The 72,089-nt window shown below is 45.4% G+C and overlaps 1 protein-coding gene across 1 annotated transcript; it reads left to right on the top strand.

Moving 5' to 3' along the window:
* The first annotated feature begins 13,072 nt into the window (after positions 1–13,072).
* Positions 13,073–57,374, top strand: LOC139240292 (DNA-binding death effector domain-containing protein 2-like). Its single transcript, XM_070868755.1, has 4 exons — positions 13,073–13,844; positions 30,193–30,303; positions 40,861–41,001; positions 53,644–57,374. The coding sequence occupies exons 1-4, from the start codon at positions 13,331–13,333 to the stop codon at positions 54,006–54,008; spliced, it is 1,131 nt and encodes a 376-aa protein (XP_070724856.1). The 5' UTR covers positions 13,073–13,330; the 3' UTR covers positions 54,009–57,374.
* The last annotated feature ends 14,715 nt before the right edge of the window (positions 57,375–72,089 follow it).

Raw genomic sequence — 72,089 nt, forward strand, 5'->3', positions numbered from 1 at the left:
CTCTCACACACTCATCTAAACTGTCTCTCCCCCTCTCGTGTACCTGTCTCTCTCACACACACACACTCATCTAAACTCTCTCTCCCCCTCTCGTGTACCTGTCTCTCTCACACACACACGCTCATCTAAACTGTCTCTCCCCCTCTCGTGTACCTGCCTCTCTCACACACACACTCATCTAAACTCTCTCTCCCCTTCTCGTGTACCTGTCCCTCTCACACACACACACTCATCTAAAATGTCTCTCCCCCTCTCGTGTACCTGTCCCTCTCACACACACACACACTCATCGAAACTGTCTCTCCCCCTCTCGTGTACCTGCCTCTCTCACACACACACTCATCTAAACTGTCTGTTCCCCCTCTCGTGTACCTGCCTCTCTCTCACACACACACTCATCTAAACTGTCTCTCCCCCTCTCGTGTACCTGTCTTTCTCACACACACACTCATCTAAACTGTCTCTCCCCCTCTCGTGTACCTGTCTTTCTCACACACACACTCATCTAAACTGTCTCTCCCCCTCTCATGTACCTCTCTCTCACACACACACACACCTAAACTGTCTCTCCCCCTTTCGTGTACCTGTCTCTCTCTCTCACACACACACACATTCATCTAAACTGTCTCTCCCCCTCTCGTGTACCTGTCTCACACACACACACATCTAAACTGTCTCTCCCCCTCTCGTGGACCTGTCTCTCTCACACATATCATCTAAACTGTATCTCCCCCTCTCGTGTACCTGTCTCTCTCTCTCACACACACACACATTCATCTAAACTCTCTCTCCCCCTCTCGTGTACCTGTCTCACACACACACACATCTAAACTGTCTCTCTCCCTCTCGTGTACCTGTCTCTCACACACACACACTCATCTAAACTCTCTCTCCCCCTCTCATGTACCTGTCTCTCTCACACACACACATCTAAACTGTCTCTCCCCCTCTCGTGTACCTGTCTCTCACACACACACACTCATCTAAACTCTCTCGCCCCCTCTCATGTACCTGTCTCTCTCACACACAATCATCTAAACTGTCCCTCCCCCTCTCATGTACCTGTCTCTCTCACACACACACTCATCTAAACTGTCCCTCCCCCTCTCATGTACCTGCCTCTCTCACACACACACTCATCTAAACTGTCTGTTCCCCCTCTCGTGTACCTGCCTCTCTCTCACACACACACTCATCTAAACTGTCTCTCCCCCTCTCGTGTACCTGTCTTTCTCACACACACACACACTCATCTAAACTGTCCCTCCCCCTCTCATGCACCTGTCTCTATCACACACACATACACACTCATCTAAACTGTCTCTCCCCCTCTCGTGTACCTGCCTCTCTCACACATACTCATCTAAACTGTCTCTCTCTCACAGACACTCATCTAAACTGTCTCTCCCTCTCTCGTGTACCTGCCCCTCTCTCACACACACTCATCTAAACTGTCTCTCCCCCTCTCGTGTACCTGCCCCTCTCATACACACACACACTCATCTAAACTGTCTCTTCCCCCTCTCGTGTACCTCTCTCACACACACACACACACTCATCTAAACTCTCTCTCCCCCTCTCGTGTACCTGTCTCTCTCACACACACACATCTAAACTGTCTCTCCCTCTCTCGTGTATCTGTCTCACACACACACTCATCTAAACTGTCTCTCCCCCTCTCGTGTACCTGTCTCTCTCTCTCTCACACACACATTCATCTAAACTGTCTCTTTCCCTCTCATGTACCTGCCTCTCTCTCACACACACACTCATCTAAACTCTCTCTCTCCCTCTCGTGTACCTGTCTCTCTCTCACACACACACTCATCTAAACTCTCTCTCCCCCTCTCATGAACCTGCCTCTCTCACACACACTCATCTAAACTGTCCCTCCCCCTCTCGTGTACCTGTCTCACACACACACACACACACTCATCTAAACTGTCTCTCCCCCTCTCGTGTACCTGTCTCACACACACACACACTCATCTAAACTGTCTCTCCCCCTCTCGTGTATCTGTCTCATACACACACACACACACTCATCTAAACTGTCTCTCTCCCTCTCGTGTACCTGTCTCTCTCACACACACTCATCTCAACTGTCTCTCCCCCTCTCGTGTACCTCTATCTCTCTTTCACACACACACTGATCTAAACTGTCTCTCCCCCTCTCGTGTACCTGCCCCTCTCACATACACACACACTCATCTAAACTGTCTCTCCCCCTCTTGTGTACCTGCCCCTCTCACACACACTCATCTAAACTGTCTCTCCCCCTCTCGTGTACCTGCACCTCACACACACACACTCATCTAAACTGTCTCTCTCTCACACACACTCATCTAAACTGTCTCTCCCCCTCTCATGTACCTGTCTCTCTCTCACACACTCATCTAAACTGTCCCTCCCCCTCTCGTGTACCTGTCTCACACACACACACACACACTCATCTAAACTGTCTCTCCCCCTCTCGTGTACCTGTCTCACACACACACACACTCATCTAAACTGTCTCTCCCCCTCTCGTGTATCTGTCTCATACACACACACACACACTCATCTAAACTGTCTCTCTCCCTCTCGTGTACCTGTCTCTCTCACACACACTCATCTCAACTGTCTCTCCCCCTCTCGTGTACCTCTATCTCTCTTTCACACACACACTGATCTAAACTGTCTCTCCCCCTCTCGTGTACCTGCCCCTCTCACATACACACACACTCATCTAAACTGTCTCTCCCCCTCTTGTGTACCTGCCCCTCTCACACACACTCATCTAAACTGTCTCTCCCCCTCTCGTGTACCTGCACCTCACACACACACACTCATCTAAACTGTCTCTCTCTCACACACACTCATCTAAACTGTCTCTCCCCCTCTCATGTACCTGTCTCTCTCTCACACACTCATCTAAACTGTCTCTCCCCCTCTCGTGTACCTGTCTCTCTCACACACACACTCATCTAAACTGTCTCTCCCCCTCTCGTGTACTTGTCTCTCTCACACACACACTCATCTATACTCTCTCTCCCCCTCTCGTGTACCTGCCTCTCTCTCACTCACACACTCATCTAAACTGTCTCTCCCCCTCTCGTGTACCTGCCTCTCTCTCACTCACACACTCATCTAAACTGTCTCTCCCCCTCTCGTGTACCTGTCCCTCTCACACACACACTCATCTAAACTGTCTCTCCCCCTCTCGTGTACCTGCCCCTCTCACACACACACTCATCTAAACTGTCTCTCTCTCACACACTCATCTAAACTGTCTCTCCCACACACTCATCTAAACTGTCTCTCCCCCTCTCCTGTACCTATCTCTCTCTCACACACTCATCTACCTGTCTCTCTCTCACACATTCATCTAAACTGTCTCTCTCTCACACACTCATCTAAACTGTCTCTCTCCCTCTCGTGTACCTGTCTCTCTCTCACACACTCATCTAAACTGTCTCTCCCCCTCTCGTGTACCTGTCTCTCTCTCACACACACACATCTGTCTCTCCCCCTCTCGTGCACCTGCATCTCTCTCTCTCTCTCTCACACACACACACTCGACTGTCTCTCCTCCTCTCGTGCATCTGAATCTCCCCCACACACACACACTCATCTGCTCGATTGTCTCTTCCCCCTCCACCCCCCCTCTCATGCAGCTCATACACACACACACCCTCTCTGTCTGCAGCTGTGTGCTGCATTTCAGTCTTTCTACTCGACTCTGTATCTCACCATTTATTTGTCAGTGTCTTCCCACCTCGAGGTTTGTGTCTTCCTCTCCTCATGTCTGCATTTCTCAGTCTCTGACTCTCGGTCTTTCTCAATTTGTTTGCATTTTGCCTGCGCCTTACGGTGTCTTGCTGCCTGCACCTCTCGACCTGTCTGCTTCTCTCTGTCTCTCACGCATGTTATACACACATCTCTCTCGCTGTACCTTTACTGACAGATGGAGTTGGCTCACAGTAAATGGTGCATTTATTTGAAAGGTGTTTGTACTTTTGTGATCAGGTCCCAGTGATGCTGAAACGAAAGCCCAGGAGCTCCAAGCAATAGTTCCGCTGATTTATAAACTGATCTGCAATCACTCAAGGTAAACCTCACCTTAAGACAGAGACCCACATACTGCTCAATTGTGAATGAGGGCTTTTTCTTCCCAATGTCGTGACACACACTACATGAAAAGGAAAACTAAAAGATAGAATAAATCAGCAAATAATCTGCTCACCTTTTTATGAACCACTAGCAAATCTCCGATGGTGTTCCTTACATTAAATTAAATTATAATGACAGGGGTGTTACCAAGGCTGACAGGGTTGCAGGAAATAACACCACTCACAGTGAGTGAAAGGATACTGCCCTTTGTCATATTAGGGGCATTAGCAAGTTGTGACCAAGTGGGCCCGGTAAAGTGCAAGAGGAAGTAAGGGTGCCACCGACAAGAATGCTTTCAAATATATTACAGATAGTGATCTCTTGTGGCAGTGCTCACAGTAAGTCAGAGCGGACAGTCTCTCTCTATCCATTCTGGCATCTCCATGTTATTGCTTCTCCCCGTGTCTCGCTGTCTACTCTTCTCCTTCACACTCTCTTTCTCCGCTTTCCTCCTTCTCTCTGTCCCCCTCCGCTTGGGTGGGAGGTGACGGCTGTCGAGGGTCATGGGCCACTTTTTCTGGTGCCGGGTTTAGAGTGCTCATCAGGAAAGGCAGAAGCGAGCAGCAGGTATGGGAGGTCGGTCAGGGGAGGGATCCAGAGCGACAGGTTGAGTGTGTGGTGAGGGACACAGTTCCCCTTAATTCCATGGGCTTCCAGCTTCTTAACAAGGCTCCTGTGTGGCACTTTGTCAAATACCTTCCTAAAGTTAATACAACATCTACTGCACTGCCTTGATCAACCTTTTGTTACCTCAAAGAATTCAATCAAGTTAATCAAACACGATTTGTTTTTAACAAATCCATGCTGGCTCTCCTTGATTAACCCATGCCTTTCCAAATGAAAGTTTATCTTGTCCCTGATAATGGTTTCTAATAATTTAATCTGGGGTGAGTGTCTCACATCATGATATTAGGCCAATTGGACTGTAGTTTCCTGGTTTATCCCTCTCCCCTGTCTCCAATAATGAATAACATTAGCAATTCTCCAGTCCTTCTGCACTACTCCTTTATCCAATGAGGATTGAAAGATTGTGACCAATGCCTCTGCTATTTCGACCTTTGCTATTTCTAACAACCTAGGATGCATTCCATCTGGACTCGGTGACTTACCAACTTTTAGTAATGCTCATCTTTTTAGTACATCTTTTCTATCTATTACTATCCTGTCCATAATCTAGGCTGGCAGTCTAGTGCTGTGCTGAGGGAGTGATGCACTGTCGGAGGTGCCGTCTTTCGGGTGAAACGTTAAACCGAGGCCCCCATCTGCCCTCTCAGTTGGACGTAAAAGATCCCATGACACTATTTAGAAGATGACCATGGGAGTTATCCATGGCAAAGAACAAAAAGGGCCACTGTACAGCAAAATTCTAAAAGGACAAAGGGTGTTAAAAGAACAAGCCTGAAGGCTTTGTGTCTTAATGCAAGGAGTATCCGCAATAAAGTGGATGAATTAACTGTGCAAATAGATGTTAACAAATATGATGTGATTGGGATTACGGAGACGTGGCTCCAGGATGATCAGGGCTGGGAACTCAACATCCAGGGGTATTCAACATTCAGGAAAGATAGAATAAAAGGAAAAGGAGGTGGGGTAGCATTGCTGGTTAAGGAGCAAATTAAGGCAATAGTTCGGAAGGACATTAGCTTGGATGATGTGGAATCTATATGGGTAGAGCTGAGGAATACCAAAGGACAAAAAACGTTGGTGGGAGTTGTGTACAGACCTCCAAGCAGTAGTAGTGATGTTGGGGAGGACATCAAACATGAAATTAGGGGTGCGTGCAATAAAGGTGCAGCAGTTATAATGGGTGACTTTAATATGCACATAGATTGGGTTAACCAAACTGGAAGCAATACGGTAGAGGAGGATTTCCTGGAGTGCATAAGGGATGGTTTTTTAGACCAATATGTCGAGGAACCAACTAGGGGGGAGGCCATCTTAGACTGGGTGTTGTGTAATGAGAGAGGATTAATTAGCAATCTCGTTGTGCGAGGCCCCTTGGGGAAGAGTGACCATAATATGGTGGAATTCTGCATTAGGATGGAGAATGAAATAGTTAATTCAGAGACCATGGTCCAGAACTGAAAGAAGGGTAACTTTGAAGGTATGAGGCGTGAATTGGCTAGGATAGATTGGCGAATGATACTGAAGGGGTTGACTGTGGATGGGCAATGGCAGACATTTAGAGACCGCATGGATGAACTACAACAATTGTACATTCCTGTCTGTCGTAAAAATAAAAAAGGGAAGGTGGCTCAACCGTGGCTATCAAGGGAAATCAGGGATAGCATTAAAGCCAAGGAAGTGGCATACAAATTGGCCAGAAATAGCAGCGAACCCGGGGACTGGGAGAAATTTAGAACTCAGCAGAGGAGGACAAAGGGTTTGATTAGGGCAGGGAAAATGGAGTACGAGAAGAAGCTTGCAGGGAACATTAAGACGGATTGCAAAAGTTTCTATAGATATGTAAAGAGAAAAAGGTTAGTAAAGACAAACGTAGGTCCCCTGCAGTCAGAATCAGGGGAAGTCATAACGGGGAACAAAGAAATGGCGGACCAATTGAACAAGTACTTTGGTTCGGTATTCACTGAGGAGGACACAAACAACCTTCCGGATATAAAAGGGGTCGGAGGGTCTAGTAAGGAGGAGGAACTGAGGGAAATCCTTATTAGTCGGGAAATTGTGTTGGGGAAATTGATGGGATTGAAGGCCGATAAATCCCCAGGGCCTGATGGACTGCATCCCAGAGTACTTAAGGAGGTGGCCTTGGAAATAGTGGATGCATTGACAGTCATTTTCCAACATTCCATTGACTCTGGATCAGTTCCTATGGAGTGGAGGGTAGCCAATGTAACCCCACTTTTTAAAAAAGGAGGGAGAGAGAAAACAGGGAATTACAGACCGGTCAGCCTGACATCGGTAGTGGGTAAAATGATGGAATCAATTATTAAGGATGTCATAGCAGTGCATTTGGAAAGAGGTAATATGATAGGTCCAAGTCAGCATGGATTTGTGAAAGGGAAATCATGCTTGACAAATCTTCTGGAATTTTTTGAGGATGTTTCCAGTAGAGTGGACAAGGGAGAACCAGTTGATGTGGTATATTTGGACTTTCAGAAGGCTTTCGACAAGGTCCCACACAAGAGATTAATGTGCAAAGTTAAAGCACATGGGATTGGGGGTAGTGTGCTGACATGGATTGAGAACTGGTTGTCCGACAGGAAGCAAAGAGTAGGAGTAAATGGGGACTTTTCAGAATGGCAGGCAGTGACTAGTGGGGTACCGCAAGGTTCTGTGCTGGGGCCCCAGCTGTTTACACTGTACATTAATGATTTAGACGAGGGGATTAAATGTAGTATCTCCAAATTTGCGGATGACACTAAGTTGGGTGGCAGTGTGAGCTGCAAGGAGGATTCTATGAGGCTGCAGAGCGACTTGGATAGGTTAGGTGAGTGGGCAAATGCATGGCAGATGAAGTATAATGTCGATAAATGTGAGGTTATCCACTTTGGTGGTAAAAACAGAGAGACAGACTATTATCTGAATGGTGACAGATTAGGAAAAGGGCAGGTGCAAAGAGACCTGGGTGTCATGGTACATCAGTCATTGAAGGTTGGCATGCAGGTACAGCAGGCGGTTAAGAAAGCAAATGGCATGTTGGCCTTCATAGCGAGGGGATTTGAGTACAAGGGCAGGGAGGTGTTGCTACAATTGTACAGGGCCTTGGTGAGGCCACACCTGGAGTATTGTGTACAGTTTTGGTCTCCTAACCTGAGGAAGGACATTCTTGCTATTGAGGGAGTGCAGCGAAGGTTCACCAGACTGATTCCCGGGATGGCGGGACTGACCTATCAAGAAAGACTGGATCAACTGGGCTTGTATTCACTGGAGTTCAGAAGAATGAGAGGGGACCTCATAGAAACGTTTAAAATTCTGACGGGGTTAGACAGGTTAGATGCAGGAAGAATGTTCCCAATGTTGGGGAAGTCCAGAACCAGGGGACACAGTCTAAGGATAAGGGGGAAGCCATTTAGGACCAAGATGAGGAGGAATTTCTTCACCCAGAGAGTGGTGAACCTGTGGAATTCTCTCCCACAGAAAGTTGTTGAGGCCAATTCACTAAATATATTCAAAAAGGAGTTAGATGAAGTCCTTACTACTGGGGGAATCAAGGGGTATGGTGAGAAAGCAGGAATGGGGTACTGAAGTTGCATGTTCAGCCATGAACTCATTGAATGGCGGTGCAGGCTAGAAGGGCCGAATGGCCTACTCCTGCACCTATTTTCTATGTTTCTATGTTTCTATCCCCGGTGCCCTGGCCAATATTTATCCTTCAATCAACATAACAAAAAAAAAAAGAGATTATCCAGTCATTATCACATTGCTGTTTGTGGGAGCTTGCTGTGCGCAAATTGACTGTTGCATTTCCCACATCACAACAGTGACTACACTCCAAAAGTACTTCATTGGCTGTAAAGCGTTTTGAGGCGTCAGATGGTTGTGAAAGGCGCGATATAAATGCAAGTCTTTCTTTATTTTGTAACTTGCCTCTTCTCTTTTACTGTAACTTTCACAACATCCGCTTCCTTTGTGAAGACAGATGCAAAGTGCTCATTTAATACTTCAGCCATATCCTCTTCATCTACATGACGATTTCCCTGTTGGTCTTTAAAAGGTCTAGCTTTTTCCCCAACTAAACGCTTACACTTTAAATATTTTAGGGTTCAATTTAATGTTGACTGCTAATCTTGTCTCTTAACTTCTCATGCTTCCCTTAACAATTCCCTCTGGGTACTTTATATATTTTAACAATATTCCAAATTAGCCCTTATATTCTAACAATATTAAATATATTAAATATCAGTCACTGTACAATAACAATTGTATTTATATAGCGCCTTTAACGTAGTGAAACGTCCCAAGGCGCTTCACAGGAGTGTTCGGAGACAGAAAATTTGACACCGAGCCACATAAGGAGAAATTAGAGCAGGTGACCAAAAGCTTGGTCAAAGAGGTAGCTTTTAAGGAGCATCTTGAAGGAGGAAAGAGAGGTAGAGGGGTTTAGGGAGGGAATTCCAGAGCTTAGGGCCTAGGCAACAGAAGGCTGAGCGATTATCATCAGGGATGCCCAGGAGGGCAGAATTAGAGGAGCGAAGACATCTCGGGAGGTTGTGAGGCTGGAGATTACAGAGATAGGGAGGGTCGAGGCCATGTAGGGAATTTGAAAACAAGGATGAGAATTTTGAAATCGAGGCGTTGCATAACCACGTGCCAATGTCGGTTGGCGAGCACAGGGGGTGATGGGTGAGCGGGACTTGGTGCGAGTTAAGACACAGGCAGCTGAGTTTCGGATCACTTTTAGTTTACGTAGGGTAGAATGTGGGAGGCCGGCCAGGAGTGAGTCGGAATAGTCAAGTTTAGAGGTAACGAAGGCATGGTTGAGGGCTTCAGCAGAGGATGAGCTGAGGCAAGGGTGGAATCTGGGCGATGTTACGGAGGTGGAAATAGGCGGTCTTAGTTATGCTGCAGATATGTGGTCGAAAGCTCATTTCAGAGTCAAATATGACATCAAGGTTGCGAACAGAGTGGTATATTAAATATCAGCCTTATATTTAATGACGCTCCTTAAAACATAGCTCTTTGACCAAGCTTTTGGTCACCTGTGCTAATTTATACTTCTGTGGCTCGGTGTTAAATTTTTTATCTCATAATACACCTGTGAAGCGCCTTGGGACATTTCACTATGTTAAAGGTGCGGTATAAATTCAAGTTGTTGTTGTTGTTATTATTAAGTATCGGTCCATGTGTTCGAAAAATATTAAATATTGGCTCCTGCCTCGAACATAGTAAAATGTTCCACGGCACTTCACAGGAGCATTATCAAACAAAATTTGACACTGAGCCACTTCAGAAGATATTAGGACAGATGACCTTGGACAAAGAGGCAGGTTTTGTGGAGCATCTGAGGAGAGAGAGCTATAAAGAGGGCCTTATATTATAATCATTTTAAATTCTAACAAAGGAGCAAAGGGATTTTGTGTTTCACGTACACAAATCACTAAAAGCTAGTGGGCACGTACAAATAATAATTTAAAAGACCAATGGAATGATGGCCGTTATCTCGAGAGCTGGAATACACAGGGGTGGAAGATATGTTGCGGCTATACAGAGCCCTGGTTAGACATCTGGAGTAACTGCGTTCAATTCTGGGCGCCGTATCTCAGGGCCCGGTGCAGCACAGATTCACCAGAATTATACCGGGGCTGAAAGGGGTTACATTAGGACAGGTTGCACAGACAGGCTGAATAGACGAGTAGGTCTTTTTCTGTCCATCACTTTTCGTATGTTCGTATGTAACTTGGCTTGAATTCCCTTGAGTTTAGACGATTGAGAGGTGATCTCATCAAGGTGTTTAAAATAATAAAGCTATTTGACAGGGTAGATACAGAGAAACTATTTCCTCTGGTTGAGGCAGTCCAGAACAAGGGGACATAATCTTAAAATTAGAGTTTGGCCGTTGAGGGATGCAACCAAAAACACAAAGGGCAGTGGGAATCGGGAACTCTGCCCCAAAAGGCTGGGGTTGCTGGAAAGGACAGTTGAAATTTTCAAGACCAAGATCGATAAGATTTTTGTTGGGTGAAGGTATCAAGGACGGGTCAATGGAGTTGACATACAGACCAGACTCGAGGGGCTGAATGGCCTCCTCCTGTTCCTAACAGGCTCTGGGGGAGGGGCCGAATGGCCTCATGCTCTTCCTATGAAAACAATATGGGGAATGCATCGGAGAATAGGACTAAAAGGATAGCTGGTTCCGTGAGCTAGCACACGCATGATGGGCCGAATGGCCCCACTCTACGCTGTTAACACAAAAATCTGTGGTTGCTATCGATGCCAACAGAACCACAGCATTCAGGGCTAAAGCAGGAATGCTACCGTTTGTGGTGAGACCGCTATCAGAAGGGCGACTGCAACTTGACAACACCCTTAAATCATTGAGATTCCCTGGTACACACATTAAACCCCCTCCTCCAGCAGATAGCCGTAGAACAAGGCCCCCAGCAGCAGCAGCACACAGCAAAGCATCCCCTGGGTACAGAATCCTGCATAATACTGTGTGAAAGAGGATGTGCAGTAATGTACCTGCCCTCGAAACAGTGCACACACCATCGGGCTAATGTACAAATGTATCCCTCATAACAATGAGTATCCGCGATGCAGAACTGGCTGTACAATGTGGCGTGTCCAAAACGCACACATTGCATGCAACAACAACAAAAAAAAAATCACCTTCAGAAATCCGAGGGTTTAATGCATGTGGAAAAGGATTTTAAAAGACAAAACATCAGCATCAAACAGACACAATAATGCAGCCGGGTCCATTCAAATGCTCCCTGCAAATAAAGAGCCGGGGTTGTCGGCATGGATTTACCGCTTTATCCGCAAAGAGGGAAAAAAAAGCAAGCGTTAGGAACAAAAGTAACGAGCCTGCCCCCGATTAAAGGGACATTATGCTGAAGTTAAGGTTCCCGGTGAATTACAATCCTGGGAATCCCGGCGGCCGATGCTACACCACTCGCTCCCTCCCTGCCTTTCTTCCTCTGTTCTGCACAGCAGCTGAAACCTCACAACCCCAATTCCACACCTTTTAATTGATTTTTTAAGGGTAATATACAAGGCATTAATTTCCGTCCCTTTCCATTGATTTTCTTTCGTAAAAAGCAAAATATTTATAAACGAAACGTCCACGCGTTCCTCCACCGAATGAACACACTCTTTGGAACCATTAAAATGGTATAAACCTGCAAAATTGTGTGTGCCCCTTCCACCACATTACTTTCGAAAGTTGCATTAATATCCACCTTCAGAATGAAATCCGAAAAGTTTAGAATGAAATTAAATCCTGGGCAGACTACTTTAGATTAGATTCTTTTATCCTGGACAGCACAATAACTGCAAAAAAAATCCACCCAATCTCTTATTTCTAGAAAGGCTGTGTCGTATTATACTTTGTTTGCATTGCACAGAAAAGCATGCTGACTTCATCTTTTGCAAATATTTAATCTGTTGAAAATGTTTATTTCTCTCCCCCCCCCCCTCCTCAAACAACATCATTTTGTTGCAAGACATAAAAACACCCAGAGCCCGAGCAATCTCTGCTTAGCAACTGGAGAAGGAGAAAGCGTCCCTGGCTCCGACATTAGCTTTTTTTTGAAGCAATCAATAAAAGGCGCCCTAAATTATGCAAAGAGCAGATATTAATATGCAAAAATTAAGAAGATAGAGAGAGTGCACATTACCGGCGCTTCCATCGGTGGGCGCTGACTCCATTCAGGGCTCGCAAGGCGCCAGAGCCCGCCCACTGGCCGCGCGTCACCCGGCAACGAGCTGTCAATCACCGCCCCCTCCTCCTCCGGGGACCCGGCGGAAAATAATCAGATGCAAATGACGTGACGTCGGCCATCCAATCTCCTCCTCCCCCCCCCCCCGCTGACGTCATCAATCAATCGATCGTGAGCGGGTCGGGCCGGGACCTGCTGCGCAGGCGCCCCGAGCGTCGCGGGGTAGGCAAACGCGAGACGGGAGCTTCATTACCGGACATTCAAATAGAAATATATATATATATATATAGGGGTTTTTCCCCCCCCCATCTTATTTTGAGAATCCTTGTGTTATTTCTGTGAGGAGTGAGTGAGTGGGTGTGTGTGGGGGGAAGAAATCAAAATAGCATCGGAGGACCAAGGGGCGTCCACCAACCTGTCGCCGCGGCCCCCGCCGGCCGTTAACGGAAATAACGGTTTGTTTGTGCGTGTTATTTAAAAAAACACTGTGGGGCGTGGTGGCGTCACAGAGGCCGGGCGACGTCATAAAGGGGGGGGGAGAACGTGGAAGCGGGCCCATCCACCCCACGCATGCGCAGAGACAACCGAACGAGCGAGAGGGTGGGTTTGGCGCATGCGCCGGCGGAACGTCTGGAAAGTACCAGAAGAAGGAGGAAGGGAGAGAGGAAAAAAAACATCAACAAGACGACGACGGTCGGTCGGTAACGAGGAGCCGAACCGAGGGGACAGCCGTGAACGCCGAAGGCACGACAGGTGAAGCGGACGATCGGGCTGAGGAGAGACGAGGCCGCGGGGTGGGGAGGTGGAGGAAGGAGGAGCGGGCGGACGGACGGACGATGGCGGCCGTCAAGCGAGCACTGTGGGACGAGGAGGAGGCGCTGGCCTACTACCGCATGCTGTCGCTGCACCAGATGTTCGAGCTGGTGGGCTCGCAGCTCAGCCACGGCGACGTCGAGGCGCTGTCCTTCCTGCTGGACGAGGCCTACCCGCCGGCCCACCCGCTGCACCGGGCCCTGTGGGCGGTGGCCGACGACGAGGCGGCGGCGGCGGAGGAGGAGGGCGGCGGCGGCGGCGAGGAACCGGGTGACCAGGAGGCCGCGGCAGCCCCGCCGCCACCACCTTTGCACAGCAGGCTGCAGCGCTTCGCCCGCCGCCCGGCCCACGACAGCGGCATAGCCGGCGGCGGCTGGGGCTGGCTGCAGCGGCCCAAGAGCGGGGTGCGGCTGCTCTTCGAACTCGAGCGCCGGGGCCTGTGCGACGAGAGCAACTTCAGGAACCTGCTGCAGCTCCTCCGCGTCCTCACCCGGCACGACCTGCTGCCCTACGTCGGCCAGAAACGGGGGAGAGCAGGTAGGAGCAGGGCTCGGGGGGCAGCAGCTGTACATAGAAAATAGGTGCCGGAGTAGGCCATTCGGTCCTCCGAGCCTGCACCGCCATTCAATAAGATCATGGCTGATCATTCCCTCAGTACCCCTTTCCTGCTTTCTCTCCATACCCCTTGATCCCTTTAGCCGGAAGGGTCATATCTAACTCCCTCTTGAATATATCCAATGAACTGACATCAACGACTCTCTGCGGCAGGGAATTCCACAGTTTAACAACTCTCTGAGTGAAGAAGTTTCTCCTCATCTCAGACCTAAATGGCTTACCCCTTATCCTAAGGCTATGTCCCCTGGTTCTGGACTTCCCCACCATCGGGAACATTCTTCCCGCATCTAACCTGTCCCGCCCCGTCAGAATCTTGTACGTTTCTGTGAGATCCCCCCCCCTCATCCTGCTAAACTCCAGTGAATACAGGCCCAGTCGATCCAGTCTCCTCATCTGTCAGTCCCGCCATCCCGGGAATCAGTCTGGTGAACCTTCGCTGCACTCCCTCAATAGCAAGAACATAGGATTACACGGGATGTGCGGCATAGAAACAGGCCATTCGGCCCGAAACCGTGCATGCTCCACTCCAGCCTCCTCCTGTCTTTCCTCATCTAAATCCATCCGCCGAACCTGCTATTCCCTTCTCCCCCATATGCTTGTCTAGCTTCCCCTTAAATGCATCTATACATAAGAAATAGGAGCAGGAGTTGGCCATTCGGCCCCTCGAGCCTGCTCCGCCTTTCAATAAGATCATGGCTGATCTGATCACAGACTTCCCTGCCCTCTCCCCATAACCCCTGACTCCCTTATCACTCAAAAATCTATCTGTCTATCCACCTTAAATATATTCAATGACCCAGCCTCTACACCTCTCTGGGGTAGTGAATTCGAAAGATTCACGACCCTCAGAGAATAAATTCTTCCTCATAACTGTTTTAAATGGGTGGCCCCTTATTTCCCCTAAGAGTGCAAATATCCTTCTGCATCCACCTTGTCAAGCCCCCTCATTATCTTATATGTTTCAAAAAGATCTCTCATTCTTCTGAACGCCAAAGAGTATAGGCTCAACCTATCTTCATAAGTCAACCTTCTCTGAACAGCCTCCAATGCAAGTACAGATTGAACCTCCCTTATTCTGGAACCCTGTTCTGGATAAGGGATTTTTCCAGACGGGGGTGATCACGTTAAATTGGATGATGCAGGTACTGAGCAAGGGGATATTGGGGCTGGGAGTGCGTCCGAGAGATCGTGGGGTTGGCGGTGGATCGCAGGGTCAGGCCAGCGATTGTGCGAGTCGGCAGTGAGGAAGGACTTCAATTTGTTCATGTCGGAGTTCTGCTCATGTGCCACCCGGTGGCCGGGAATGGTTCTGGACGAGGGGTGGTTCCGGATAAGGGAGTTGTTCAAACTGTATATCCTTCCTTAAATACGGAGACTAAAACTGTACGCAGTACTCTCGGTGTGGCCTAAGTAATACCCTGTACAGTTGTAGCAGGACTTCACTGCTTTTATACTCCATCCCCCTTGCAATCCCTCATATGTTTGTCCAGCCTCCCCTTAAATGCATCTATACTATTCGCCTCAACCATTCCGTGGGAGCGAGATCCACATGTTTCACCACTCTCTGGTAAAGAAGTCTCTTCTATCAGCTGTGGCTCAGTGGGTAGCACACCCACCCCTGAGTCAGAAGGTTGTAGGCTCAAGTCCCACTCCAGTACTATCTTGTATTGATGGCCTCTACTGATGCTCTTCCCCACAAGTGGAAACATTCTCTATGCATCCACTCTTATAACCTTTCATAATTTTAAAGATCTCTATTCGGTCATCCCCTCTGCCTTCAAGAGAAGAGATCCTTTCCTGATATGTATACCCTCGCATTTCTGGTATTATCCTTGTAAATCTTTATCAGCTACTACAAAAGCAAAATACTGCAGATGCTGGAATCTGAAATAAAAACAAAATGCTCAAAATACTCAGCAGGTCAGGCAGTGTCTGTGGAGAGAAACAGAGTTCAAAAACCTGCTTTAAAAATCTGTTCCATCTTGCTAACCTTTTCCAGTTCTGATAAGTGTCTTCAAACTGAAACGTTAACTCTGTTTCTCTCTCCACAGACGCCGCCTGAGCTGCTGAGTATTTCTAGCACTTTCTGTTTTTACTTTTTTGGTATTAATAAAGAGAAGCCAAGCAGTGACCTGATAAGCCTAAAATTATGAAAAGGCTTCAAGATGGCAGACTTAGAGTTGTGGCAGACTTGTGGGTGAGGGGAGAGACCAGAACTAGGGGCCATCAATATAATATAGTCAGTAAAGTCCAATAGGGAATTCGGGAGCAGCTTCCTAAATCTGCCCGCCTCTTTTTCCTCCTTTTTAAGACGCTCCTTTAAAACCTGCCTCTTTGACCAAGCTTTTGGGCTTCTGCCCCAATATCTCCTTACATGGCTCGGTGTCAGATTTTGTCTAACACTCCTGAAGCGCCTTGGGTCATTTTAAGAAGAAAGACTTGCATTTCCAAAGCGCCTTTCGGGACCACTGGACGTCTCAAAGCGCTTTCGAGCCAATTGAGTGCTTTTTTTTTTAAAAGTGTACTCACTGTTGTAATATAGGAATCGCACTAGTCAATTTGCGCACAGCAAGCTCCTACAAGCAGCAATGTGATAATTACCAGATCTTTTTTGTGATGTTGAATGAGGGATAAATATTGGCAGGACACTGGAGGATCAATCCCCTGCTGTTAGAAACATAGAATGGTTACAGCACAGTGGGAGGTTGTTCGGCCCGTCGAGCCTGTGCCGGCTCTCTGCAAGAGTACTGCAGCTTGTCCCACTCCCCCGTAGCCCTGCAATTTTTTTTTTCCTTCAGCGACTTAGCCAGTTCTCTTTTGAAAGCTACGATTGAGTCTGCCTCCACCACCCTTTCAGGAAGTGCATTCCGGATCCTGGCCACTTGCTGCGTTTATAAAAAAAAAAAACATTTTTCCTCATGTCGCCTTTTGAATCTTCTGCCAATCAACTTAAGTCTGTGTCCGCTGGCTCTCGACCCTTCCGCCAATGGGAACAGTTTCTCTCTGTTTACTCTGTCTAGACCCCTCATCAAATCTCCTCAATCTTTGCTCTAAGGAGAACAACCCCAGCTTCTCCAGTCTATCCACGCAACTGAAGTTCTACATCCCTGGAACTATTGTAAATCTTTTCTGCAACCTCTTTAAAGCCTTCACATCCTTCCTAAAGTGCGATGCTTTTTAAGATAGTCATTGATAAATCCAGTCGGGAATTCAGGAGAAACTTCTTTACCCAGAGATTGAATAGAATGAGGAACTTGCTACCACAGGGTGTAGTTCAGGCGAATAGCATAGATGCATTCAAGGCACTATATAAATGCATGGTTGTTTGGTTTCTGCAGCTCTGCCTTCAGCAGCCTAGGCCCCAAGCTCTGGAATTCCCTCCTTAAACCTCTCTGCCTCGGTCCCGCTCTTTCCTCCTTTTAAGATGCTCCTTAAAACGTGCCTCTTTGACCAAGGTTATGGTCATTTGCCCTAATATTTCCTTGCGGGGCTCAGTGTCAAATTTTGTTACACTCCTGTGAAGCCTTGGGACATTTTAAAAAGAAAGACTTTGTTCTCTACAACGCCTTTCACGACCACCGGACATCCCAAAGCACCTCACAGCCAATGAAGTACTTTTTGAAGTAGTGTCACTGTTGTAATGTCGGAAGCTAGTTTGCACACAGCAAGCTCCCACAAAAGCAATGTGACCATGACCAGGTAAATTTTTTTTTAGTGATGTTGAATGAGGGATAAATATTGGCCAGGACACTGGGGATAAATTCCTTTGTCGTCTTCGAAACATTGCCATGGGATCTTTTACATCCACCTGAGAGCAGATGGGGCCTCGGTTTAACGTCTCATCCGAAAGACAACAGTGCAGCACTCCTTCAGTACTGCCCTGGAGTGTCAGCCTGGATTTTTGTGTTCAAGTCCATGAAGTGGGACTTGAATCCACAACCGTCTGACTCAGTGCACCACAAGGACTGCAGTGGTTCAAGGCGGCGACTCACCACCACCTCCAGGGCAATTGGGGGTGGGCAATAAATGCTGGCCTTACCAATGACGCCCACGAATATTTTTTTAAAAACTGATCTACAGCTGACATTGGAGAAGATATTTCCACTTGGAGGTGAAACCAGAACTATGAGTCATCAAGTGGTTATGATCTGGAATGCACTGCCTGAAAGGGTGGTGGAGGTAGATTCCATAGTGGCTTTCAAGAAGGAATTGGATATGTAGCTGAAGGGGGGAAAAAAATTGCAGGGTTAAGGGAAAAGGATGGAGGAGTGGGACTTCCTGAAATGCTCTTGCAGCGAACCAGCATGGGCTCAACAGGCCGCCTTCTGTGCTGTAATGATTTGTATAAGATGGTCACTAATAAATCCAATAGGGAATTTAGGAGAAATTCCCTAAAATTCTCCGCCTCTCTCCTCCTTTAAGACACTCCTTAAAATATCAGTTAGTCGCTCCCTCGCCTGAGTCAGAAGTTTGTGGGTTCAAGTCCCATTCCAAAGACTTGAGCGCATAATCCAGGCTGTCACTCCCAGTGCCAGTACTGAGGGAGTGCTGCACTGATGGACGTGCCACCTTTTGGACCCTGTCTGCGCTCTCAGGTGGATGTAAAAGATACAGTGACACTATTTCGAAGAAGAGCAGGGGAGTTCTCCCCGGTGTCCTGTGTCAATATTTATCCCTCAATCAACATCACTTTTTTTTAAAAAAACAGATTATCATGTTGCTGTTTGTGGGAGCTTGCTGTGCACAAATTGGCTTCCGTGTTTCCTACATTACATTAAGAAGTGCTTCATTGGCTGTAAAGTGGTTTGGGACATCCAGTGGTCGTGAAAGGCGCTGTATAAATGCAAGTCTGTCTTTCTTGTGTGACTCGGTGTAAAATTTTGTTAACGCTCCTGTGAAGTGCCTTGGGATGCTATTGCCTAAAAGTTAGAGCTTGATCTTTTAGGAGAGAGGTTAGAAAACACTTCTACATGCAAAGGATGGCAGAGGTTTGGAACTCTCTTCCCCAAATGGCTGCTGTGTCAATTGTTAATTTTAAATCTGAGATTGATAGATTTTTGTTAACCAAAGGTAGTAAGGGGCATGGGGCAAAGCCAGGTATATGCAGGTAGATTATAGATCAGCCACGATCTCACTGAATGGTGGAACAGGCTCGAGGGGCTGAATGGCTTCCTGTTCGTATATTCCTCCCAACTCTCTTCATCTAACTCTACCATAATAACCTTCCATTCCTTTCTTCTTGATGTGCTTATCCAGCTTCCCCTTAAATGCATCTTTACTGTTCACCTCAGTTGCACTTTGTGGTTGCAAGTTTCACATTCAATGACAACAACTTGCATTTATATAGCACTTTCACGAACTCAAGACATCCCAAAGTGCTTTACAGCCAATGAAGTACTTTCGAAGTGTAGTCACGATTGTAATGTCCCCTAGTCCTAGACTCCCCAACCAGCAGAAGTAGTTTCTCCCTGTCAGTTCCCCATATCTTCAAAATATCGATCAAATCGCCACTTGAGGTGGCTCGTGTGGAGCATAAACACCAGCTCGGCCCAACTGCTCCTCACGAGCTAGCTCTCGCCTCCCTCTTCATCGGGAGGGGTGAGGCCATGGAGGAATTTGAAAACAAGGATGAGAATTTTAAAATCGAGATTACATAAACTAAGGTTGTGTTCCCTAGAATATACAAGGTTAAGGGGTGATTTGATTGAACTTTTTAGGATTTTGGAAGAAATTGATAGGATAAATAAAGATTTTTTTTTCCAATGCTGGTGGAGTCTAGGGCAAGGGAACCTAACCTTAAAATCAGAGCTCGGCCATTCATGAGAACAGTTAGGAAACACATCTTCATGCAAAGGGTGGTAGAAGTGTGGAACACTCTCCACCAAACCCCCACCCCTCAAAAAGAGGCAGTAGATACTAGATCAATTAAGTTTACATCTGAGATCGGTAGATTTTTGCTAGACAAGTTTATAAAAGGATATGGAACCAAGGCTAGTGGATAGAGTTAAAAGACAAACCAGCCATGATCTCATTGAATGGCGGAACAGGCTCGAGGGGCTGATTAGCCTCCTCCTGTTCCTATGTTCATAAACACTCTAATATAGTACCGACTGGATAATCTTGAGGTTAAGCATTGTTCGAGATGAAGTGTACCTGGGCCGAAGTTTTTTTTCATTGATGTAGATTTATAATATGCATGTTCAGTCTCTATTTTAAAATATCGAATCTTAAGTTCAGCATCTTTAAACTTTTTTGTTTCATACTTTGAGTATGCATTATGTATAGTTACAGTGCATCCTAATGCGGAACTTTTGAAGTTACGGTCAGTTATCCGACATTGGCTGCGCTGTGGACCCTTCCCCCCCCCCCAAATAGCTGGCAATCGAAGTAATCTGTCAAATCATGAAAACTGATGTAAACTTCGGCTCTTCCGCAGTAATAACGCTGTTAAATACCCCATTAAAGTTAGACTCTTTTTGCATTAGGTGTAACTGGGGTTTTAACACCATATTGACTGCTCGCAAACGTTATGGCCCTGAAAAACTATTTAATTTTGTGGAATGTCAAACTTGTCCATTTTAATAAAAAAATTAAGAAATATTTAAGAAACTTTTAAGCTTTTTAAAAAAAAAAAATATTTTAAGTTTGTTCATTTTTTCAGCTTTATCTTTTTTCCCCATGATAGCCCCAATCTTTGTTTTGTTCCAACATTTTTAAAACCAAAGGAGCTTACTCACATCCTGTTTCTTGTCCTGTGAGAATTCTGCATTGACTGAATGACAGCTTGTTGACGTCACAGCTCGCATTAGGGATTCCCCATTATCTTGTGCTGATTTCAATTGCACATCGGAAAAGCTGAACTTCTCGCCACAGATATTGCGAGATCTTTGTGGGAAGCTTACTTCGGGCCAGCGGCGAACACCTTTGCTTCTCCGCTGACGATAAATTACAGGCTAGTGTTTTGAATACAGTATGCAAGTTTCTCTGCATTCCAGACTGGGGAACTGGCAATGCAGCTCCACCACTGGTGAGAGACTATACATGTGTACACAGGCAGTTTCAGTTATAAATCTGCACATCAGGATTTATCATTGAATAGGCTGTCACAACAATGTGACAATAGAAATGAATGTTTTGAAAGATGTTTCTGGCCCCTGTCAAAATGGACCACTAAAAATCGTGTTTTGGCTCTTCAAAAGTCTTTTGAGCTACTAATCCACACCAAGCAGCTACAAAGAGTTTGTTTGTAAGTGTCCACATATACTTGGATATGTTGATCAGGCCTAAAGGAGCATTGTTGCAGAAACCCTGCCTGTAAATATTTAACAAGGATCAGTGGCAGGCCAAAAATGGTACTTTTTTGTGCTATCAATTGTGCAAGATAGTCAACTGTACACAATCCTTGTCTGTGTAATCGTATGGATACAGTTGCCTGCCGCCTTAGTTCATGTGTAATCCATCCTGAGAAGTCAGCAAATCAGTCAATAAAAGAAAGGAAAAGAATCAAATTACTAAAATCTTTTGAAAATCCTTTCAGCAGCCATTGTGCACTTATTGGAAGTAAGGTCTGTAACATTAAAAGATGACCATTTACAGAAAAAAATATCAAACTTGCCTATCTATCGAAGAGCAATTATGTTTTCCATCTGCGGCTTGTAATTGTGAGAAGCCTGAACCATCACTTCCTGTGGACATACTACAATAGTGGACTGAGAAAGATCCTACTTTACCTTCAGCCTGTTCCACACAACAGTAATGCCTTGTGCATCACAATGTATACACCCCCCCCCCCCCCAACCCTACCTGAAACCATGTAATCTCCTGGGAGAGGTGAAAAAACAGATACAAACCCAGACCAATTGAGGGGGGACCGGAGAAGTTCCTCTCCGGCACCTTTGGGCAATCAAAACTGGTCTAGACTACCACTCTGGCCTTGATTAATCGTATTTTTCTATATCATTTTATCTTTGCCCGCCCCCACCCCATGCCAGCCAAAAACAGGTCCAGCTCTCGCTTGAAGGAATTCAGTGAATCAGCGTTTAGCACACGAGCCGGCAGCCTGTTCCACAGGTCCGTTATTCCATTGTTCTCTGGGAAAATACCACTAATCTAGATCTAGCCTTGTGTAACTTGAGATTGCGACCATTGGTCCATCCGAATCTAACCTATTTAATTAAAACAAACGCAATCTATTCCCTTCATCATATAAACCTTGATCAAATCATCCACAAGTCTGCACATCTCTAAAGTGTACAGACCAAGCTCTTTGAGCCTATCTTGGGGTAACTCATGCTTTAAAGTAGGAATTAATCTTGTGGCACCCTTTCCAAAGCTTCAGTAAGACTCACCATATGAGGATACCAAAACTGGATAGAGTATTTTAATTTGGACCTAACTAAGGCCCAAACTAAGGGAGTTCAGTGAACAGATTAAGCTCCCAGCATGCACTTGAGTGTACAGAATCTGATTGACCGAATGACTGGCCATTCACAAACCGCACCATAATTTGCTGTTTGTAAGGCTGCCCTTCCTCCATTGGTGTATTACTAGGCAATTACTGAGAATTAAATCCTGTGGGGAACCATTTTTAGGACACATAATAATTGGGTTTTTTTTGGTACTTGTATAAAAACATCAAAGGTGAGAGAATGCATGAGCTTTTTCTTGGGGAATATGTAAATATAGTTTATTTACAGTGTGTTGGGTTAGCAAGTGGAATTTTTAACTACCCAATTTTAAATAGATTTTATTTGCAATGTATTCTAAATGCTTACAGCAACTGCTTTAATATAGACTTAGAACTCAAATGCCAGCTGTTTTATATAAAACAGGCAACAACTGAAATACAATTATTGGAGGGAGGTTCTGAATTGGGAATCTTAAATTTTAAAAGTGGCAACTACTGTTACAGGCATTCACAGAGGAAAGATGCAATTAAGAAAAAAAGTTTATATTGTTTGGCATTACCTAAACAAATAGACAGAGATAAGAAGCTGCTCTTTTTCTCTTTCTCTTTCTCTTCCCCCCCCCCCCCATATTATTTTTTCTGCAACTCTCGTATCTGAAAGTAAACACTTCACTTTCTCTCGGGAGATACTGTGATCGACAATAAAGAAATAGCAGTTTGTTAAATGAGTACTTTGTATTGATCTTCACAATAGAGGAAGAGAATAAAATACCAGCAGTACAAGGTCATGTAAAAATAAGTTAATCGAAAGAACTTACTGGATTTAATATGATTTTTATAAATGGCAATGGAGAAAATAATGGGACTTAAGACTGATAAATGTCCAGGACCTGATTCTTTCCACCTGCAGGTATGAAAGAAACAAGTGGGGAAATTGCAGATCTGTTAATTTTCCAAAGCGCTCTTGATTTGGGAATTGTGCCTTGTGGATTGAAAAATTGCAAATGTTACTCCATTCTTTAAGACAGGAGGGAGGGAGACAGTTACTGGAATTTATCATCAGGGACAGAGTGGCTGAGAATTTGAACAAGCATGAACTAATCACAGAGTTTGCGTGTGATGGGTAGGTCATATCTGACTAATTTAGTTGAACTTTTTTTGTGGAGATCACGAATGTGATTTATAGGGGAGCATCTATGAATGTTGTCCACATGGACTTCCAGAGGACATTTGATGAGGTTCCGCACGAGAAAGCACACAGAATTGGCGGTAACCTTAGGACATGTGTTAGAAATGTGGAAATACGAGACAAGACAGTTGGGATCATGGGAATGTACTCTGGTGGGATGTGACCAGTGGTGTTGCCCAGTGATCTGAACGAGGGCCGCAGCTTTTCACCATAAATATATCTATCCATGACTTGGATGAAAGAATAGAGAGTTAGGAGATGCAGTAATCATCATCATCATAGGCTGTCCCTCGGAATCGAGGAAGACTTGCTTCCACTCTTAATGAGAGTCCTTAGGTGGCTGAACAGTTCAATACGAGAACCATAATCCCTGTCACAAGTGGGACAGTTGTCATTGAGGGAAAGGGTGGGTGGGGCTGGTTTGTCACACGCTCTTTCTGCTGCCTGCACTTGTTTTCTGCATGCTCTCGGCGATGAGACTCGAGGTGCTCAGCGCCCTCCCGGATGCACTTCCTCCACTTAGGGCAGTCTTTGGCCAGGGACTCCCAGGTGTCGGTGGGGATGTTGCACTTTATCAGGGAGGCTTTGAGGGTATCCTTGTAACGTTTCCTCTGCCCACCTTTGGCTCATTTGCCGTGAAGGAGTTCCGAGTAGAGCGCTTGCTTTGGGAGTCTCGTGTCTGGCATGCGGACAGTGTGGCCTGCCCAGCGGAGCTGATCAAGTGTGGTAAGTAGTGTAGATGGCAGCAGGAATTTACAAAGGGACATAGACAGATTAAAGTGAGTTGGCAAAACTGGCAGATGGAGTAAAATGTGGAAAAGTGTGAAGTTATTCACTTTGGATCCAAGAAAGGCAAAACAGAATATTTTATTAATGGTGAGAAACCAGGAACTGTGGAGGAGCAAAGGGATTTGATGTTCGTGTACACGTTTATTGCTAGTACACCGGTGCAAAAAGTAATCAAAAGGGCTAATAGAATGTTGGCATTTACCTCCAAAGGGGCTGGAATCCAAAGGAGAGAAAGTTATGCTTCAGTTATACAGAACTTTGGTCCGACCCTATCTGGAATACTGCGTCCAGTTCTGTGCACTGCACTATTTAATTTTTTAAAAAGCTAGAATAAGGGGAAAAAGCAGAACCGGATAGAAAAAGTGAGATGTAGGCTGTGCTTCTGCTGCCACTTTTGCATTGATATAAAGTTAGTTCTGCTTTTTCATCATTCTTCTGCTCCACATTTTTAGTCCATCTTTAGCTGGATTGAGTTTAGGTGCAGCCCAGCTCACTAAGATAACTCGCTGTCTGACAGTGTCAGGAGCTCTGAATTTAATGCTAACATTGGAGGTGTATTTCTAACGGTGCAATGCTGAGTAATGGTTGTACAAACAGATTAGCTTCACTTCAACTGTAGCTTTTTACATTTTGCCACTTTGACGCAGTCGATGGACAGTTTACTCTCGGTGTATCTGATCACTGCACACTCAAACACATTCCAATCTCAGACCAGTATAACTGCAGCCTTTTTTTTGCGCTGATAGAATTTGTCTCGTAAATATCGGCATAGAATAACATTTTATGCTATAATTACAAAATGTGTAGGAATCATACACTCCAGCCATTTTAGCTGTCAATTTCCTGGTTTTGTGAGTGGATGTGGGTAAACCAGTTTAAAATTACTTGGGATTTCCATTCAAAAATACGATAATAAAATGCCTTTCTTGAGCAGTCCTCTGACTGCAATCTTTATTTAATTCTCTGTTTCGTGTACTAAAGTGACTTTTTATATGCAGACAATAAATTTGTAATTGTGGTAACAAAAGCTAGATACAGTCCTACTTCATAGTTTTTATTTGGCCAGGGCTCGGGCAGCACGGGCCAGCCCACACTGTGCGATATGTGTGCACACAAGGTCCGTGCAGCAGAGCTGGTCTCCAGTCGTCTTGGTTAATCCTTGTTACTGGACCAAGGCCTAGTTCTGTCAAGCCTGTGTGGTGACTAGTGTGCAACGGCCACCACACGTTTTTTTAAAAAAAAATCCACTCACAGGCATCTTCCACCCTTCAACATGTAGTTCAGGTCCTGGGATATTCGTTTCTTCATTGAAACACCTGTGAACTCGCCCCTTTTTGGCATGGAAGCAAGTCATCCTCGATATGAGGAACCGCCTATGATGATGAAGCACTGCACTAGAGACTGAGAATACAATCAAATAGTCAGCATGGACTTGTAAAAGGAAGGTCATGTTTAACCAACCTTATTGAATTCTTTGAAGAAGTAACAGAGTAGACAAGAATAATGCAGTGGGTGTGGTATACTTGGACTTGCAGAAGGCCTTTCATAAGTTGCTACATAAGGGACTCCTGACAAAGGTCAGGGCATTTGGAGTCTGGCCAGGAAGCAAAATGGATTGAAAGGTGGCTACAAAACTGAAAATGGAGTAGGAATTGAGGGAAGTTTCTCAGACTGGTGATAAGTGGTGTCTCACAGGGATCTGTACTGGGACCACTTGTTTGCCAAATACATAAATGATTTTGACTCATGAGCTAGCGGCTATGGCATCAAAATTTGCAGGTACCCAAAATTGTTAAATCGTATATAATGTGGGAGACTGGCAAAAGAACCAGTGGGAAGATGAGAGATTTTTTGGTACAGCAAGTTATGATCTGGAATGTACGGCCTGAAAAGCTGGTGGAAGCAGATTCAATAATAGCTTTCAAAAGGGAATTGGATAAATACTTGAAAATGAAACATTTTCAGGGCTGTGGGGAAAGAGATGAGAAGAGAAGAGGAGAGGAGTGGGGCTAATTGGACAGCTCTCAATTCCGAATGGCCGCCTCTGCTCCATGATTTTATGATACTGCACCAAAATTCAGAAAGACATAAACAGGCTTGCACAGTAGGCGGCTAAATGGCAAATGAAATTCAATAGATGTGAGTTGGTTCATTTTGGTAGGAGGGATAAGGAGGCCACTTAAGCCTTGGAAGGCAAGAAACCTAAATGGGGTGGAAGAGCAGAGAGATCTGGGAATAAAGAAATCGAAATCGCTAAAAGTAGCAACGCAAGTTAAGACCATGAAGTTCAAACTAAGTAACTGCAGAAGATAGAGGTACGCGGAGTCAGAGGAAATGTATTAGCATGGATAGAGAATTGGCTGGCTAACAGAAAGCAGAGAGTCGGGATAAATGGGTCCTTTTCGGGTTGGAAATCGGTGGTTAGTGGTGTGCCACAGGGATCGGTGCTGGGACCACAACTGTTTACAATATACATAGATGACCTGGAAGAGGGGACAGAGTGTAGTGTAACAAAATTTGCAGGTGACACAAAGATTAGTGGGAAAGCGGGTTGTGTAGAGGACACAGAGGTTGCAAAGAGATTTAGATAGGTTAAGCGAATGGGCTAAGGTTTGGCAGATGGAATACAATGTCGGAAAGTGTGAGGTCATCCACCTTGGGGAGGGGGGGGGGGGAAAGAAACAGTAAAAGGGAATATTATTTGAATGGGGAGAAATTACAACATGCTGTGGTGCAGAGGGACCTGGGGGTCCTTGTGCATGAAACTCTTTTGAGTTTATCTGTGAAAACATAAAACATTAAACGGTGCCACCCGACCTGGGTGACACTCCAGACATTTACAAGGCCCTTTTTTTTTTTTTTTTCCCCTTTTTTGTGTTTTTTTTTGTGTTTTTTCTTTTTTTTTTTTTTTGTTTTTTTTTTTGGGCACTAAAATCACAATTTTTCCCCAGTGCCCCCTATAAAAGGGAAGGGGGACACTAAAAGCACCGGCAATTAAAACAAATTAAACTTAAAAACGTAAAATCAAATTAAAATTTGGTTGCCGGGCGTGATGATGCACTCCAGTCCCTCCGGTGCCCACCTCTCGCGGAAGGCCGCGAGCGTACCGGTGGACACCGCGTGCTCCATCTCCAAGGACACCCTGGACCGGATGTAAGAGCGGAAGAGAGGCAGGCAGTCAGGTTGAACGACCCCCTCGACCGCCCGCTGCCTGGACCGGCTGATGGCACCCTTGGCCGTGCCCAGGAGCAGTCCTACGAGGAGGCCTTCGGACCTACCCGCTCCCCTCCGCACAGGGTGCCCAAAGATCAGGAGAGTGGGACTGAAGTGCAGCCAGAATTTCAGGAGCAGCCCCTTCAAATAATGGAACTCCTTGTGCATGAAACCCAAAAAAAGTTAGTTTGCAGGTGCAGCAGGTAATCAGGAAGGCGAATGGAATGTTGGCCTTCATTGCGAGAGGGATGGAGTACAAAAGCAGGAAGGTCCTGCTGCAACTGTATAGGGTATTGGTAAGGCCGTACCTGGAGTACTGCGTTCAGTTTTGGTCACCTTACTTAAGGAAGGATATACTGGCTTTGGAGGGGGTACAGAGACGATTCACTTGGCTGATTCCGGAGATGAGGGGGTTACCTTATGATGATAGATTGAGTAGACTGGGTCTTTACTCGTTGGAGTTCAGAAGGATGAGGGGTGATCTTATAGAAACATTTAAAATAATGAAAGGGATAGACAAGATAGAGGCAGAGAGGTTGTTTCCACTGGTAGGGGAGACTAGAACTAGGGGGCACAGACTCAAAATACGGGGGAGCCAATTTAAAACTAAAACTGAGTTGAGAAAGAATTTCTTCTCCCAGAGGGTTGTGAATCTGTGGAATTCTCTGCCCAAGGAAGCAGTTGAGGCTAGCTCATTGAATGTATTCAAGTCACAGATAGATTTTTAACCAATAAGGGAATTAAGGGTTACGGGGAGAGGGCGGGTAAGTGGAGCTGAGTCCACGGCCAGATCAGCCATGATCTTATTGAATGGCGGAGCAGGCTCGAGGAGCTAGATGGCCTACTCCTGTTCCTAATTCTTATGGTTCTTATTAATGGCCTTCATTTCAGGAGGAACAGAACACAAAAGCATGCAGGAAATGTTAAATTGATATAGCACCTTGGTTAGACCACACTTGGAGCACTGTGTGCAGTTCTGGTCTCTGTACAATGAAAAGGATATTGAAGTACTGGAGAAAGTGCAGAAAAGATTTACAAGCATGTTACCAGAATTGAGAATTGCAATTGCCAAGAAAGATTGAGCAGGCTAGTGCTCTTTTCTCTGGAGAAGAGATTAGCAGAAAACCTGATAGAAATCTTTAACACTATGAAGGGGTTCGATAGGATGTGGCGAAACTGTGGGTGAGTCTAGAACAAGGGGCATAAATATAAGATGGTCACTAACCGATCAAACAAAGAACTTAAGAATAATTTATTTGCGATGAGTGGTGAGAATGTGGAACTCATTGCCATGTGGAGCGGTTGAAGCAGATATCAGACATTTAAGGGGAGGCTTGAAATATGCATGAGAGATATGGGATGATCAGTCGTTGAGTTTTGGACTGTAAGGGAATCAAGAGATATGGGGATCGGGCAGGAAAGTAGAGTTGAGATTGAAGATCAGCCATGATCTTGAATGGCGGAGTAGGCTAGAAAGAAAGAGAGACTTGCATTTATATAGCGTCTTTCACGACAGCCAGACGTCTCAAAGCGCTTTGCAGCCAATTTGAAGTACTTTTTGAACTGTAGTCACTGTTGTAATGTGGGAAATGCGGCAACTAATTTGCACACAAGCAAGCTCCCACAACAGCAATGTGATAATGACCAGATGATCTGTTTTTGTTATGTTGATTGAGGGATAAATATTGGCCAGGACACCAGGTATAACTCCTCTGCTCTTCTTCGCCGTATGGCCTACTCCTCCTATTTCTTATGGGAATAGAGAGAAGAGGGGGTAGAGTGGGAGGAATCTTGTGTGGACAATAGACCAGATGGCCTGTTTGAGCACTGGAATGCAAAGGAATTTAATCTTCAATTGTGTATGTTTCATGACCATCGCTGTAAAAGCCTACACCCTGCAACAGATAGATAGGAAAAATGGAGATACTCTCCTATGCTCAGTGCAGAGATTTACTTGTTTAATTGCACTGAGAGACGGGAGCATGTTTTAATCTGCTTAACAAGGCAATCTCTATTGGGAATCGATTATAAAACAGTTACTGCATTATATCTGAGGGGATCTCTTGTAAACCTATTCCCAAATGCTCTCACCTTGCACCACCCAGCACTCCCTGCTTGCAATAACACAATTTTCTGACTCGCCACGAGTAATGCTGTGGCGGTCTGCCGCTTCTTCATTCTAGCTTCTCTAACTAGGTTTTGTTTAGAAAGGGAAAAGACCATTAGCTCCAGCAAGGATTGGTTTTCATAGATTAATTCCACCGCCTGCTTTTTCATTATTGCCCTCAATTCCCATGGCCATTGCTTTACCTATTAGAGTTGATGTGAGTTAATAGTTGGATTTTGTTCTCCCCACTGTGGACTGTGATGCCAAAAGCATTGGTCTAGTGTTCCCTCCTGTACCAATTGCATCGACTTATGCTCAGCTTTTGCACAGTTGCATCGTAGTATGACTCAACAATAGCCACATTATGATGCTGCCAGATTTATTTGGTGATTCCGAGGTTAATCTTGTATCAACCATTATTCGATTGCAAAGCTTTGCTTAAAAATATTACGGGGAGAATTAAAATGGTTGCTTTTTCACCTAATGGAATATCTAGCAGGCCCAGATACTGTTGCAGGTTGCTTTTCCAAATTAACAAGTTTTTATTTTCTCCTCACCCCACCAGTGTCCCCTGAGAGGTGCACTTACGGAAGTCCTGTGTCAGGAATTGGTGAGCAGATGGAAAGCTGTTTAACTTCTGAGCATGCTGACTCAACGCAGAGCGAGTGGGAATCAGGCAAGTCTTACTGGTCTTCTGGCTATTCTGTTAACAAATCCTGCTGTCATGGTGGCTGAACAGTTTATCCTGCGAGTACCTGAGGGAGACAACAGCTTGCTGACACACTTCTCTAGTGTAGAGGAGTCGGAGGTGAGATAGTGTGTGCTGAATGTAGAAAAAAGTGAGCGGGAAAAATTGAGAGAGGGCTGAAAGTGCTGTAAAAGGGAAGGGTTTTGGGAGGCATTTGGAATGGAGCTTGAAGGTGGTGACTGAAAGCGGGCCTAGTGATTGGAGCAGTGAGAATGGGGAGAGAGGAGCAACCTGATCTCAGAAGGGAAAGGGGTCTGCAGGGATGTGCGACAGGAGGGGTGGCCACGGCTATAGAGGATTTTGAAAGTGAGGATGTACGGATAAAATTAGTGAAGGCTTCTGCTAATTGCTAACAAGTGATCCCTACTTGGGGTGGCATCTGATGTCGAAGTTGAGCCTTGGCTGTGATGCTTTCTGTGGTTGAACAGTCTGCTAATGCTTGTTGGCGAGGCGCTCACCTAAATGGGCCACCTGGTGAGATGATTCTAGCCATTGAACTGTACATCAGTGAAGAATTGTTGCCATAAAAAATGAGGGGAGAAAGCTGTTGAGATGGGAGCTGGTAAACTGATATTGTCTTGGTGCTGTGGCAGGCATAAATAAGCTACGACATTCTAATCATTACATAATAAGGAATCTCTTGCCATATTGCAAGTGCATTATAGATTACCAAATGCAACAACTTGCATTTATATTATGCCTTTGAAATGTAGAAAAATGTCACTGGCTGCTTCACAGAGCCATGAGGAAAAATGGCCACTGGACCAAAGGAGAAAAGATTAGGAGGAGTTAGCAATAGCTTGGTCAATGAGGGCCTTAAATAAGACAGTTAAAGTGGAGAACCAGAGTGGTTCAGGAAGGAAATTCTCGGGTGAGGGGCCTGAAGGCATGGCTGCCAATGGTGGGACAAAGGGGAATGCACAAGAGGCCCGAGTCAGTGATACAGAGAGTTGGAGGGGGGAGGGCAGAAAGAGAAGCTGTGAAGGGATTTAAACGCAACTTGAGAATTTTGGGTAATGAAAAGTCAGTGTAGGTCAGAAAGGACAGGTGGTGAGCAAGAAGGACAGTGGAGGAAACAATACGGGCAGCAGAGTTTTGGATAAGCTGAAGTTTATGGAAGGTGGGCTGATGGCTAAAAGAGCATTCAAAGAATTGAGCCTGGAGGTGACTCAGGCATGGTTGAGGGTTTTGGCAGCACATGAGCTGAGGTAAGGACGGTAGTGGGAGATATTAGTGGAGGTGGAAGTAGGCAGTCTTTGCGGTGGAGAGGATATAGGGAGGAAAACTCCACTTGGGGTTAAACAGGATATCCTGTTTGTCAACAGCCTGCTTCAGTATGAAATGAGGGCTGAAGTCAGCGGTGAGGATGAAAGCAAGGGTGAAATTTGTATATATATAAAAAAAAATCTGAGATTTGCAGTAGCAATAGAGTTACTGGGATAAAACAAAAGCTTGCAATGCAAATAGGGAAGCGGTTCTTATAATGCATCCAGGGTGGTTTCCTCAGTCAGATTGTTGCATGTCCAACAAGGAATTATGTGGAGCTGGATTTAATTCTGGGGGGTGAAGCAGGGCAAGAAAGTGACCTAATAGGGAAAGAACACTTGGGAAATAGTGGGGTCACATTGAAAACATGAAGGAACAGTCCCAAATAAGGCTGTTGAATTGGAAATTAACCAATTTTGGTGGGGTGAAAGGCAGTGGAGCATGTTTCAGTGGGAGAGCATTTGGGAAGCAGTGATCACAGGTTTAGAGTAGTTATGTAAAAGGATAAGGAAAAATCAAATGTGAACATATTCAACTGGAGGTGGGCTAATTTCAGTGATTTGAAAAGGCATGGATTGGAATCAAAGATTGGCAAGTAAAACAGTAAATGAGCAATGGGAGGCCTTCAAAGAGCAGATATTATTTTTTTACGTACAGACTAAACATGTTGCTGTGAGGGGGGAAAGGGAGAGCGTTCAAAGCTAGAACTCCCTGGATGACTAAATAAGCAATGGGGAACATTTAAAGAAATATGCCATAATTCTTAATGAATGTACATTCTATTGAGAAATAAAAACTCCACAGGAAAAGTGATCCATCTGTGGTTAACTGAACAGGTTAAGAATAGTAGTCGATTAAAAGAAGAGGCTTACAATGTTGTCAAGAAAAGTAGTAAGCCAGAGAATTGGGAGTTTCAGAAACCAGCAAGAGGGTGAAAATAGAATATGCTGGTAAATTAGCAAGAAATGTAAAAACAGATTGCAAGAGCTACAATTATGTAAAAAGGAAGAGAGTATGAAAAGTAAAAGTGGGTGCTTTAGAGGCTGAGACGGACAAAATTATAAAGGGAAATAAGGAAATGGAAGAACTGTTAAACAAATATTTTGTATCTGTCTTCACAGCAGAAGGCACAAAAAACATTCCAGAAATAGTGGAAAGCCAAGGGTTAACGAGAGTACAGTACTGGAGAAATGAATGGGACTAAAAGGTGACAAATTTCATGGACCAGATGGCCTACATCTCTGGGTTCTCAAAAGAAAGACTTATATTTATATGACACCGTTCATGGCCACTGGACGTCTCAAAACGCTTTACAGCCAATGAAGTACTTTTGAAGGGTAGTCACTGTTGTAATTTAGGAACAGCGGCAGCCAATTTGCACGCAGCAAACAATGTTATAATGACCAGATAATCTGTTTTTGTTATGTTGATTGAGGGATAAATATTGGCCAGGACACCGGGTATAACTCCCCTGCTCTACTTCGAAATAGTGCCATGGGATCTTTTACGTCCGCTTGAGAGCGCCGACGGGGCCTCGGTTTAATGTCTTATCCGAAAGACGGCACCTCCGAAAGTTCAGCACTCCCTCAGCGTTGCCCTGAACACTGCCCTACAGTGTCAGCCTAGATTTATGTGCTCAAGTCCCTGGAGTGGGACTTGAACCCACAACCTTCTGACTCGAGAGTGCTACCCAATGAGCCACCAGCTGACACTAGAGTTGGGTGCATTCGTTGTGATCTTCCAAAATTCCCAGTGGATTGGAAGATAGCAAATGTAACACTGCTATTCAAGAAAGGAGGAGAGCGAAAACGGAACTACAGGTCAGTTCACATGACATTAGTTGTTGGGGAAATGCTTCAATCCATTATTAGGGATGTGGTAACGGGACGCTTTTTAAAAAAATATATATATTTTTAAAAATAATAAATAAATCATATGATTCGGCAGAGTCTATACGGTTTTATGAAGGGGAAATTGTGTTTGACAAATCTTGTTTTTTTTAGGATGAAACTAGCAGGGTAGGTAAAGGGGAACCAGTGGATGTAGTATATTTGGATTTTGAAAAGGCATTCGATAAGGTGCCACGATAGCTTGTTACACAGATAAGGGTTCCTGGGGTTGGGGGTAATATATCAGCATGGATAGAGGGTTGGTTAAAACACAGAAAACAGAGCAGGAATTTTCAGGTTGACAGGCTGTTATTAGTAGGGTGCCGCAAGGATCGGTTCTGGGGCCTCAACTATTTGCAATTTATTTTAATGACTTCGATGAAGGAACCTAGTGTAATGTATCCAAGTTTGCTGACAATACAAAGCTAGGTGGAAAGGTAAGCTGTAAGGAGGACACGAAAGGATATAAATACAGAAAACAGATTCTTAACGAGCACTGAAAGGGGAAGGGAAAGAACAAAAGGGAATGTCTGTGATCGGGTGGCAGGCAGGAGAGATTAGACAGCATTTTCTGTTTTTATTCCAGATTCCAGCATCCGCAGTATTTTGCTTTTGGATAAAGGGATATAGACGGGTTAACTGAGTGGGCAAGAAGGTGGTAGATGGAGTATAATGTGGGGAAATGTGAGGTTATTCACTTTGGTAGGAATGGAAAAACAGAATATTTTTTTAAATGGTCGGAAACTATTGAATGTTGGTGTTCAGAGGGATTCGGGTGTCCTTGTACACGAAACACAAAGTTAACCTGCAGGTACAGCAAGCAATTAAAAAGGCAAATGGTATGTTTGCCTTTATTGCAAGGGGGTTGGAGTACAAGAGTAAGGAAGTCTTGCTACAATTGTACAGGGATTTGGTGAGATCGCACCTAGGGTACATTGTTCTCTATACCTAAGGGATGCATGCAATAAAGCTACAGCAGTTATCATGGGCGACTTCAATCTACATATTGACTGGGCTAACCAAACTGGTAGCAATGCGGTGGAGGAGGATTTCCTGGAGTGTATTAGGGATGGTTTTCTAGACCAATATGTCGAGGAACCAACTGGAGGGCTGGCCATCCTAGACTGGGTGATGTGTAATGCGAAAGGACTAATTAACAATCTTGTTGTGCGAGGCCCCTTGTGGAAGAGTGACCATAATATGGTAGAATTCTTTATTAAGATGGAGAGTGACACAGTTAATTCAGAGACTAGGGTCCTGAACTTGGGGAAAGGTAACTTCGATGGTATGAGACGTGAATTGGCTAGAATAGACTGGCGAGTGATACTTAAAGGATTGACGGTGGATAGACAATGGCAAACATTTAAAGATTACATGAGTGAACTTCAACAATTGTACATCCCTGCCTGGAGTGAAATAAAACAGGGAAGGTGGCTCAACCATGGCGAACAAGGGAAATTAAGGATAGTGTTAAATCCAAGGAAGAGGCATATAAATTGGCCAGAAAAAGCAGCAAACCTGAGGACTGGGAGAATTTTGTAATACAGCAGAGGAGGACAAAGGGTTTAATTAGGAGGGGGAAAATAGAGTACGAGAGGAAGCTTGCTGAGAACATAAAAACTGACTGCAAAAGCTTCTATAGATATGTGAAGAGAAAAAGATTTATGAAAACAAACGTCGGTCCCTTGCAGTCAGATTCAGGTGAATTTATAATGGGGAACAAAGAAATGGCGGGCCAATAACCTTCCGGAAATACTAGGGGACCGAGGGTCCAGTGAGAAGGAGGAACTGAAGGATATCCTTAAAGCGGGAAATTGTGTTAGGGAAATTGATGGGATTGAAGCCTGATAAATCCCTGGGGCCTGATAGTCTGCATCCTAGAGTACTTAAGGAAGTGGCCATAGAAATACTGGATGCATTGGTGATCAATTTTCCAACAGTCTATTGACTCTGGATCAGTTCCGATGGACTGGAGGGTAGCTAATGTTACACCACTGTTTTTAAAAAAAGAAGAGAGAAAACGGATAATTATAGACTGATTAGCCTGACATCAGTAGTGGGGAAAATGTTGGAATCAATTATTAAAGCAGTACATTTGGAAAGCAGTGACAGGATCGGTCCAAGTCAGCTTGGATTTATGAAATTATGCTTGACTAATCTTCTGGAATTTTTTGAGGATGTAACTAACTGAGTGGACAAGGGAGAGCCAGTGGATGTGGTGTATTTGGATTTTCAAAAGGCTTTTGACAAGGTCCCACACAAGAGATTGGTGTGCAAAATCAAAGCACATGGTATTGGGGGTAATGTACTAACGTGGATAGAGAACTGGTTGGCAGACAGGAAGCAGAGAGTCGGGATAAACAGGTCCTTTTCAGAATGGCAGGCAATGACTAGTGGGGTGCTGCAGGGCTCAATGCTGGGACCCCAGCTCTTTACAATATACATTAATGATTTAGATGAAGGAATTGAGTATAATATCTCCAAGCTTGCAGATGACACTAAACTGGGTGGCGGTGTGAGCTGTGAGGAGGACGCTAAAAGGCTGCAGGGTGACTTGGACAGGTTAGGTGAGTGGGCAAATGCATGGCGGATGCAGTATAATGTGGATAAATGTGAGGTTATCCACTTTGGGGGCAAAAACACAAAGGCAGAATGTTATCTGAAAGGGGGAGGTGCAACGAGACCTGGGTGTCATGATTCATCAGTCCTTTGAAAGTTGGCATTCAGTTACAGCAGGCGGTGAAGAAGGCAAATGGTATATTGGCCTTCATAGCTAGGGGATTTGAGTATAGGAGCATGGAGGTCTTACTGCAATTGTATAGGGCCTTGGTGAGGCCTCACCTGGAATATTGTGTTCAGTTTTGGTCGTCTAATCTGAGGAAGGACGTTCTTGCTATTGAGAGAGTGCAGCGAAGGTTCACCAGACTGATTCCCGGGATGGCGGGACTGACACATGAGGAGAGACTGGATCTTCATACACTGGAGTTTAGAAGGATGAATGGGGACCTCATAGAAACTTACAAGATTCTGACGGGACCGGGCAGATTAGATGCGGGAAGAATGTTCCCGATGATGGGGAAGTCCAGAACCAGGGGACACTGTCTTAGGATAAGGGGTAGGCCATTTAGGACTGAGATGAGGAGAAACTTCTTCACTCAGAGTTATCAACCTGTGGAATTCCCTACTGCAGAGAGTTGTTGATGCCAGTTCATTGGATACATTGAAGAGGGAGTTAGATATGGCCCTTACGGCTAAAAGAATCAAGGGGTATGGAGAGAAAGCAGGAAAGGGGTACTGAGGGAATGATCAGCCATGATCTTATTGAATGATGGTGCAGGCTTGAGGGGCCGAATGGCCTACTCGTGCACCTATTTTCTATGTTTCTATGGAAGGATATACTTGCCTTGGAGCGGGTGCAACAAAGGTTCACTAGATTAATTCCTAGGATGAAAGGGTTTTCCTACAAGGAGAGATTGAGTGGAATGGGCCTATACTCTGGAGTTTAGAAGAATGAGAGGTGTGACCATTGAAACAAATGATTCTGGGGGACCCTAGAGCTAGGGGGCATACTCTCAGGCAAGGGGTTGGCCATTTAGGACTGAAGAGTTGTGAATATTTGGAATTCTCTTTCCAAGAAGGCTGTGGATGCTGAGTCTCTGAGTATATTCAAGGCTGAGATCAATAGATTTTTGTATTCATGGAGAATCAAGAGATACGGGATTTGGGCGGGAAAGTGAAGTTGAAACACAAGATCAGCCATGATCTTATTGAATGGCGGAGCAGACTCGAGGGGGCACATCGCCTACTCTTGCTCCTATTTCTTATGTTCTTAAAGATATAGAGATTAAAATGGAACAGAAAAAGGAGCCTTATGATAAGTGACGGGTTCGTGATTAAGTAGAAAACCGAACTGAATACAAAAACTACAAGGGAGAACTGAGAAAGGAAATAAGAGGGGAAAAGAGAACGTATGAGAACACTTCAGCAGGGAACATAACAGTCTTTTATAAACATATCCTTGGGAGGACAGACGCACTAACGTTAGCGTTCTCGCTCAGGCCAACATCCCCAGCATCGAAGCACTGACCACATTCGACCAGCTCCGTTGGGCGTGCCACATAGTTAGCATGCCTGACACACGACTCCCAAAGCAAGTGCTCGACTCCTACATAGCAAGCTAGCCCAAGGTGGGCAGAGGAAACGTTTCGAGGACACCCTCAAAGCTTCCTTGATAAAATGCAACATCCCCACCGGCACCTGGGAGTCCCTGGCCAAAGTCCGCCCTAAGTGGAGGAAGTGCATCCGGGAGGGTGCTGAGCTCTTCGATTCTCGTCACCGAGAGCATGCAGAAAATAACTGCAAACAGCGGAAGGAGCGTGCGGCAAGCCAGGCTCCCCACCCACCCACCCTTTCCTTCAACCACTGTCTGTACCACCTGTGACAGAGACTGTAATTCCCGTATTGGACTGTTCAGTCACCTGAGAACTCTGAGTGGAAGCAAGTCTTCCTCGATTCCGAGGGACTGTCTATGATGATGAGGGCCGGATTTTCGAGGGGTTTGCGACTGGCTTTGCGCCAAGTTTTGACCCTCCATGGCGAAAACCCAGTCGCAAAGCCCGGGCGAGATACTTGGCTTGTTTGTGGCGGCGATGGGATGTACCGCTGGGGAGAGCTGCGCCGGAAGTGTATCGTCACGGATTGTGTTACCGTCCGAGTTTCGGCAGTTTCCCGACCCGTACGCCGCACCCAGAACGACGGGTAAAAACCTGTCTGTGCAGCCCTGCCAGCAGCGGTAAGTATGAAAGCCTGCAAAATTAGTAAGTTAAAGTTTTTTTATCGTTTAATTTTTTTGCAGCGATTAGTTAAGGGTCTTGTAAATGTTTTTAGAATTTTTTTTTCCCCTCCCAAGTGCCTCTCATAGTGTAAATAACCCCGGACTAAAGTTGATGAAACTCGCGTTTTGCACCATGAATAATCGTGGAACACCTCCTTTTCCAACCCCAAAGGCCGAAGGTTCTGTCTAAAAACTGTAGTGCAGCGAAAACGGTAATTTTCATGTATCGCTAACATTTTCGCCGAAAATCCGGCCCTATAAATTGTAAAAGGGTATTCAATGGCAGGGTGGTGCCGATTAGGGGCCAAAAAGGAAATCTTGTGGAGGCAGAGAACATGGCTGAGGTACTAAATGAGTACTTTGCATCTGTCGTCACTAAAGAAGAGGATGTTGCCATTGTCACAGTAAAGGAGGAGGTAGTAGAAAAATTGGATACGATAAAATAGGGGTACTTAAATGGGTGGCAGTGCTCAAAGCGCAAAAGTCACCCGGTCCGATGCTCTTGGATATGGGGGTGGTGCTGGAGCATTCCAAATGTTACCCCCCTGTTTTTAAAAAGGCAAAAGGGAATACACCCAGCAACTACAGGCAGTCAGCCAAACGTCGATGGTGGTGAAACTTTGAGCCATCAATCTGGGACAAAATTAGTTGGCATTTGAAAAAATACGGGTTAATAAATGAACACCTGCGCAGATTTGTTTAAGGCAAATGGTGTTTGATTAACTTGATCGAATTCTTTGAAGTAGAGGAGAGGGTTGATGAGGGTAGAGCGATTGATACGTATGTGGACTATCAAAAGGCATTTGACAAAATACGACTAAATTGACTTGTTGGCAAAATTGAAGCCCATGGGATTAAAGGGACGTTGGCTGCGTGGATTTGAAATTGTCTAAGGGACAGAAAGAAGAGAGTAGTGGTGAACTGTTGTTTTTCAGACTGGAAGGAAGTGTGCTGTGTCCCCTGTGGATCGGTATGAGAAGTGCTTTTTTGATAAAAATTAATGACCTGGACTTGGATATACAGGGCATAATTTCAAAGTTTGCAGCGCACATGAAACTCAGAAATGCAGTAAACAGTGAGGAGGATAGTGACATAGACAGGTGAAATGGGCAGATGAAATTTAATGCAGAGAATGTGAAGTGATTCATTTTGGTAGGAAGAATGAGACAATATGAACTAAATGGTACAATTTTAAAGGGGGTGCAGGAAAAGAAACCTGGGGGTGTATGTACACAAGTCTTTTGAAGGGGGCAGGACAAGTTGAGATGGCTATATTAAAAATGCATACAGGATCCTTAGCTTTATAAATAGAGACATGGAGTACAAAAGCAAGGAAGTTATGCTAAACCGCTACAAAAAATTGGTTCGGCCCCAGTTGGAGTATTGTTGCCAATTCTGGGCACCACACTTTCGAACGGAGAGCAGAGAAGGTCAAAGGGAGATTTGGTAGAGGTGTTCAAAATCGCAAAGGGTTTTGATAGAGTAGATAAGGAGAAACTGTTTCCAGCGACAGAGGGTCGGTAACCAGAGGACACACATTTAAGGTAATTGGCAAAAGAAGTAGAGGCGACATGAAAAGAAATTATGCAGTGAGTTATGATCTGGAACACACTACCTGAAAAGGTAATGGAAGAGATTCAATAATAACTTTCAAAGGGACTTGGATGAATACTTGATGAGGAAAAATTTGCATGGTGATAGGGAAAGAGGAGTGAGGTCGGGCTAATTGAGTAGCTCTTACAAAGAGCTGGCACAGCTATTGAGAATGTGAGAAAATGTATAGAGACAGTGAAGTGAACAAAGGATTCATGGAAGAATAACATTAAAAATGTCACTGCAAATGTTACATCATTGGCACAAATAACAGACTTGCTCAAGGTCTTGCTAGTCACACCAGTAAAATTGCAACAATAACAAGTGTGAAAGGCTCTTTGTGTAAAAACAGTTGAACAGTTGCTGTTACACATAACCACTTGCCCGTACCTAATTGGGCAAGGAAGGCCAGGTGTCGGCTCGTGAGTGGACAAAGGGAAGGAGGGATCACAAGAGGATAGGGTGAACTGAATGTCACTCAAATTGTATCATGTACCGAAAGTGTATAACCGTTGCGCCCCTACATTGTAACGGGGCTTGTCTGTGGGAAGTGAGCGCACTCTGAAGGGAGAGCGTTCCATCGTTCTGATAAGTCCCGGCCGGTGAAACAATTAATAAAGTCTGCTTTGTTATAAGCGGCTACGGTGTTCGACTCGGTGAATTCGCTGAACCAGATTGAGGGAAAAGAATCCGTATCAACATTATGATGGGCCGAATGGCCTCCTATGTTGTAAGAATATCTTTCTATAAGTATTTGAAAAGGGTACAATGGAAAATGGGATTAGACAGCTCCAGTTCGAACTAGCACAGGCACGATGGACCAAATAGCCTCCTGTGATTTTGTATCTGTTCTAAGTTCTATTTGGACTGGAATTTGTGTTGAAAGTTGTTTTTTCTTTACAGGTACATCTCGGAGCAAACGGCAGAGTACAAGTCGCAGGAGAGGTCATGGTGCCGGTAAGCGAAGGGGGCGCAAGAGAAATGTGCCCCGTAACCGTGAAGAAAGACAGCACCAGTCTTCCCATCAACAGAAAGCAACCTGTGGTGAGTATTTGCCCCCGTGTGTTCATTTTAATATTTTATATATAGATTTCAGCCCCTGCAAAGTTTAAGTAGAAAGGAAAGTTTCTTATGGGGAGCTGCTGGCTCTGCTTAGCACGATCTAGGTGATTGAATATTCAGTGATCAAGTTGAGTGATATGTTGGGCGCTAAGTGCTGCCGACTTCGAAAAACCACAAATATCTGCTCAACGTGAAATGGAGTTACTGTAAAATTGAAAGATCGGGGTAGAAAGTACATGCTTGATCAGTGGGTGTAATAAACGGGACCAAGCACAAGAAACAACATTATCGGCAAATGCATGTCCTGTTAACGAGAACCAATAAACCTAGCAGTTACAAATAACTCCCCCCACCCCCAAAGAACTGGTTAATGCAGAATCGTTTTCAGATGTGTGCCAGATAAAACTGACCTTTCATAGCCAGTGGAGTCCCAAGTATTCTTAAAAGTCATTCCAGCAAAACAAAGCTTCAGTAAATTGGATGCATTTTTGCATTGAGGAGCGATGGTATTTTGGAGAGGAAAACTCTCTATCTTTGGGGGTGATACCTGATGTTCAAAGTGCATTGTAAAGTTTGAATCCATTTTAGAAGAGATGGAATTCCATTTTTATTGGCATTGTGTACAAGTGGGGTCCAAGTATTCACGTGGGTCAGTGAGGAGTGACAGAGTAATGAGTTAGTCTCTCTGAGGGAATGATAGTCCTTAAGACCTTCCTGTTGTCAAATGAGTTTCCCACAGTAAATTCCCATTGTATCATTCCTCAAGTGTAGTTGCTGTGGGGTTTTTTGAGGTGAGGAATGGGGAATTCAGTACTTAAACTGTATCTAAGAAATTTTAAGCAGTGTGTGGGACTGACCTGGAGTGACCATCGCTAGAGATGCCCTAGAAATGTGGGCTGCCTTAGTGAAAAGCATCCACAGGTCAGTACTTTGCATGGTATTCATCTTGGAACAATCAGGAGGTTTTTTTTTGTCCTTTATCAGTCCATAATGTTCCTCAATCCACTTCAAGCACCACAGTATGAGATTGCAATCTGTAAACAACTGCAGGAGTGAAGCCTGCACAAGAAAAACGTGTCAGAAATGAACTGTCTCAGCATGCCTCTGGGTAACTCAACTGAACATACTCAAATGCTCACAGACTGGTCTTCGATAGTATTGTGTGAATGGTCCCATACTAATCCTCTCAGTCCAATGCTGTTTAATATTAAACATGCAGTACTTTTACAGTGATTTACTTACAGTAACCTTAAGATGTTTGCTCAGGTGACCTTCGTCTCGTTAATCTCTATCTTGACGCCCATTGGGTGGGCGGGTGCATGACTTCTTACTCTGCTCAGCCGCACGCAATCAGCATGCCAAGAGTTCTTGAAATGTCAATAGCTTCCCTTGGTGGGTCAGTGCATAAATACATCCCCCAGTGTAGTAATGAGCCAGGCAGAGAAAGAAGGCCCAGCTTCAGTCCCTGGCTTGGGATAGGGAGGTGGGGAAGCCGTTAAAGCTGCAGCTCCTGATCAATACCCTGTGGGCAAAGTATCTGTGTGGATATCAGACGAGGACAGGATCGGGCTCGACTATAATGCCCCTCCGAGTCCACTGAGCAATAGAAATGTCCAATCTCTCCATTACTTGTCCAGTTAGTGTTGGGAGCATTTCTGGGCTGTAGCAGATGTGCTGAAGGCCATTATTAAGGTGGTTTTGTGAGACTATTTGCCAAAGGACAATCGACTGCATTTTGGAAGATACAGCTTCTCGAATAGAAGGTTGAATTTCCTGAATAACATTCTCTCGCATTCTGTTCCTGGGTGTACTAGATTTAATCCTCCATAACGTTACCATAATATCTGTGTTCATTGTGTTGTAAGAAGTGACATTGAAGTGGCCAGCCCATATGTTCTCTACCCCCAAACCGCCCCTCCTCTCTTTCCTTCCCCGCTCTTCCCCCCCCCTTCCCCCCCCCCCCCCCCCCCCCCCCCAAACAAACCGAAGCCTATGTGATACTGTATTTTCTGCGCTGGACTCGGGCTGTTGAAGTGACAAGCAGCCCCAGGATTCAAATTTACCAGCTTGTGTGGGAATCGAGCACTCAGCAGTTTGTACTTCAGAGACGAGAGCAAGTTTGATTTATCCTATGTACTGTCTCAAGCCACAGAGAAGTTACAGTTGTGTTGACAACTTTTAAAGCTGCAAATCCTCTAACATCCATGGCAGTGACCAGGGCTTGTCACTCTGAACCTTTCCATTACTCATTCAAACTAGCAACTTTGCACCAGTCTGTGAGCATATTGTAATAATCTACATAGTGCAAAGAGCTTCAGCATGTCATGTTCCTGAATTAACTGGGATTGTCGCAGTATATTGGTCGCGAGTTCAACTGTAATGTTGCAGTACTCGGTCACTGCGAGTGAATTGAGGATTGTAACGTTACAGTAAGGCACCCTGTCAATTTGCAAACTGGTATCTACTTGAACAATAGTGGACCCCACCCTCATAGTTGATTTACTTGCATTTTCACACTTGAGTGTTAAATAAATAAATGGTGAGAGGAATTTTGTGGAACAAAACGTTGCTTTGCAAAAGTCTGGTGAAATGTGTTGATCCTGTTTGTGTCCATGTTGCCTACGTGACAGCAATCCTACCCTCTGAGCGATCCGCAGGATATGTGTTCTAAAGAAGAGTCTCTCTATGCACACGTTCTTTCAAAAAAACATAGGTTGGCTCTCTTGTACAACAACTTCCTTCATCATGTGACAGCAGAAGTTTCTGGTAGGTCCAAGCACAGCATCAACAACAAAAAAGCAGTATGTGATTTTCTTCAAATATTATTCGCAAAAAAAAACCTTAATTCTTTAAAAGCTATCCAAGGACTCTTGTTTTATGTACATACTATAATTAACATAGAATCTAACTGTACGTTGCTTTGAAAAGTAGTGTAACTTGTTTTATACTTGAACACTCTTCAGCTTCTGTCGTGCGATCTGTTTTTTTCTGGAGGACTTTTGTGATCAAACATTTAATTGCAGGTGTACCACTCAAAGGTTGATGATAAAAGAGAGTCTATCTCTCTCTGACAAAGATTCAACTTTAAGGAAATGTTCTGACACCAGAATAGAAAAAGGTAAACCTTTAAACTTGTTGAGGGGGAACAAACACTCGCTAGACTAAAATACTCAGTGGCCAAAGTGACGAAGATGGAACACAGAGTCCTGTCCTCGTTAAAAGCACATTCTGAACTGTCCTCAATATCTACATGAAAGGCCAGAATTACTTCACACTAAAGAAAGGGACTATTGGAATTGCTAACTACCCTCAATCTGATGTATGCAATCCTACCATAGCAAACAGAGAGGATGTAAAAGATCCTGAGTCTATTACGCCATCTAAAAAGAAGTCTCCATTCCAGTGTCCCAACAACTGGCCTCAATCCCAGATCTGGGTTTAGATTTTACTTGTTGCTAATATGGAGTGACCTCGGGTTTCCTGATTGCTGCGTTATCCAGTATAAAGTCCCAGGCAGTTAGTAAGTGAGCATCTCAACAACTTTCACAACTCCCCCAAATATGTTGGTGACAAGTCCTGAGGGGTGGGGAAAGGTTGGTGAGAAGCTGCTGATGCTTCCAGCAAACAGACTCGAGTTTTTGACTGCCATTTTCTGCTGGGGTTGACTATTCAGATGAATTACTGAAGCAACCTGAAATCCCTGTGGAAAATGTTGAGGTCGGAGTTGGTGTGAGATCTGACAGAGTCGGGTTTCCACCCAATACTGGAGGGTTCACTGTCCCTTCGAGCAAATGGTAGGCGTTTGGAATTGCCCATCCATGGAGTGGGTGCCTGGGCTGTACCGGTTTTCTGCTGTTGTATGAAACTAGTTTCAGCGCGCACTCTTTTTTTTTTCAATTCCCGAAAGGATTAACTCCCAAAGAACTTGAATGTTCCAGGAATCTGCATGCGATTATTGATCAAAGCTTGTCGTTAAAATTTTAACGCAGTTGGTTTGCGGCAGTCGTGATACTTTTGAGATGCTCTCTGGAGATGGACATCATTGACTTGAAGTTCCATAATTCCATTCAATTATCAGACTTTGCACAGGGATCGAAAACCAAAAGCCCCGATCCTTCCTCTGCCCCTGCTCATGTCACATTTTTAATAGATGGATGGAATGACTGAGTCCATTTGTTACTCTACTCCAGACTTCTAACATCATTGTATACTTTCTGAAATGTACTGAAAGCATTTTATTGGGAAGGTAACTGACTCCAGGGCTGAGTGAACCACTAAGAATGCAAGGATCTGTATGCGGGAACTGCCATCTCATTATGAACACTACTTCCATAAAAACAACCTAAGCACTAATAGCCTTTTTATAGCTTTTGTAATAGTACTTGTGACGTCTGCGTTTCTGTATATTTCTGATTGGAATACCATGTACTGAACCAGTTAGTATTCGGAGCCCAAAAAACAATGTTCGAATCTGTTTCCCTTGGTGCCCTGAAGGTGACGCCTTGACTACCCTTCGGCTCAATTTATCATTGTTCGTGTCGTCTCCCCATTTCCCAGCCACACCACCTGGTCCGATGAAACTGATGTGGTTCCCTTGGACTAAGAGCACTGGTTACGGTGTCTGTCGCTTGTTTTCCCACACTTCAGTGAATAGCTGCAAGTTGGGGGCTGAACAGGTGTCTGAGGAGGGCGGAAGAATAATTCTTGTATGACATAGTGTCCTATCGCACACAAAACGGCAGTAGCCCGGTGCTGTGGTCATTGTTATCTCCAACATGCAGCACATGTGTCTTGGAGGTACAGCAACTGCCGTTCCTGCCACTGTTTGCTCGAAGCTTCGTGTGGGTGTGTTGTGAGGGTGTGTCCTGCCTGTCTGTTGCTGATTGTATAGTCCGAGTTGTGTATGCGTAACTGTTCTGTTGATGAAGCATTTATCAAGTGGCAGAAATGTTTTAAAAGTCAAAACCTGTCTCTCTCAGTTCACAGTTAACACTCTGCAGCAAGATGATAAAGTAGACGCAAAGAAAGAGCTGGTGGGCTAATTGTCACCAGCAAAACGCAGGAATTAAAACAAACGGGGGTCCCCTCAGCCTCAAGGAAATCAACTTACATAGGAATTACTCTCTCAAAGCAATCTGCTCTCCTGTATCTACGTTGTCTTTTGGACTAAGGTGCACATCTTCTCACAATGAAGCTTGAGATTCCGAGCTGGAATTGGGGATGTTCTTTATTCCCCACAATAACCAAAGGTTGGAAAATGCATGAACAAAGGTGTTTGTCAGTGAATTCAACTGGCGTGTCCGTCTCGCAATGTGTTTATGTCCAGGATACATCTGCTGGGTGCTGTTCGGTTGCCAAATGAGTCCCATCCAGTAGGGAGAACAACCTTGTGACAGGATATAAAGTTACAGCCAATTAATGACGCTGTACACCTTTCCTACTGCACACTCAAGATTATACAAGTACTTTGAAAAATGTTGGATTAAAAAAATTCAGACGAGGCTTTCATGTCCAGATTCCCAGTCGTAACTCAGAGGGTGTAAATTCACATTCAGAAGTGTTTGGTCCAGCTGCAGCCATTTTAAGGTCAAAAAGCAAGGCTTGAATTTTCAAGGAAATGACTCTTAATACTGTTAAATAATCTACTGGGGTTTGATTAAATGTGTCCAGCCCAAATAGTCCAAAGTTATGTGTGTTGTGAGGGCGATAGTTGGAAATGCTGTCAGACGCTTGGGGCTCTCTCTCTCCCACCCACCCGGGAGGCTGCACTGTATTGATCTACAGGCATGTGATGTAATTACTGTTCTCAACTGTCATGGCCTCACTGGGGAAGTGGGCTGGAAAGAGTTAACGCTCCAGAACGGTGTGCTGAACTGCAGACGGATGCTTCCTCTGGGTATCTCGCTGTGTGTGATTCCAAGATTCTGCAACTGAAGCAAAGCCAGGCACCTTGAGTGTGCTGTAGAACTAGCCCAATCTGGCTCAGCCTTGCTTCGTGGTGTGTGTCTGTCTGTCCCTCTCTATCTCTCTCTCTCTAACCTGATGTGTCCAATGTGCACGTGAAGTGCAGAACCCACATTGCTGGTGATTTCTGACCGGTTTATTTTTAATTGTATGTTCAGCCCAAGTTAGTTTTAAACTTTCCCTAAAATAGTGAGAACCCACTCTGCCATTACAGAAGCCGCATTATACGTCAGCCACAGATGTTCTGCTGTAAGGCCTGCACGCCTCTTGCTGCTTTGGGTACATGTGCCCTGCTCGTTAGAAAAGGAAAAGCTCTGTCAATCTGATTTGTACAGAAAGCTCGGGTTCCTGCACATGTTACGTGTTGGCAGGGTGGAGGACTGAGTGGAATTTCTGAACCGCCCTCCCATTTGCCTAGGGGTGACTGTGTAATGGTCACACCTCTGTTTCTGGCAAGAACTTTTCAGTTATTGAAAGCTAGTTTAACCAACTCCACTGAAACAAAATCCAAGACAAATAATGCTGACCCGTCGATGGTGCTTGATAAATTTGTGACAAGTGATCCATGCTGAGGTTATATAAATCGATATATGATCATTCTTTTATCGTGACTGTTTCACTGACCAGCATGCTCATTATTTAAAGATTCCACTCTGTTTTTTAAAAAAAAAAACTGTGCAGATCTCAACAGTGTTCCCAAATTCTGACTGCTCTGTAAGTCCACCCACATTAACATTCAGGGCCTTTAATGGTGCTATCTGTCTCCCCTCCTCTACCCATTCACTTGGCTGGTCTGTGTGGTGAGAAGCCCATCAGTGTTAACTCTTTGAGTGCTGTTATGGTGTATATATTCACATTTTATTTTAAAGAGCAACTTGTTTAAAATTGGTCATTATGCTGTGTCCTTGCTCGCCATGTAAAAAAAAAAAAAATGGTGTTCTCATATTGTGGGCACTGAACAGTGTTGGGCCAATCCCAGGGAGACTGTACTCAAAGGGTTCTGTTGTAATTCTGGCTCTGTACAGTACTGACAAGTGGGGAGTAGTATGACTTCCTTACCTCCAGCAGGCCATGAGCATTTTCTGAGGGCTGCAATGTACCCCTGCAGTGCAGGGCCCAGGGCTGGATGCTGAAAGCCCCATTCATATTATTAGATATTGTTAATCCAAGTGTCAAACTGAATCTGCTGTATAATGGAGACCACTCATATCCTGTTGATTTTTGTTACTCAACTTGTCAATAGTAAATTTTGTTATATGATAAATGTCACTATGTTGCTGAATCCGCTTTCTTCCTGGTGGGAGGGGGTCAGAGATGTGATTATACGAGTTGCTGCTTCCACAGGTGTCCATCCATGAGGGGAAAGTGATGTAAAGAAAATTCATGATGGTGCTCAGCGTATGTAAAATCCTTCAATCACCTGCATTTCTTCACTAGATGGTATTAACTGATTTGCTCGTCCTGTTCTTCACTGTTTAATGAAAAGGGAGTGAGAGAAACAGGAGCCCTCGGTGTGTACAACTGTGGCTAAAAGTATTGGTACGATCAACGTAACAACATAACTCCACCCAGTATTCGGCTGTGACTTCAGGTGTAGTTAGTAACAGCAAACAGTGCTGCCCCAAGCTCAAACTCAGCAAAATGCTTTGTTCTGAACAAATTTTCTGGCACAAATTAGTGACTTCAGTCTATAAAAGTTGAATATTGTACAGCTATTTGAAAGAGGGTTTCTAATTTGCAGATAATTCTATTTCCACAATAAAGGCACAGTTTCTCTCAGCCACAGAATTCTTTACTCCTCATTTCTCTTTTTTTCTTTTTCCATCCCAAAGTTTAGTAAACTATTTGCTGGACCATTTTTGCAGAGACTGGGCTCCAGTCTCTGGGTGGATCTGGTGTGCAGTGGAACAGTCTTCGATATCTTTTTTTTCCCAAGCTCAACTTTACATAGAAAGTGAAGGGATCTATTCCACGTTCCACATGATTGTTCCCTAAACCAGTGGGAGAAAACTCATTGGGATTGATCCAGTCTTAAAGCACTCTTTGATTTTGCCAAAGTTACTACATAACTTCCAGAAAGTTTTGGTTCTAAATGCTCTCATTCATACTTCTAAATCCAAAGTGCTTTTGATGTTGAAGCTCTTGTTTTAATGTTTCCTTATGCTCTACATGGGGATAAATCGTAATGTTGCCAAACTAGACAATAATCCAGTTGTGTAAAAGTATTTGACCCAAATGTTGCATCATTTCCATTCGGTGCTCACAATAAACAGTGTAGCTCGTTGGTCAGACCAGTGACGTGCTGACTATATGTCCCAGCCGTTGACTTGCATTTACAGTACAGGCTAGTCATTGTGCGATGCACAATTTAAGGATCTTTCACTCTCCGAAGGAAGGGTCCTAGCTGGAGATGTGAAGGTCTGTTAGCGGCCTCCAACTCTCAAATTGTCCCCTTCCTTGTCAAACCTCAAACGTTCAGGTATAAAGTTGCACTTTGACATGACAAAGCGTAACATTGCATATAAGGCATCGTAACTGAAAGCAAAATGACACCTTCCCCAACACTGATCACAAAGTGTGACTGAGACCTGCAAGTCCTTTGTACATGGCACAGTTCAGAGTAAAGAAAAATGGCATTTTCTTTGTCTGTTAATTTGTTTAAGCCTGAAGGTGTCCTTGTGGTAGTGGTTCAATCACAGCATGTGAAATGCTTCGGTTACTGCGTGACCTCCTGCACTCGAGGGATCAGTATTCATGTGTTGTGGCTGTATCCAAAAGAATGGCAATCATTGGTTCACTGCAAAGAGATGGCATCCCTTCTTGTCTGCTTCAAAAGTAATTGAATGCCGGGAGAAAAAGGAGAAACTACATTTCTCTGTCTTTGTCTTTGTCTTTGTCTCTCTCACTCACTCACTTCCTCAGCCTGGTGGTCACTTTGTCTATGTATCTCTCTCTCTGTCTCTTCCCCCCTCTCTCTCTCTCTCTCTCTCTCTCTCTCTCTCTCTCTCTCTCTCCCCCCCACTCACCCACTCACACTCCCTCTCTCTCCACCTTCCCTCTGTCTCTCCCTCTCTCTCCACCTTCCCTCTGTCTCTCCCTCTCTCTCCACCTTCCCTCTGTCTCTCCCTCTCTCTCCACCTTCCCTCTGTCTCTCCCTCTCTCTCCACCTTCCCTCTGTCTCTCCCTCTCTCTCCACCTTCCCTCTGTCTCTCCCTCTCTCTCCACCTTCCCTCTGTCTCTCCCTCTCTCTCCACCTTCCCTCTGTCTCTCCCTCTCTCTCCACCTTCCCTCTGTCTCTCCCTCTCTCTCCACCTTCCCTCTGTCTCTCCCTCTCTCTCCACCTTCCCTCTGTCTCTCCCTCTCTCTCCACCTTCCCTCTGTCTCTCCCTCTCTCTCCACCTTCCCTCTGTCTCTCCCTCTCTCTCCACCTTCCCTCTGTCTCTCCCTCTCTCTCCACCTTCCCTCTGTCTCTCCCTCTCTCTCCACCTTCCCTCTGTCTCTCCCTCTCTCTCCACCTTCCCTCTGTCTCTCCCTCTCTCTCCACCTTCCCTCTGTCTCTCCCTCTCTCTCCACCTTCCCTCTGTCTCTCCCTCTCTCTCCACCTTCCCTCTGTCTCTCCCTCTCTCTCCACCTTCCCTCTGTCTCTCTCTATCGTCGTCCCTCTCTCCTCTTCTCCCTCCCCCTTCTCTTCTTTCCCCTCTCTTCTCTTCTTTCCCCTCTCTTCTCTTCTTTCCCCTCTCTTCTCTTCTTTCCCCTCTCTTCTCTTCTTTCCCCTCTCTTCTCTTCTTTCCCCTCTCTTCTCTTCTTTCCCCTCTCTTCTCTTCTTTCCCCTCTCTTCTCTTCTTTCCCCTCTCTTCTCTTCTTTCCCCTCTCTTCTCTTCTTTCCCCTCTCTTCTCTTCTTTCCCCTCTCTTCTCTTCTTTCCCCTCTCTTCTCTTCTTTCCCCTCTCTTCTCTTCTTTCCCCTCTCTTCTCTTCTTTCCCCTCTCTTCTCTTCTTTCCCCTCTCTTCTCTTCTTTCCCCTCTCTTCTCTTCTTTCCCCTCTCTTCTCTTCTTTCCCCTCTCTTCTCTTCTTTCCCCTCTCTTCTCTTCTTTCCCCTCTCTTCTCTTCTTTCCCCTCTCTTCTCTTCTTTCCCCTCTCTTCTCTTCTTTCCCCTCTCTTCTCTTCTTTCCCCTCTCTTCTCTTCTTTCCCCTCTCTTCTCTTCTTTCCCCTCTCTTCTCTTCTTTCCCCTCTCTTCTCTTCTTTCCCCTCTCTTCTCTTCTTTCCCCTCTCTTCTCTTCTTTCCCCTCTCTTCTCTTCTTTCCCCTCTCTTCTCTTCTTTCCCCTCTCTTCTCTTCTTTCCCCTCTCTTCTCTTCTTTCCCCTCTCTTCTCTTCTTTCCCCTCTCTTCTCTTCTTTCCCCTCTCTTCTCTTCTTTCCCCTCTCTTCTCTTCTTTCCCCTCTCTTCTCTTCTTTCCCCTCTCTTCTCTTCTTTCCCCTCTCTTCTCTTCTTTCCCCTCTCTTCTCTTCTTTCCCCTCTCTTCTCTTCTTTCCCCTCTCTTCTCTTCTTTCCCCTCTCTTCTCTTCTTTCCCCTCTCTTCTCTTCTTTCCCCTCTCTTCTCTTCTTTCCCCTCTCTTCTCTTCTTTCCCCTCTCTTCTCTTCTTTCCCCTCTCTTCTCTTCTTTCCCCTCTCTTCTCTTCTTTCCCCTCTCTTCTCTTCTTTCCCCTCTCTTCTCTTCTTTCCCCTCTCTTCTCTTCTTTCCCCTCTCTTCTCTTCTTTCCCCTCTCTTCTCTTCTTCCCCCCCCCCTCTCTTCTCTTCTTCCCCCCCCCTCTCTTCTCTTCTTGCCCCCCCCTCTTCTCTTCTCTTCTTGCCCCCCCCCTCTTCTCTTCTCTTCTTGCCCCCCCCCCCCTCTTCTCTTCTCTTCTTGCCCCCCCCCCCCTCTTCTCTTCTCTTCTTGCCCCCCCCCCCCCTCTTCTCTTCTCTTCTTGCCCCCCCCCTCTTCTCTTCTCTTCTTGCCCCCCCCCTCTTCTCTTCTCTTCTTGCCCCCCCCTCTTCTCTTCTTGCCCCCCCCCCTCTTCTCTTCTCTTCTTGCCCCCCCCTCTCTTCTCTTCTTGCCCCCCCCTCTCTTCTCTTCTTGCCCCCCCCTCTCTTCTCTTCTCTTCTTGCCCCCCCCCTCTCTTCTCTTCTCTTCTTGCCCCCCCCCTCTCTTCTCTTCTCTTCTTGCCCCCCCCTCTCTTCTCTTCTCTTCTTGCCCCCCCCCTCTCTTCTCTTCTTGCCCCCCCCCTCTTCTCTTCTCTTCTTGCCCCCCCCCTCTCTTCTCTTCTCTTCTTGCCCCCCCCCCTCTTCTCTTCTCTTCTTGCCCCCCCCCCCCTCTTCTCTTCTCTTCTTGCCCCCCCCTCTTCTCTTTTCTTGCCCCCCCCTCTTCTCTTTTCTTGCCCCCCCCTCTTCTCTTCTCTTCTAGCCCCCCTCTCTTCTCTTCTCTTCTTGCCCCCCCCTCTCTTCTCTTCTTGCCCCCTCTTCTCTTCTCTTCTTGCCCCCCCTCTCTTCTCTTCTCTTCTTGCCCCCCCTTCTCTTCTCTTCTCTTCTTCTTCTTTCCCCCCCTCTTCTTCTTCCTCCCCCCCCTTTTCTCTTTTCTCTTCTCTTCTCCTCTCCCCTCCCCCCTCTCTCTCTCTGTTAATCCCCCTTTCTGTCTGTCTCTCTCTCTTCTCACCCACTTCCTGTGAGTTTTTGTGCCATCAACTGGTACAGATCTGTAAATGCAAGTCGTGGCTCATTTGCCCTTTTCTTATACACACGCAAGGAACTGACCCAAGGCCTGTGCTGCCTGGTTTGTAACCCGTGGCCCCTGTTGATATTTAGATTCGAAGCTTGTTGAGCACTGATGCCAATAGCAACCCCCTGGCTCTGTGACCGGTTTGTAAGTATACTAGTTTGTCCCTGTAATCATACTGAATGCGGCTACCCAGTCCGGTGTGTGCTCTGTAACCCAACGTAAAGTATACCGACCAAAGTGAATGTTTAGATGTTCTAGTGTTAATTATTGCAAGAATAATGCATCCTGTAAACTTTTGAAAATCTGTTCTGTCAGACAACAGAAGTGATGTCATTTCTTTAAAAGCAAGAGACTTATTCCTGTTTCTGCGAGAATCCAGTTAACTAAGAAAAGAGTTAATTCTGCCACACTAGCTGGAACCTTCTGACTTGGTGCTTAACGGCAGGTTTGTTATAGGCGTTGAAAGGGTGTTAGTGTAAATGACAACGGGCTCTGCTCATTGCATGACTATCGGATTTATTTTATTTGGGGAATGGAGGGGGAGAATTGCCGTCTTCACAGTTGAAAGGATACAGTTACCGGGAACTGCGAATCTGTCTGGTATTTAAAGGACTGGTTAAAATGTGACATTGTGAAAGAAACTGGGCATCACTTCTCCCGCTCTTTCTTTCCCCCCCCCCCCCCCCCCCCCCCCCCACAACACAGTTATCGTTCCTATTTCCAGGCCCTTAAAGCTTATCCTTTCTGGTTAAAGCAGGACATCTGCTTTCAGCAGTTTGATTTTTGGCAGCAGAGTGTCCCTGATGATTGGATCCTTTCAGCAAACAATTGTTAACTGTTACAAAAGTGTAGTGTCTGCAGCAGGAACACTAATATAGAACATTTGCTTTTTTCTTTCCTCATGCAGACATCAGGCTGCGGGTGCGAGCTGTATATTCTGATCAGAATACTGTGCTGCGAGGCAACGTAGTCTCTGTGAAACAGGACCCCCTGGATCGCTGTTTCGACCTCTTTGGGCAGGCAAACACCATTCTGAAATCCCGCGACTTGGGATCCATCATCTGTGACATTAAATTCTCTGAGCTCTCCTACCTGGATGCCTTCTGGAACGACTACATCAATGGCTCGCTGCTGGAGGCGCTGAAAGGAGTGTTTATAACAGACTCGCTGAAGCAAGCCGTGGGGCAAGAGGCAATCCGACTGCTGGTCAACGTGGACGAGGACGATTATGAAGAGGGCAGGCGTATCCTGCTTCAGAATATTTCTCCATGAGAGGCATATGTAGAGATCTAGCTGGAACTGAGATCATTGACTTATATTAACTGTTAAGCTAATTAACTTCTTTAAATGAAGTCAAATAAAGTAGTAATTAGCCCATTATTACAACTTCTGTTTTATTCAGTCCCTTCCCTGTAATTCTGGATCAGAAACTTGTGACGTGTGCTGATCTTGGTGCTCTTCTGTCGGTGCAAGTACAAGCATTCAGGCAGCAGTGGCAGTCCTTTGTAAAGGCAACCCCTGCGTGGTTTAGTGTAACATAAGATTTTGTGCGTATGAGGCAGGAAGTGCAGAGTTTGAGCTAGGGACTGCCCTTTCTGATTGAGCCTAGTGTGGATAAAAGGCCCCAGGTTAGCAGTTTGAAGTTTAAGGACCCATTTATGTTGTGGCTCGGTGTGGACTTGTGTTCCTGTAAAGCGTTTCCAAAGGATCTTTGTGCAGAGTTCATCAATTTTTTTTTATATACTCCTGCAGCCCGATTGAGTACACAAGGCTGTACCTCTGATGGTGGGTCAAGACCTATGAAAAAAGGGCCCCTCCAGTTTTAATTGCAGATGTCGAGAGCGCCAAGCTGACTTATCAGCTGTGAGCATGTCAAAGTAACTCCAACTGACATGGGCCTGAATTTGCTGAGAGTGCTAGCTTGTGCCCGATAAGACGGTTGGTTTTGACATTCTTCAGGGACCATCAGCGATTCCTATTCTTTTAAAATGTTTTCTGTGGCTACGGTTCTAACACCAGATCAGGTGACTTTAAAGCTGCAGGCATCAACTCTGGATTAGCTGCTTCTGTGTGTTCCCAAACTCTTCATTTCTGGCCCTCCAGTTCTACGCCTCCTCGATGCTTCCATTTCTAGCGGGTAAACATTCATTATTGTCTCCACTTCTTTTCGGACCTTCCCGCTTTCTTCTCCCTCCCTCCAACATGCCAATTTCTGGGTACATATTCATGGGTCCTAGCACTACGTGTTCCATTCTTCATGTAAGGCTAGTGCTCACCTGATATCCACGTGCACTTTCCAACAGAATCATTGGATAGTGCTGGTAAATGGAAACTCACTGAAGCCAGTAGTGCCTAAGCTCCTGGTCTGGCTATGATCAGCTAATGTAGCATAGACTAGGACCAAAACCTGGGACAAAATGGCCTGGGTGGTTCAGTACCTTTAATCGTCAGACCACTGGGGGAGCTGGGATAGGGATTCTAAGTGGGTTTTGTTCCACCTTAATCCAGCTTACAGTGCACTCAATCCTCTACACACAAATGCACAGAACTTTGGATTGATTGTGCACCCAGGCTCAAAGTACGAGGATAGTTGTCAGAGATGGGGATTTTTATTCTAATTTACTGCTCCCGTTCTATGGCCTAGTGTTGGGGCGGTATAGAGCTGAGCTATAACCAAACTCTCATGTATGCACTGCTTGAGGAAGGTGGAGAGAAAGAATTTGCTTTTTGTTCCAAGTGCAGTGTTGTACTGAATTATCTGAGCACGACAATGGCAGTCTAGAAACCAGAACTTGTGACCCCTGTCCTAGTCCAAGTCTGTATAATCCAAACCATTTCAGTTCACATGCTTGTTGCTCATGGGGTTGAAGAATATTTTTTTTAAGCTAGCAGGGGAACACATAGGTGCAGTGTACAAACTTGTATATTTCTCCTGGTTTGTTTTGGAACTTGCAAAACATTGTGATTGAGGTTAATGCTGCAGTTACTAGATTTAGTGAAGGGGGTTGGGGGAAACACGATGATTTGTACTATCAACACCTCTGAGTCTCTCTTGTGCTCGCTCCTCTCTCACTTCCACTCAATTTCTATCCTGACTCTTTAATCTCTTGCGCTGTCTGTCCGTGTCTCTCCAACACTCGTTCTTCCATAAAGTTGGCGATGCCCCTGGAGATCACCTCTTCAGATGTATTTTTTTTAAACTAAAGGTCCAATTGAGTGTGATTCTGTCACCGGTTGAATTTGTGAGAAAATACATGCTGGTATTGGAGAGAAATTCTTTGTGGCGATGAGAAGAGCGAGCTTCTGTAGAATGGCCACTTAACTCTGGCCTCGTATGAGGCGTGGTGGGGAACATACTTGGGTAACTGGTTAAGATCTTGATGTTCTTTAGACTTGGATGAAGAAAGTGCCCAATGTGTACCAATGGTCACCTACTCAACGGAATGGGCAGCGGCTTGACCAAGAAACTGGAAATCAAGATCTTCATGGTCTTGCTTGTAAAGATGGAGGGACCTGACTTAAAAGATGATCCTTTCCCACCATTGTGGAATATAGGCTACATTCTTTTAAACATCTAACTAACTCTACAAGTCATGCTCTGCTGCTGGCTTAGTTCCAGCGCTGTGACACCCAATTCTCCCCAAATATTCGAGGAGCTGCCTCGGCTTGATGACCGGACAGGAGACCTCACTGGATTGGAACACCACAAGTTGGTTTGAAGAGATCTTGAGACATGTGCCCCTTCCTCAACTTGTTCACAAAATGGTAGCGATGTTCTCTATTCAACCTTCCAGCTGAAGATCTAGTTTAACAGAAGGAAAAAGCTTTCATGAAATTGGAATGTTGATTGTGTGTTTGTTGTAAAACTATTCCTACAACTATCCCCTTTTCTCGGAGGTTTGAGGGAGGCGTGAGGATGTTTTGATGTTGGCTTCTCAAAGGTAATGACCACTGCTTCAAATCTTTTCGCGGGTAAGGGCTGAGAAGGAAGTCAGCAAAACATGCAAAAGCTAGCTGACATTGGGTCCTTGCTGTGAATAAGCAGCCATCTAAGGTGGCTGCCCAGGTAGCCATGTTATAGAGAGATGAGTGTTGTCAAAATAGTCAATTGCTGAGAACCTGAACAAGAGGTTTAAAAATGCTCTCAGTTCCTCTTGCTAAGCTGATTAGAGAGAAAACCTGCTGTCACACCATTTATATCTCCAAGTTGGGTGTGTGTGGGGCCTGTACATGGCTGGTAGTGGCAGTGTGCTTTGCCTACCGTTGACTGCCCAAAGCCACTATTGTGGCCATATGGCCCTTTAGTAGTAGATAGGTGCTTGCTAAGGAAACAGCCTTTTCAAGACAACTTGAAAATGGCAATATAATCTGAAGTTATTTTTTTCCCCCTTTTTGGCCAATTGATTTAAGGAAAATCTTATTTTTATTGTAAACTTTTGTGTGTGTGTGTATAGCTAATACTGTTCTGTATATTTGTTGAAATACGGTGTAGATGGAACATGCATGTAAAGTGCTTTTTTTTGGGTGATTTGGGTAATCTCTCTAGATTGGAGAGGTTTTGGTGAGGGCGACCCTCGAATTCACAGGTGTTTGGGGATCTTTTTGTAAAGCATGTGTTCAATAAAGATTTTCACATTGCTTGTTGTGGTGTTTTCTTGGCGAAACCTATGTTCATGGTGCAGGACAGCACAACATTTCAAAACCGTAGCAGAGGAGAGATAAGTAAATCAAATTGACCTTGCCAGTAGCAGGAAGGGACGACCAAGGAATGTATAGATGTATGAATGGCTTGTTTCTGTGCTGTGCACTCAATGTAATATGAACAGGTCCTGTGCTGTCCTTAACATTGGGAATTGTTACACAGCGGCATTCCACCCGTCCTGTTTTAGACTAACAATACCATTATATATCTTGCTAGCACTGTAACCAGTATCGGCTGTGACTGTTCCTGGGAGAATTAGTGATCCTCCCTAAGGGAGCAGGGGAAGGTGTGTTGTGCACATTCTGTTGAGAGGCCAATATTTTCCATTGAGGCAACGTACATATCTTTTTAAACAATGTTCGATGGAAGATTCATCGTCATCGTTTCTACATGATACTACACTTGGGCTCTCTGCTGAATATGCAAAATCTAAACGGGTGGAATGCATTCAACTCCGCTGGTGTCATGGTAGAATTATCTGAAACCAATTTTTGATAGTGTAAATAACCAGGAACTGTTTCCACTGACAGAAGGATTGGTAACCAGAGGAGACCAATTTAAGATAATTGTTTAAAGAATTAGTAGGGGAGGTGAGAAATTTATTTACGCAGCGAGTTTTGATCTGGAATGCATCGCCTGGAAAGATGGTGGAAGCAGATTCAATCATAACTTTCAAAAGAGGAATTAGATAAATACTTCAAAGGGGAGAATTGTGCAGAAAGTGCAGGAGCCTGTTACTAATTGGACAGCTCTTTCGAAGAGCCAGTACAGGCACAATGAGCCGAATGGCCTCCTGCGTCATAACAGACAGGTAAAGACCATCTGGTCCATCAAGCCTGTCCCACACATTTTGCGATACCCTGTACCATAACATACACTCCACCCCACCTGAAACCATGAGGCAAAATAACAGAAAAACCCTGGCCAATTTGGGGGGGGAATCTGGGAAATTCCTTTCTGACCCATCTAGGCGATCGAACCTAGTCCAGGAGATCACTCCAGCCATTAAATTCCCTGCAGTACCTGCCTAGTAAGAGAATCTCCACCACAGCCAGAAACAAATCCAGCTTTCGTTTTGAAGGAGTTCAGTGAATCTGCATCCACCACATGAAACGGCAGCTTGTGCCAGGGGCCTACTATTTTCTGTGAAAAGAACCACCTCCTGACATCTAATCTAGATCTCTACCACAGAAAGTTGTTGAGGCCAATTCACTAAATATATTCAAAAAGGAGTTAGATGAAGTCCTTACTACTAGGGGAATCAAGGGGTATGGTGAGAAAGCAGGAATGGGGTACTGAAGTTGCATGTTCAGCCATGAACTCATTGAATGGTGGTGCAGGCTAGAAGGGCCGAATGGCCTACTCCTGCACTTATTTTCTATGTTTCTATGTTTCTAAAGCCAAATAAGATGTAAACAGAAATATTTCTATAACTTAAAAACATTTAATACTCAAATAAACAGGGTTGAATACAAGGAACAACCAAAGAAAACTAAGGCTGCTATTAGATCAGCAAAAAGGCTAATGGAAAAAAGGATTGTAGACAACTATGGCAGTAATGGGAAGAGCTTTTTTAGTTATGTGAAGAGTCAGAGAACTATCAAAGACTATATTGGGCCATTGAAGGACAGGTTACAAAGGACTCACTAAAGCATCTTAGTTATCACGATAGGCTATTAGAGTTGGGACTCTCTACCTTAGGGCAGCGTAGACCCAGGGGGGATCGGATTGAGGTTTATAAGATAATGAAAGGAACAGACGATATTCCAGCTGACAGTTTATTTCGATTAAATAGTTTAGGCAGGACCAGAGACGGGCGGATGGGGCTGCAGGCCCACCAAAGAAGAGAGGCCCACCAAATAAATGTAGGAAAAAAAATATAAGGCCTCCCAAATAGCCTGAAGAGAACAGACAATGAGAGGAAAAACAAGACCAAGGAAAATAGATTCACTTGTTTATACCTATATGCAAAAGTACCTATACACTAATGTGGGGTGGAGTGTATATGTTCTGATACATAAGGTATTGCCACTATACAGAATATAATTATGTACCAGCATGTTTTATTTCACATGTTATTGAGAGAAATTTGCATACATGTATAGGAATCTAGTATTGCAATGTTACCAGAACCAGAATATATACTTTCATTGTTGAATATACTGTCCGAGGTTTTCATACTCCGAATCAGAATCATAAACATAATGTAATGAACACGAACAAACATAGGCCCATTTGGATCAGTTTGCCTCAGGCCCTTAATCCGACCCTGACCAGAGATCACAATTTTAAGTTGTTTCGGGCTTGATCTAGGTTAGATGTCAGGAGGTGGCTCTTCTCCCAGAGAATAGCAGCCCTCTGGAACAAGCTGCGTTTCATGTGGTGGATGCAGACTCGCTGAATTCCTTCAAGCGAAAGCTGGATTCGTTTCTGGCTGCGGCGCAAATCACCTCTTACAGAAGGTAGGTACTGCAGGGAATTCAAGGCCAGAGTGATCTCCTGGTCTAGTTTCGATTGCCTAGATGGGTCGGAAAGGAATTTCCCAGATTTTTTTCCCCCAAATTGGCTTGGGGTTTTTTTAATCTGTGTTTTTGCCTCCCTCGGTAGATCACTTGGTTTTGAGTGGGGTGGAGTGTATATGTTCTGATACACAAGGTATCGCAACTATATGGGACAGGCTCGATGGACGAGATGGTCTTTACTTGTCCATCCTTGTTCATATGTTCGTAATGTTCTTGATGGATCAAAGACAGAATCTATTTGGTTGGAGTTGAGAAACAATAGAGGAGCTATTATGCTACTTGGTGTATTTTATAGTGGAAAGGAAATAGAGGAGCAGATTTGCAAAGAATTCACTGAAATGTGCAAGAACTATAGAGTAGTGATAATGGAAGACTTGAACTACCCCAATATTGGATGAGGCAGTAATTGTGTTAAGGGCAGAGAAGGGAAAGAATTTCTGAAGTATGTTCAGGAGAACTTCCTGGATCAATATGTTTCCTGTCCAACAAGGTAGGAGGCATTGCTGAATCTTTGAGATTGTATAGATTGGGCCTATACTCTCTGGAGTTTACAAGAATGAGAGGTGATCTCATTGAAACATAGAAGGTTCTGAGGGGGATTGACAGAACAGATGCTGAGAGGCTGTTTCCCCTGGCTGGAGAGTCTAGAACTAGGGGGCACAGTCTCAGGATAAGGGGTTGGCCATTTAAGACTGAGATGAGGAGGAATTTCTTCACTGAGGGTTGTGAATCTTTGGCATTCTCTATCCCTGAGGGCTGTGGATGCTGAGTCATTGAGTATATTCAAGACTGAGATAGATCGATTTTTGGACACTGAGGTAATCACGCGATATAGAGATAGGGTGGGAAAGTGGAGTTGAGGTTGAAGATCAGCCGCAATGTTATTGAATGGTGGAGTGGGCTTGAGGGGCCGTATGGTCTACACTTGTTCCTAACTCTTATGTTCTAGTGTTCTCCTGTAACCCTCTGACTTCTCACACTTTTCTCTGACCAACACTTATCCTTTTTATCTTGAGCTGTGCTTTTGTGTCAAAAACTGCTGATTATCAAACTCAATTCCATTGACCAATCTGTGCGCTGCAGCCACCTCTTTTAAGACCTTAGGATGCAGCCCATCAGGTCCAGGGGACTTATCCACCATTAGTCCCATTATTTTACTGAATAGTTTTTCTTTAGTGATAGTCATTGTTTTAATAAGGGTCGGGCCTGGAGATGTCAGTAGGTGGAGGTGGCAGGGATGAGGTTCACCAGAGGGAGGGGCCTGGGGATGTCATCAGAGGGAGGGGCCTAGGATGTCAATAGAGGGAGGGGCCTGGGATTTCCTCAGCTGGTGATAGGACCTCTGCAGGGTGAATGTCCATCACTCTCTGGTAATGAGTGGTCCCAGCTCCAGCCAGCGGTAGAATAGGCTGACTGTCAATGATCCTTTGATCACACGGTGTTGTCTTGAAGTACCCATTCTGTTTTCCCAGAACTCAGTAATACTTTCAGGACTTGATTTTCCTACAGGTTGTATTTCCAGCTCTCCGAGCCTCAATTCCCCTAATGATGCTCCCTTAAGGCCTCTCCCCGACGAATGTTCTCTCAGACTCATCCCCTAGTAACCATCCTCAGGCCGGTCCCCTATTGACATGCCCAGGCACCTCCCTCTCGTGACCTCCAGGTCCCTCCCTCTATTGACATCCTAGGCCCCTCCCTCTATTGACATCCCCAGGCCGCACCCTCTTGTGACATTCCCCAGGCCTCTCCCTTTATTGACATCCCCAGGCCCCTCCCTCTGGTGACCTCCTCAGGCCCCTCCCTCTGGTAACCCTCATCCCTGGCACCTCCCCAGAGTGACATCTCCAGGCCCGACCCTTATTAAAACAATGACTATCACTAAAGAAAAACTATTCGGTAAAATAATGGGACTAATGGTGGGTAAGTCCCCTGGACCTGATGGGCTGCATCCCAAGGTCTTAAAAGAGGTGGCTGCAGAGATAGTGGATGCATTCATTGTAATGTACCAAAATTCCCTGGATTCTGGAGAGGTCACAGTGGACTGCAAAACTGTTAATGTAACATCCCTATTTAAAAAAAGGGAGACAGAAAGTAGGCAACTATAGACCAGTTAGCCTAACATCTGTTGAGAAAATGCTGGAGTCCATTATTCATCATCATCATAGGCAGTCCCTCGAAACGAGGATGACTTGCTTCCACGCCAAAAAAGGATGAGTTCACAGATGTTTCAATGATGGACCTAATATTCCAGATCCTGAACAACATCCTGAAGGGTGGAAGATGCCTGTACATGGATTTTTTTTAATGTGTGGTGGCCATTGCACACCAGCCACCACACGGGCTTGACAGAGCTGGGTCTTGGTCCAGTGGCAAGGGTTATCCAAGATGACTGGAGACCTGCTCTGCTGCACGGACCTAGTGCGCGCACACATCGCACAGTGTGGGCTGGGCCCCTGGGCCCCTGAACTCACGCCTCTCCTGGACCCCGATCACATCCCTCCACAGTCTCTCACCGCTCTGCTGTATCTGCCCATGCTCCAATCACGGACCTGGACCTTGATGACGTCACTCTTCGCTGCCGTCGTCGTCCTGCACCAGCTCGCGCTGCGCCCTGAAGTGGCACACCCGGGCCGCCGCTTACTGCTCCTTTTATGGCCCCGACCTGCCACTGGGTGTTCTCACGCAGGTCGGGATTTCCACGCTGAGTCCATTATTAAGGAAGCAGTAGCAGGACATTTGGAAAAGCATAATACGGTCATGCAGTCAGCATGGTTTTAAGAAAGGGAAATCATGTTTGACAAATTTGCTGGAATTCTTTGAGGATGTAACGAGCAGAGTGGATAAGGGGGAACCAGTGGATGTGGTGTATTTGGATTACCATAAGGCATTCGATAAGGTGCCACATAAAAGGTCATTGCACAAGTTAAGATCTCACGGGGTTGGGGGTAATATATTAGTATAGATAGAGGATTGGCTAACTAACAGAAAACAGAGTAGGCATAAATGGGTCTTTTTCTGTTTGGCAAACGGCAACTAGTGGGGTGCCACAGGGATTGGTGCTGGGGCCTCAACTATTTACAATCTATATTAATGACTTAGATGAAGGGATTGAGTGTAATGTAGCCAAGTTTGCTGATGATACAAAGATGGGTAGGAAAGTAAGTTGTGAGGAGGGCACAAATAATCTGCAAAGGGATATAAACAGGCTAAGTGAGTGGCAAACATTTGGCAGATGGAGTATAGTACAGAAAGTGTGAGGTTATCCACTTTGGCAGAAAAAATAAAAAAGTAAATTAATATTTAACTGGAGAGAGATTACAAAATGCTGCTGTTGAAATCCTACATCGCACAACGTTTCATTACTCATTGTAGATAAACTGTAGCTCCGATCGCAATCGCATGACTTTTCTTTGCTTATTACATATATAAAACTCTGATCATCAATTACAAGCTTTACATTTAACTCACAGTTGCTCTTACATTGATTGAGAATGTGGAACTGTCCCTTTAAGTGTGGTGAGTTGCTGGCCTCCTTTAAGAGAGCCTTGCTATCGTTACCCCAACCATCTTCTTCACTTGGTATCACGTGTTGCTCCATCAGCGCTGCACCTCGTGGTCTGGCCACTGCCATCTTTTTCTTCAGTGCTTCACCTCGTGGTTTAGGCTTCCATCCACGATGTCGACTCCGGTGATCCTCTTCTCCCCGGGTTCTGCCACCGAAGCTTTCTTCCTCTGGCGTCCTGCCACAGGAGTCTGGAAGGTGAGTTCGGGTCGTCTCAGCTGGATCATCTCCAAGCAGTCGTGCTGAGCGGTCGGTGTCTCGGGTGCAGTGCTGGTCTGCTCTCTGGTGCCGGATCCAACCTCAGGTGGGGGCTTGCTTTGCCTCTGAGCGCTGGAGGGATGAAATCTTCCCAGCTCCAATGGATCCTCTCCATCCATCTTCTTCCGAGTAGCGTTGGTCCATCACCTGCAGCAATCCACAGTGGTAACTTGTGCACAGTGCCATCATGGAGTACCTTTACATCCACACTGCCAACGACTGGCATAAATTCATCGGTGTAGGTGCACAGCTTTGCCTGAACCGGGACCAACTTGGGTCGTACAGCTTGATTGTCCCATAGCCTCTCAAAGGCTTCTTGATTCATTACTGACTGGCTCGCCCCCGTGTCCACTTCCATGAAGACTGGAACGCCATTTATCTCGACTTCCATCCTCAATGGGGAACATTCTGTGGTGCGTAAACATACCATACACCTCATCGTGGGGCTGAGCTGCCTCTCTGACTACCTCTTCATAATCCGCACTGGATTCATGGCCATTTGCAGACTCTTCGTCAACACAGTGAGTCATATTTCTTTTACACATTCACTGGAGGTGGCCTTTACACATATAGTCCTTAAAACAGCAATGGTGAGCCTGATTCCCTCCGCAACGTCAGTATGGTGCTAACCGATTAGCCCCCCTCAGCGGACTCAGAGTTAAAGGACTCGGGGCCCTGTTCTCTCTCCCCTGAGGAAATTCACGTTCTACAGTCCAGCCTCTAAAAGGCACCATTCTATATACAGTACTTGCCGGGTTTGAGTCCTGAGGATGAGTCATCCGCCTAGAGCTGCAGGTCGAGGTCATGAATGCCTGGCTCACGGTGATGGCCTTTTGCAGTGTGACTGTGGTATCCGCAGATAGTAGCCTGTGAAGAAGACCCTCGTGGCCGATTCCGATGACAACGATATCCCGCAGAGCTTCGATGAGGTGTTTGCTGAAACCACAATTTCCTGGTCTTCGGGCCATCGGTGGGTGCAAAACCGGTGTCTGGCTGTGAGGATGCTCTCTTTGGCTTCGGTTGTTCTTGGATCAGTATTACAAGCTCCTCATACGTCTTGGTCATTGTCTTCGCTGGTGCCAGCAAGTCCCTGACGGCCATAGACGGTGGGCCCACAACTGGTTAGCAGGATAGCTCTGCGTTTATCAGCCAGTGTGGCTAGGTTGTCTCTTGCCAGGTCATTTGCTGTGAAGAAATATTCGAGCCTCTCCGCAAAGGCGTCCCAATCATCACCATCGTCGAATTGCTGCAACGTACCAAAGTTAGCCATTTTCAAGTGAAAGTCCGTAATCTTGTCGCCAGTTGTTATAGAAACATAGAAAATAGGTGCAGGAGTAGGCCATTTGGCCCTTCGAGCCTGCACCGCCATTCAATAAGATCATGGCTGAACATTCCGTCAGTACCCCTTTCCTGCTTTCTCTCCATACCCCTTAGCCGTAAGGGCCATATCTAACTCCCTCTTGAATATATCCATTGAACTGGCATCAACAACTCTCTGCGGCAGGGAATTCCACAGGTTAACAACTCTCTGAGTGAAGAAGTTTCTCCTCATCTCAGTCCTAAATGGCCTACCTCTTATCCTAAGACTATGTCCCCTGGTTCTAGACTTCCCCAACATTGGGAACATTCTTCCCGCATCTAACCTGTCCAGTCCCGTGAGAATCTTATACGTTTCTATGAGATCCCCTCTCATCCAGTGAATAAAGGTCCAGTTGATCCAGTCTCTCCTCATATGACAGTCCAGCCATCCCTGGAATCAGTCTGGTGAACCTTCGCTGCACTCCCTCAATAGCAAGAACGTCCTTCCACAGATTAGGAGACCAAAACTGAACACAATATTCCAGGTGAGGCCTCACCAAGGCCCTGTACAACTGCAGTAAGACCTCCCTGCTCCTATACTCAAATCCCCTAGCTATGAAGGCCAACATACCATTTGCCTTCTTCACCGCCTGCTGTACCTGCATGCCAACTTTCAATGACTGATGAACCATGACACCCAGGTCTCGTTGCACCTCCCCTTTTCCTAATCTGCCGCCATCCAGATAATATTCTGCCTTCGTGTTTTTGCCCCCAAAATGGATAACCTCACATTTATCCACATCACACTGCATCTGCCATGCATTTGCCCACTCACCTAACCTGTCCAAGTCACCTTGCAGTCTCTTAGCGTCCTCCTCGCAGCTCACACCGCCACCCAGTTTAGTGTCATCTGCAAACTTGGAGATATTACACTCAATTTCTTCATCTAAATCGTTACTGTATATTGTAAAGAGCTGGGGTCCCAGCACTGAGCCCTGCGGCACCCCACTAGTCACTGCCTGCCATTCTGAAAAGGATCCGTTATGTCTTTAGATGCTCTGATAATGACTCCACGAGGCAATGCATTGCACTTGAACTGTAGTGACCTTAGTCCATTTAATATAACTCCAGAGTGATGATCACATATGGTGGCCTGCCTTTAATACTAGGCCTGGCACACCTGTACAGATAACCTACAAGTCTCCCACTGCAGTGCCCTCTGATGGCACACCTTAGTGACCATACAGTTGGTGTACAAGTTTCCCATAGTAGTGCCCTCTGATGGCACATCATATGTAATAGTACAAGCAGTAAACATGTCTGGATACATGGCAGTTAGTATGCAGGTACAGCAAGTAATCAGGAAGGCAAATGGAATGTTGGCCTTTATTGCAAGGGGGATAGAGTATAAAAGCAGAGAAGTCCTGCTACAACTGTACAGGGTACTGGTGAGACCACACCTGGAGTACTGTGTACAGTTTTGGTCTCCTTATTTAAGGAGGGATATATTTGCTTTGGAGGCAGTTCAGAGAAGGTTCACTAGCTTGATTCCTGAGATGAAGGGGTTGATTTATGAAGAAAGGTTGAGCAGGTTGGGCCTATACTCATTGGACTTTAGAAGAATGAGAGGTCATCTTATTGAAACGTATAAGATTCTGAGGGGGTTCGACAAGGTAGATGCAGAGAGGATGTTTACAATCGTGGGAGAATCTAGAACTAGGGAGCATAGTTTAAGAATAACGGACCACCCATTTCTTCTCTCAGAGGGTCGTAAATCTGAGGAATTCTCTGCCCCAGAGAGTTGTGGAGGCTGGATCGTTGAATATATTTAAGGCGGAGATAGACAGATTTTTGAACGAGAAGGGAGTGAAGGGTTATGGGGAGCGGGCAGGGAAGTGGAGATGAGGCTAAGATCAGATCAGCCATGATGTTATTGAATGGCAGAGTAGGCTCGAGGGGCCAAATGGCCTATTCCTGCTCCTATTTCTTATGTTCTTATGTGACATCCCCTAGGCCCCTCCAGTGACAACTGCAGGCCTCTCCCTCTAGTGAAATCACCAGGCCATTCCCATAATGACCCACCCCAGGGCCCTCCCTCTAGTGATATCTCCAGGCCCCTCCCTCTAGTGGCATCACAAGGCCCCTCCCTCTAGTGACCCTCCCCCAGGCCCCTCCCTCTAGGTACCCTCACTCAGGCCCTCCCTCTGGTGACAGCCCCAGCCACGTCCCTCTTGTGCTCTAGTGACATTTCCCCCAGGCCCGGCCCTAGTGACATCCCCAGATCCCTCCCCGAGTTAACATCCTCAGCCCCCTCCCCCGAGAAATGCTCCATCAGGCCCCTCCCCCTAATGATGCTTCCCTCAGACCTCTCCCCTATTATTAGTATTAGGCAGTCCCTTGTGTCGAGGATGACCGACTTCCACACCAAAAAAGGATGAGTTCACAGGTGTTTCAATGATGGACCTGACATTCCAGGTCCTGAACTACATCTTGAAGGGTGAAAGATGCCTTTGAGTGAATTTTTATAACATGAAGTGGCTGTTGCACACCAGTCTCCACACAGGCTTGACAGGACTAGGTCTTGCTCCAGTGGTGAGGATTACCCAATACGACTGGAGACTAAGCTCTGCTGCACAGACCTAGTATGCACACATGCTTAAGATAGATTACGAAGGTAAACTTGCGCAAAACATAAAAACGGATAGTAAAAGCTTTTACAGATATATAAAACGGAAAAGAGTGACTAAAGTAAATGTTGGTCCCTTAGAAGATGAGAAGGAGGATTTAATAATGAGAAATGGCTGAGACCTTAAACAATTATTTTGCTTCAGTCTTCACAGTGGAAGACACAGAAACCATGCCAGAAATTGCTGGTCACAGGAATGTGGGAAGGGAGGACCTTGAGACAATCACTATCACAAGGGGGGTACTGCTGGACAGGCTAATGGGACTCAAGGTAGACAAGTCCCCTGGTCCTGATGAAATGCATCCCAGGGTATTAAAAGAGATGGCGGAAGTTATAGCAGATGCATTCGTTATAATCTACCAAAATTCTCTGGACTCTGGGGAGGTACCAGCGGATTGGAAAGCAGCTAATGTAACGCCTCTGTTTAAAAAAGGGGGGGCAGACAAAAGGCAGGTAACTATAGGCCGGTTATTTTAACATCTGTAGTGGGGAAAATGCTTGAAACTATCATTAAGGAAGAAATAGCGGGACATCTAGATAGGAATAGAGCAATCAAGCAGACGCAGCATGGATTCATGAAGGGGAAATCATGTTTAACTAATTTACTGGAATTCTTTGAGGATATAATGAGCATGGTGGATAGAGGTGTACCGATGGATGTGGTGTATTTAGATTTTCAAAAGGCATTCGATAAGGTGCCACACAAAAGGTTACTGCAGAAGATAAAGGTACGCGGAGTCAGTGGAAATGTATCAGCATGGATCGAGAATTGGCTGGCGGGATAAGCAGAGAGTCGGGATAAATGGGTCCTTTTCGGGTTGGAAATCGGTTGTTAGTGGTGTGCCACAGGGATCGGTGCTGGGACCACAACTGTTTACAATAAACATAGATGACCTGGAAGAGGGGACAGAGTGTAGTGTAACAAAATTTGCAGATGACACAAAGATTAGTGGGAAAGCGGGTTGTGTAGAGGACACAGAGAGGCTGCAAAGAGATTTAGATAGGTTAAGCGAATGGGCTAAGGTTTGGCAGATGGAATACAATGTTGAAAAGTGTGAGGTCATTCACCTTGGGGAAAAAAACAGTAAAAGGGAATATTATTTGAATGGGGCGAAATTACAACATGCTGAGGTGCAAAGGGACCTGGGGGTCCTTGTGCATGAATCCCAAAAAGTTAGTTTGCAGGTGCAGCAGGTAATCAGGAAGGCGAATGGAATGTTGGCCTTCATTGCGAGAGGGATGGAGTACAAAAGCAGGGAGGTCCTGCTGCAACTGTATAGCGTATTGGTGAGGCCGTACCTGGAGTACTGTGTGCAGTTTTGGTCACCTTACTTAAGGAAGGATATATTAGCTTTGGAGGGGGTACAGAGACGATTCACTTGGCTGATTCCGGAGATGAGGGGGTTACCTTATGATGATAGATTGAGTAGACTGGGTCTTTACTCGTTGGAGTTCAGAAGGATGAGGGGTGATCTTTTCGAAGCATTTAAAATAATGAAAGGGATAGACAAGATAGAGACAGAGAGGTTGTTTCCACTGGTCGGGGAGACTAGAACTAGGGGGCACAGCCTCAAAATACAGGGGAGCCAATTTAAAACTGAGTTGAGAAGGAATTTCTTCTCCCAGAGGGTTGTGAATCTGTGGAATTCTCTGCCCAAGGAAGCAGTTGAGGCTAGCTCATTGAATGTATTCAAATCACAGATAGATAGATTTTTAACCAATAAGGGAATTAAGGGTTATGGGGAGCGGGCGGGTAAGTGGAGCTGAGTCCACGGCCAGATCAGCCATGATCTTATTGAATGGCGGAGAAGGCTCGAGGGGTTGGATGGCCTACTCCTGATCCTAATTCTTATGTTCTTATGCTCCTATTGTTATTGGAATTCATAGGTCACAGTGTGGGCTGGCCCGTGCTGTACCTTCCCTGGGCCCTGACCCCGCTGTTGTTATACGGTGCGCCACTCTTGGGCCTCTGCCTCACTGCTGGGCTCTACAACTCCGACCTCGCCGCTCCTGGGCCACGACCCTGCTGCTCCTCGACTCCGACCTTGCCACTCCTCGACTCCGACCTCGCCGCTCGACTCCAACCTTGCTGCTCCTAGGCCCCGATCACGCCACTCCTGGGCCCCGAACCTTTGCCGCTCCTCTGCTGCTCGCCGCCTCTCCTGGGCCTCCGACCCCACCGACGGTCCCGCCCACACTCCAATCGGCGACCTGGCTTAGAAACATAGAAACATAGAAAGTAGGTGCAGGAGCAGGCCATTCAGCCCTTCTAGCCTGCACCGCCATTCAATGAGTTCATGGCTGAACATGAAACTTCAGTACCCCCTTCCTGCTTTCACGCCATAACCCTTGATCCCCCGAGTAGTAAGGACTTCATCTAACTCCCTTTTGAATATATTTAGTGAATTGGCCTCAACAACTTTCTGTGGTAGAGAATTCCACAGGTTCACCACTCTCTGGGTGAAGAAGTTTATCCGCATCTTGATCCTAAATGGCTTACCCCTTATCCTTAGACTGTGACCCCTGGTTCTGGACTTCCCCAACATTGGGAACATTCTTCCTGCATCCAACCTGTCCAAACCCGTCAGAATTTTAAACGTTTCTATGAGGTCCCCTCTCACTCTTCTGAACTCCAGTGAATACAAGCCCAGTTGATCCAGTCTTTCTTGATAGGTCAGTCCCACCATCCCGGGAATCAGTCTGGTGAATCTTCGCTGCACTCCCTCAATAGCAAGAATGTCCTTCCTCAAGTTAGGAGACCAAAACTGTACACAATACTCCAGGTGTGGCCTCACCAAGGCCCTGTACAACTGTAGCAACACCTCCCTGCCCCTGTACTCAAATCCCCTCGCTATGTAGGCCAACATGCCATTTGCTTTCTTAACCGCCTGCTGTACCTGCATGCCAACCTTCAATGACTGATGTACCATGACACCCAGGTCTCGTTGCACCTTCCCTTTTCCTAATCTGTCACCATTCAGATAATAGTCTGTCTCTCTGTTTTTACCACCAAAGTGGATAACCTCACATTTATCCACATTATACTTCATCTGCCACGCATTTGCCCACTCACCTAACCTATCCAAGTCACTCTGCAGCCTCATAGCATCCTCCTCGCAGCTCACACTGCCACCCAACTTAGTGTCATCCGCAAATTTGGAGAAACTACATTTAATCCCCTCGTCTAAATCATTAATGTACAATGTAAACAGCTGGGGCCCCAGCACAGAACCCTGCGGTACCCCACTAGTCACTGCCTGCCATTCCGAAAAGTACCCATTTACTCCTACTCTTTGCTTCCTGTCTGACAACCAGTTCTCAATCCACGTCAGCACACTACCCCCAATCCCATGTGCTTTAACTTTGCACATTAATCTCCTGTGTGGGACCTTGTCGAAAGCCTTCTGAAAGTCCAAATATACCACATCAACTGGTACTCCTTTGTCCACTTTATTGGAAACATCCTCAAAAAATTCCAGAAGATTTGTCAAGCATGATCTCCCTTTCACAAATCCATGCTGACTTGGACCTATCATGTCACCATTTTCCAAATGCGCTGCTATGACATCCTTAATAATTGATTCCATCATTTTACCCACTACTGAGGTCAGGCTGACCGGTCTATAATTCCCTGCTTTCTCTCTCCCTCCTTTTTTAAAAAGTGGGGTTACATTGGCTACCCTCCACTCGATAGGAACTGATCCAGAGTCAATGGAATGTTGGAAAATGACTGTCAATGCATCCGCTATTTCCAAGGCCACCTCCTTAAGTACTCTGGGATGCAGTCCATCAGGCCCTGGGGATTTATCGGCCTTCAATCCCATCAATTTCCCCAACACAATTTCCCGACTAATAAAGATTTCCCTCAGTTCCTCCTCCTTACTAGACCCTCTGACCCCTTTGATATCCGGAAGGTTGTTTGTGTCCTCCTTAGTGAATACTGAACCAAAGTACTTGTTCAATTGGTCTGCCATTTCTTTGTTCCCCGTTATGACTTCCCCTGATTCTGACTGCAGGGGACCTACGTTTGTCTTTACTAACCTTTTTCTCTTTACATACCTATAGAAACTTTTGCAATCCGCCTTAATGTTCCCTGCAAGCTTCTTCTCGTACTCCATTTTCCCTGCCCTAATCAAACCCTTTGTCCTCCTCTGCTGAGTTCTAAATTTCTCCCAGTCCCCAGGTTCGCTGCTATTTCTGGCCAATTTGTATGCCACTTCCTTGGCTTTAATACTATCCCTGATTTCCCTAGATAGCCACGGTTGAGCCACCTTCCCTTTTTTATTTTTTTACGCCAGACAGGAATGTACAATTGTTGTAATTC

This window comes from Pristiophorus japonicus, chromosome 31 (assembly GCF_044704955.1).
Source record: "Pristiophorus japonicus isolate sPriJap1 chromosome 31, sPriJap1.hap1, whole genome shotgun sequence".
NCBI lineage: Eukaryota > Metazoa > Chordata > Chondrichthyes > Pristiophoridae > Pristiophorus > Pristiophorus japonicus.

Bases quoted from the DNA above. Each gene is read 5' to 3' on its own strand.
- LOC139240292 (XM_070868755.1), top strand. From the start codon at position 13,331: ATGGCGGCCGTCAAGCGAGCACTGTGGGACGAGGAGGAGGCGCTGGCC. The intron at 30,304-40,860 runs GCAAGTCTTACT...TTTTCTTTACAG, and splicing joins GCAGAGCGAGTGGGAATCAG to GTACATCTCGGAGCAAACGG. The intron at 41,002-53,643 runs GTGAGTATTTGC...TTCCTCATGCAG, and splicing joins TCAACAGAAAGCAACCTGTG to ACATCAGGCTGCGGGTGCGA.